The following is a 72089-nucleotide window of genomic DNA, read 5'->3' as shown; positions in this document are numbered from 1 at the left end:
AGTTTTTGGCTAAGGAATAGTGCAACCATGGACATCTTGTACATGATTTTTGGCAAACATAGGTACATTTCTTTTTGGAATATATACTAGACATGGAGTATTTCTGATTTTGGGTGTATTCAGTTGTAGATATTGCTAGCCAAATGTCTTTTCAAAATGGTTGTATTAATTAATTCTTTTGTCTTTAAAAATTTTTTTAAATGTTGATTAAATTCCCTAGGTAATCATTAAAATTCTATTTTACCTTTTGCTGCATGAAGAATTATGATGAATTTTATTACTGTGACTTTTGGATCAGGATGATGGATTGAGCACACACATTTGTTTCTCTTCCTTCAAACACCTCATAAAATGACAACAAATAGATTTTTTTGGAGAAAGGTTTAGGCCTAAAGGGATAAAGAAAATGAGAGAGGAAATAATATCAACACAACTTGGGATACTTAAGAAAGCTGAATCCTACACCAGCAGGTAGTTGAAAAGTAACCTGATTTACAGTACAGAATCCCCAAAAGCTTGAGGAATTGGCACATATAAGTACTCCTGGGAGACGGAGGCTAGTGCTAAAAAGGACAGTATTGATTTAGTCTATTTAAAAAGCAATTCGATCCCCCCCCCCCAATCCACAGATTCAGAATTATTTTCTACCCCAACCCACCTGGAGGAAGTCAGGAAAATTATCACTGGAGAGTATAAAACAGAGGGTCCCTGCCCTAGGATTTGTCGGACACAGTTGAGGGTGGGAATATGATGCTGAAAACATAGGGATTAAGCAAATTATATTCTGAATACTGACCCCCTGCCCAGGCCTCTTTTACACTCAGCTCCCAAAATGTTGATAGGAAGGCAAATATCTTCTAGATAGGAGACTGGAAGATCCTTCTCTGGGAGCTCTACTAGACCAAGAAGAAAGAAGTAATGGTACTGATATTTGGGGAGGAGGATCTCCAAGGAAATGGTCTAGCTAGATCAATAGGTACAGTGGGGCCCACAGTGGTCAAATGCAAACCATGGGCTCAGAACTTCCTATTGGCTCTTTTAGGACCCAACTGAAATATGAGTAAGCAAGCAAGGTCACCAGCTAGCTGAGATTAAGATTTCAGCATAAAACATAGAGACCAAAACAAACATACAGGAAAAAAAAACAACCTGGAAGAATAGAAGATTTTTCAGGGGAAAGACTATTCAAAAAAATCATTAATGTTCTGTGAGAGAGATAAGATGGTATTGCATTCATGAAATAATAACAGGTTGCTTTAAAATGGATAATTGGAGACACTTAGAAATTAAAAATGTGATCACAGAAATAAAAAGCTCAACATGGGCGCCTGGGTGGCTTAGTCAGTTAAGCATCTGACTCTTGATTTCAGCTCAGGTCATGATCTCAGGGTCGTGAAATCCAGTCCCAAGTTGGGCTCTGCACTGGGTGTGGAGCCTGCTTAAGGTTCTCTCTCCCTCTGCCCCCCAACCTTACCCCCCACTCACATATGTGTACATGCTCTCACTCTCTCTCTCTCTCTCAAAGACAAAACAAAACAAAACAAAACACCTCAACAGAAAAGTGGGAAGATAAAGCTGAGGAAATTTATAAGTTGAGCTAAAAGGAAAAGAGATAGAAAAGAGAAAAGAAGATACAATAAAATTAGAGTACCAGATCATGGGGTCCAATCCTTTATAAAAGGAATTCCAAAAAGAGAGAAAGAAAAGAGGGAAAATAAAAAGGAGGAATTCATTATCCAAATAGTTAAAGAAAATTTTCTAGAACTTAAGTTTAAAGTTTCCAGGTTGAAAGGATCCATAGATTGACTAGCAGGATGGATTAAAAAGAGACTCATTCTAGGGTACATTATTTTGTTAACTTCACAATACTGGGGAAATCAAGAAGTTCTACAAAGTTCCATAAATTAAAACAAAACAAGTCACATAGCAAACGTAAAAAAATCAATATGCCTATGGGTTTTTCAATAGCAACAACAGAGGCTAGAATATAATGGAACAGTACCTCCAGATTTTTGAGGAAAAATGATTCCTAACCTAGAATTCTCTACTCAGCCAAATTCATAAGCAAATGTGAGGATAGAATAAAAAAAATCAGATACTCAAGTTCTGAAAAATTTTATCTCCCATGAGCTCTTTTGCATAGATCTCCTACTGGATATGATCCATCAAAATGAAGGAGTAAGCTAAGAAAGAGAAAGACAGAAATAAGGAACAAGGGATTTAATATAAGAGAGTGGAAAGGACTCTTCAGAATGAATGAAGGGAGATCATAATAGCCAGGCATTGGGTGGTAGACAACAGCAAGGCACTAATGTCCAGAATTAAGTAAATCAGAAGGGGATTTTCTTAAGAAGATGAAATTAATAGACTGACACTGTGCTCACAATAAATTGGTGGGAGTTTCAGACAACCGGCAGAGAGCTTGGGATTGAATTGTGATAAGTAAATAGAAAAACCGAACATATGAGTAAATAAGGAAAAAAGCAGGAGTTATTAACTGTTCTCCCATCTCCTTATCAACCCCCCAACCCAAAGGGAAAAAAAACTTGTACAGGAAAGGAATCAAGTAGACTGCATGTCTCAGCTGTGAATGGCATTTACATAGTAACAATAATGTAAACAGTGAATGTTGATCTAACCAAAATTTCAATACAGCTCTATTGAATGCATGCAGGGATGGTGGTGCCTATGGGAAAAGTGTGTGTTTGTGGTGAGTGTTAAAGTGTTAAAGCCTAATCTTCCCTGGTAGAAAATCAATAGACAATTACAAAAACTGAAGAACCATGGAAATTACAATATATGCATGTTAGTATTTAGTGATAAACCAAAAGGAGCCGCTGAAGGAGAAGAAAGATGTTGCCTCTGGGAGGGCTTGCTATTTTTTAAATAAGGCCTTGTAAAATAACTACATGTCTCTTCAAACTATGCAAAAGTGTATCTCTGATAAAAATAAAAAGTTAGAATAAGTTTTATTCTGATTTTACTACTGACGGCTCTTTAACTTTCTTATGGTTTGATTTACTTATCTATAAAAATGAGAATTTTCATCCATAATTAAAATATGTCCTATATTTGCCAGTTGTTCTCTTCTTTACTCCCGGGAATCATTGTGGATCAAGGATCTTATTTGTAAGGGACCTTCCATTTCTCCTGCATATGCATGGGTTCTGGGAAAGAGTGAAAGGGACAAAAGAGAGGAAACAGGGAAAAAGGAGAACTTTCAGATGTTCCCACAATTGGATGATTTGTCTATGAATAAGGAGAATCCTTGGCCCTGGATAATTCAGAATGAACACACTTCCCCTTCACTCAGAGCTAGAGTAGCAAGTTGACTGGGTGGCTTACGCAGTGCCCAGTGTGAAGAAGCACTCTTGTAATAGAACAAGAGAACCATGGCTTGATAATTGACACAGATGTTCAGGTGTGAGTCAATGCAAATGGTCATTCTTCCTGTGAAATGAGACTGGTCCAGGTGAGGCTGGTCTTTCAAAGAAGGAAAACCCAACATGGTGCAATGTATGTTGCAGGTAAGACAGTGGGTGTAATTTTGGACATAAAGTTGCCTCTGGCTTAAGTTCCCTTGGACTTCAGTCCCACCTCTTGCTTAGAACCCCTCTACTGCTAGAGAGCAGCGCCTCTCAGACTTCAGTGAGCATCCAAAAAACCTGGAGGGCTTCTTAAAACACAAGATTTCCAAGTCCTACCTTCAGAGATTCTAATTTAGTAGGTCTAGCAGAGGGCTCAGAAGTTTCATTTTAACCAATTCCTGTGTTATGCTGCTGCTGAGTGTGTGTGAATTTTGAGAGGTTCAGAACAGCAGAAGAGTGTAATGTGAAAGAATGAGTGTGTCAGCAGCTTGTAGGGATTGTTTTTCTTTTTAAAATTAAATATATTCTGGGCACCTGGGTGGCTCAGTCAGCTAAGCGTCTGCCTTCAGCTCAGGTCATGATCCCAGGGTCCTGGGATGGAGCCCCGCATCATCGGGGTCCCTGCTCAGTGGGGAGCCTGCTTCTCTCTCCCCCACTCCCCCTACTTGTGCTCTCTCTCTCTTTCTCTCTCTGTCAAATAAATAAAACTTAAAAAAGATAAAATTAAATATATCCTATGAAAAGAAGAGTGGGTAGGATGTACCTAAACAAATCTGTATTTGCTCAATTTAAAGGATAAGGTTTTAAAAAGCCCAATGTACACACCAACCAGATCAGGACTTGGAACTTTCCAGGACATTAGAGTACTCTTGGGGTGACTCGGTAGGTTAACACTTTGTTTTTTAGTGTCTATGTTCGTGATGGAAGCCGGCTTGTAATTTTCCTCTTTAGTATTGCTTTTGTCAGTTTTTGGAATCAAGATTATGCAAAGCTCGTAAACAGAGTTGAGGAGTAATTTTTTCTTTTTTATGTACTCTGGAATAGTTTGTGTTAAATGGGATTCAATTATATTTAAAAATCAATTAAATGCATTCAATAGCCAAGTATTCTTGTACCATATGAAGGAAGAAATGTCGTAGAAGCCAACACAAGTGACTCAACTGCTAAATTCAGTGTCTTTAATGGTTATACAACTTTTAAAGTTTCCTACTTCTTGATTCAGGTTTTGTAAGTTTTTCTATTTCACCAAAGTTTTCAAATCTGTTTTTACTTTTTAAATTTCTTTTTTTTTAAAAGATTTTATTTATTTATTTGACAGAAGAGACACAGCGAGAGAGGGAACACAAGCAGGGGGAGTGGGAGAGGGAGAAGCAGGCTTCCCACTGAGCAGGGAGCCAGATGTGGGGCTCGATCCCAGGACCCTGGGATCATGACCTGAGCTGAAGGCAGACGTTTAACCTATGAGTCACCCAGGCACCCTATATATATATATATATATATATATATACTTTTAAAGATTTTATTTATTTATCTGAGAGAGAGAGAGAGAGAGAGAGAGCACGAGCAGGGGGCAGAGGGAGAAGCAGGCTTCCCGCTGAGCAGGGAGCCCTATGTGGGGCTCGATCCCAGGACCCTGGGACCATGACCCGAGACGAAGGCAGACGCTTAATGACTGAGCCACCCAGGTGCCCCTTTTTCTTTTCTTTTAAAAAAAGATTTATTTATTTGAGAGAGAGTGGGGGGGTGCAGAGGGAGAGAGAGTCTTAAACCGACTCCGCATTGAGCACAGAGCTGGACACTGAGCTCCATCTCACGACCCTGAGATCACGACCTGAGCTGAAACCAAGAGTCAATGCTTAACTCACTGTGTCACCCAGGTGCACCTTAAATTTCTTTTTTAAAAATTGAGATATAACTGACATATAGCATTGTGTAAGTTTAAGGTATATAATATGTTGATTTGATACATTTATATGTTACAATGTGATTACCACTGTAGCTTTAGCTAATATCTTTATCATGTCACATAATTATCATTTCTTTTTGGTGGTGAGACTATTTAAAATCTAGTCTTGTAGCAATTTTGAAGTGTATAATAATTGTTGGTTATGATTACTATGCTGTGAATGAAATCTCCAGAAATGGGGTGCCTGGGTGGCTTAGTCAGTTGGGTGTCTAAGTCTTAATTTCAGCTGGGGTCATGATTTTGGGCTTATGGGATTGAGGCCCTGTCGGGCTCCTTGCTTAGCGGGGAGTCTGCTTCCCTCTTTCCCTCTCCCTCTGCCCCTCCCCCTGCTCATGCTCTCTCTCTCTCAAATAGATAAATAAATCTTAAAAAAAAAATTCTCCAGAAATTATTCAGTTTCTAGTGGTGAGTTTTTACCCTTTAATAACACTACTACCCCCTCCGGCGCCTCCCCCGCCCCGCCCCGCCCCGCCCTGGTAACTACCATTCTACTCTCTGTTTCTATGCTTTCTGCCTTTTAGATTCCACCTATAAATGCTATCATGCAGTATTTCCTTCTTTCCCTGTCTGGTTTATTTCACCAGACATAATGCCATCAAATTCCATTCATGTTGTTGCAAATGGTAGGATTTCTTTCTTTTTTTTTTATGGCTGAATAATATTCATCTGTGTGTGTGTGTGTGTGTGTGTGTGTGTGTGTATCTTACAATTTCTTTATCCATTCATCCATTGACAGACACTTAGATTGTTTCCACATCTTGGCTGTTGTGAATAATGCTGCAATAAACATGGGAGTGCTGAAATCTCTTTGATATCCTGTTTTCATTTCCTTTGGATAAATACCCAGAGGCAGGATTGCTGGATCATATGGTAGTTGTATTTTTATTTTTTTGAGGAACTACCATGCTGTTTTCCACAGGGGCTGTTTCAATTTACATTCCTACCAACAGCGCATGAGGGTTCCCTTTTCTCTACACCCTCGTCAACACTTGTTATTTCTTATCTTCTCGCTGACAGACGTTCTAACCGGTTGTTGGAGGAGGTCAGGGGGAGGACATGACCTCTGGTTGACCATCGGGCTGGACTGGGGCGGTTGAAGGCTCCTCACCCCTCCCCTTCTCTTGGAATGTATGTTCTGTCCTCTGTTCCTACAGCCAGACCTGTTTTCAAGGATGCAGCCTTGGGAGAGCAATGTGTTGCTGAGACCATCTGCTTCGTGTTAGTGACTAAACCCAGTTAAGGTCTCTAGGTAAACTTTTAAGATTCTGGCGGGCAGGTGCAGAGATCTATTTGTCTTGTGGCCGCTGGAGACAAGGCTCTAAGTAAATTCCCTTGCTTATCCAACCCGCCACCTGTCAATCCACAGTGGCCTTCTTCTTTCTTGGGCCTCCCCTTGCCTTCTCTGTGTAGGGGCCAGTTTCTGCACATCCTTGCCAACACTTGTGATTGCTTGTCTTTTTGATAATAACAGGTGTGATGTGATGTGATATCTCATTATATTTTGATGTGCATTTCCCTGATGATGAGTGATGTTGAGCACCTTTTCATGTACCATTTGGATGTCTTCTTTGGAAAATGTCTGCTCAGTTCTTCTGACAGTTTCCTTTTTAAAATTTCTGGTATTATTTATGCTTTTATTTTCTTAAACCATCTTACTGGAGTTTGGTAAATTGTATTAGTTTTTAATTCAACAATTTTTGGCTTTATTGTCTATTATCTATCAATTAACCTGTCAATTTATTTTTATTATTTACTTTTTTTCTAAGTATGTGTTTTGGCTTAATTAACATGCCCCCCTTTTTTTTAGCTTTTGAGGGTTGATGCTTAACACTTTAATTTCTGGGCTTTCTTCTTTTCTAATATAGGTTTTTAGGAGTACCAATTTCCCTCCAATTTCTGCTGTAGCTAATTTACCCAATTTTGTTTGTGGTACTCTTACTGTTATTCAGTTCTATATTTTTTCTATTTTTCCACTTAATTTCTTTGACCCATGAGCTACTTAGTTTATTGATTTGCAAACATGTGGGATTTTCTAGTTATCTTTCTGTTAGTGGTGTCAAGTTTAACAACATTGTGGTGTGGTAAGAGACTATGCTTTGAATGAAAACAATATTTTGGTATTTTTTGAAACTTGCTTTAAGGATGAAGGTGGTGTGCTTGAAAATTGTGCTTCAGAAGAAAGTAAATTCTGCAGTTGGGAGTGAATTGTTCTCTCTCTCTCTCTCTGTATATATATGTATGTGTATATATACATACATATATAAATATATATTACCTTTTAAAAATATATATTTATCTTAAATCTTAATTATGCTTGTTAGTTATATGTAATTAAATATCTTCTATGTTTTTACTGATTTTTTTGTATTGTTGGTCTATCAAATACAGAGAGATTTGTTAAATGATCCCTATATGATATTGCATTTATCTATTTCTCCTGCTAGTTTTTGCTTTAAATATTTTGAAGTGTCAAATGTTGTATAAAAATTTAAAATTATTCCTTTCATATGAAGTGTACCTTTTGTTATGAAGGGACACCTTCACTTAAAAGATTTTATTTATTTTTCATTTTAGAGAGAGAGAGAGAGTGAGTGTGCAAGTGGGGGGAGGGGCAGAGGGGGAGGGAGAGAATGTGCAGCCGACTCCATGCTGAGTGCAGAGCCAGATTTGGGGCTTGATCCCTCAACTGTGAGATCATGAACTGAGCCAAAACCAAGAGTCAGATGCTTAACTGACTGAGCCACTCAGGGGTCCCTGAAATGGTTTTTAATGCTAGTAAACCTTTATACCATGGAATTTATTTCATTTGCTATTAATATATTTATGTAATTATATAATTAGTGGTGAGGTTTGGCTGATCCATGCCTGGCCGTGTACAATGCTCATCTCCTTCTCCCTTCTCTGTTGCTCCTCATTCCCTGCCAGAAGTACCATTGAACAGTTGGAAGATGGTTTTGAGGACTGATGGTAGCAGGAAATCCCTGACTCTTTCTACCCACGACATACCCAGAAGAATCAGAATATGTCTACAGGGCAGGGGTAAAATTGCCCCTATGCAGTTATATAGTGATGACTGTTCGGCTATGGGAATGCACTGATTCTTTATTTCTGTGCTGATGTTTAAGGACTGGCATGGAAGGAATCACGGTAGCTCCATGGTTTTGAGAATGAGGTGATCTGCAGTCACATCTGAAGCACCATTAGTCAAAGGGACCATATGCCCTTAGGGAGGTCTTGAAGAATAGACATTAAGAAGCCATGTTCCAAGTAAAAAATTACATGGAAAATAGATCTTGGGGATTCCTAAATGTGCTCCACTGAGATTATTCTTGTAAGGACTGTCCTCTCATTTTACCTCCCAGGTACCTCATGAAGTACTTCCCTGTTCCCCACTTCCTTCTGTGCTCTTTTTTTTTTAAAGTTTTTTTTTATTTATTTATTGAGAGCGAGGATGGTAGAGAGAGAGCATGAGAGGGAAGAAGGTCAGAGGGAGAAGCAGACTCCTCGCTGAGCGGGGAGCCCGATGCAGGACTCGATCCCGGGACTCCAGGATCATGACCTGAGCCGAAGGCAGTCGCTTAACCGACTGAGCCACCCAGGTGCCCCCTTCTGTGCTCTTAAATAACGCACATCCACACTGCTGTTGGTGGTGGCATCTTATGTAAAAGGTAACTGGGACAGTTTAACAACATGGCTGCAATTTTGGGGTACTCCTCCCGTCAGGAGGTGAGGTCTAGGTCTCCTTCACCTTCATGTGGGTGGGTCTGTGACTGCTTTGACCAAGAGAGCACATTGGAAGTGTTGCCAGGTGACTTCTGAGGCTGGGTCACAAAGGCCACTGGAATGTTCCTTGTTCACTGGAATGATTGTCCTTTGAGCCCTGCGCTATATCACGTAGAAATTCTAGTTACTCCAAGACTGCCAAGCTAGGGAGGCCACTTGTAGGAGCTGGGGTTGCCAGCCCCAGCTGTTTGCCTTCACCCAACCCAGGCCAAATACCCGACATGTGATTAAAGAAGCCATACTGACAGTGCATTCTCTTGTCTCTGCTATTTCAACCGTACCTTCTGAGCCATCTCCTAGCCTTGGAGTCATCATAGCTGAGGGTCCAGACAACCCTGAGCAGAGATAAGTCATCTCTATTTTCTGTTAAAATTCTTGACCGCCAGAATGGAGGAACGTCATAGCATGTTTGTGTTTTTATGCCACTCACTGTATTTCAGGGTTGTTGGCAATGCCGACAGATGGCTGAAACAGTAGTTTCTACACACAGGGACAGTTGAGAGCTCACTTTCCCCAGTCTATCACCATTTCTCTCTTTATTCACAGGACTTATCTGCAAAGGTCCAGAAATCAGGATTATTTGGTTGGATATGGAAATGTGTACACAGTAACCAGTGCTTTTACTTTGACTTGAGCTTGGCTCAGGGCCTTTGTAAACTAGCTGCCAGCTGAGCAGGATCAATCATTTTAAAGCATGAAATGTGTCTAAGCTATTCACTTGGAAGATGATTGCTCCTCATCCATCACAACTAGATTTCCTCTTTGTGTGGCTAAATGTATCAGCTGATAATCTGGGGAAACTTGGTGTCTTTAGCTTAATCCTGCCCTATTCATTTACTTCTGAAAAGTAAACAAAATAGCACTCTCCAGGCTTCTTCCCCTTGACACGGACTATTTGTTTGAAAATGTGTCTTTGAGGCGGTCTGCATTTTCTTTTGAGGAGGTCCTAGGAGAAAGGCAACCGTAAAGGCAACCATATCAGACTTGCCAGGTTTCAGATTGTGCCAAAACTTTAGCCTTTTCTTTCTCCACTGAAGTACTGGAAAGCATTGTAGTACTTTATTGAGGGTAATGAATGGTATCTATTTAGTCAGAACTTTAGCACTTCTATTTTATCCTCATTGCTTTATAAAACAGGACGTTATTTGTCATACCTTTTCTGGATGTGTTTCCTCTTCTTTATTTCCATAACACCCAGGTGCTCAAATCCTTGACTAAACTTACTGGCCATATTTATTCTACTTATTTATTTTTTTAGTTTTTAAAATTGTTTTTTAATAAAAGGCAAAAGATTTATTTGATCTGGAGAGAACCCAGAGTATTATTCTCTTTTATAGGCAAATAAAGCAGAGTACTCTGGTGTCACTCTCTAAACTTGGATCACTTACAGAGTTCTGAAGTAGTGTAAACATCCATAGGGAAAGTTCTAGAGAAAATTAACCAAGAATTGGTAAGGAAAGGACCTTGACAGTAAAATGGCTGACAGCATCCAGGTGATTCTATCTCTGATGTGTCTCTTGGGTTTCCTGTAGCTTCACCACTTTCTTAGACCATTATAGAGGTGGCTACTGCCTTTTGCACACAGACTTGGCTCCCTACCAGCTCCTTTCCATGTGGGAGTCACAAAGGCTATGTCTTCTTTGTGTCTCCGTTGCCTAGCACAGCGTCTGGTGCATAGTTGGTGTACAAATATATAATGAGAATACGAAGGGAAGGTTTTCTTTCCTATGAATGGTAAAAACATTCAGATCTAAAAAAATTAGAGAGATTACTTGCAATTTTTCTGAAGACCTTTCAAACTCAAGAAGGTGGATTTTCAAAGGTAATTTTTTTCTCCAGGTATTTGAGAACTAGTGCATACATATTCAGTGCTTCAGAGGTAAATTTACTGTCCATATTAAATACATATTACTTTATAGAGACATTTATTTTTTTTCAAGAAACTAACATTGAATTTTAGATTTCAAGCTATGGTTTTTTTTTTTTTTTAAATAAAACTGCATGCAAATGGAAGTGAGGAAGTGGAATTCTATGTATTAGTAAAAGAGCAATATTCAGTGAATCCAAGTGTCTTCCAGAGCCCTGAAGGAAACTATGCACCAGGGATCCTTACTGTCAGGGCCAGGATCAAAACAGATTTCATGGTAGGGAGTCTGACCTAGACAGGGTGAGGGAAGGATTGCATGAAAATGGCATAGTTTGGTAAGAAAACACTTAACTGGAAATATCTTTTCAATTGTTCTCTGACAGAAACATCATATACAGATCTTTCTGGACTTAGATGGGGTTATAGTCTGTTAAACCCATAGTAAGTTGAAGATATTGTAAGTCAAAAATGCATTTAATACCCCTAACCTATTGAACATCATGGTTTAGCCTAGTCTACCTCAATATGCTTACTGCATATTGCTGGCCCAAAGAAAGGATCCACAATCACAATTCAGAGTGCAGTTTCCACTGAATGCATGTTGCTCTCGTACCATTGTGAAGTTGAAAAATTTTAAGTTGAACCATCTTAAGTCAGGAATCATCTGTATTGGAAAACACTGATTTGAGACAATAAGCAGTGATAAGAGGTTGGAAGAGCCTCCTCTGTCTCCTGTCCTTCACCCTCCATGTGCATCAGCCCCCACTATTCTCCACAAAATAGCTGGAGAAAGCCTTCTAAAAACAACTCAGATCATATGACCTCTCCACTCAAGATGATCCATGGCGCAGAGCTTTGCATAACTTCCATGAAAAAAAGCTAAAAGTCCTTCTGGATTCTGGCCAACTTACAAACTCATCTCTATCCACTCTTTCCCATGAGCTTTCAGCTTTATTCATACTGGAAATTTCCTTGTTGTTTCTGGAAAATTCCAATCCCATGCTCTTTTCAAGGCCTTTACACTTGTTTCCTCTATCTTCAACACTGTTCTCCTACATATCCATGGCTTGTCTCCTTCCTTACTTAGGTCTTTGCTTGAATATAATTTTAAAAAAGATTTTGTATTTATTTATTTGAGAGAGAGAGAGAGTGCCTGAGAGAGCATGAGCTGGGGGAGAGGCTGATGGAGAGGAAGAGGCAGACTTCCCGCGGAGCAGGGAGCCCAACATGGGGCTTGATCCCAGGACCCCGGGATCATGACCTGAGCTGAAGGCGGAGGCTTAATGGACTGAGCCACCCAGGCGCCCCTTGAATATTATTTTTTCAGAGGCCATGCGTGACTGTCCTATCCCCGTTTTCTAGCATTCACCCCTGCTTGACAGTCTGCTCGGGGAATATCTATTTACTGTCTACCATACTGGAAAATGATTTTCTTGACACCAGAGATTTTGCCCGTTGTGAACACTGATGGATTCCCAGTGCCTGGAACGGCGTCTGGTATATATTCGGTATATAAGAAATATTTTGTGAGATGGATGAATCAATGGATGAACCAATGAGAGCAATACAAAATAATAGTTATCGTCAAAGAAAGCCAGGTAAATGGGTTTATAAATGTTTCTTGAGAATATATCCTCAGTACAGATTTTCATGATATGAGCAATTGATTTATCCAAATTGAACTTTGCAGAAATTAGAAGAGGAAAGGAAAGAATGGGGAGCAGGGACAGTACAGAGGTGGGGAGACAGAAACTGGGGTAAAGGTTGGGATGAACAGTAGTGTGGTTATTTGTCCACTCTACTGAGACAGAAGATGCAATCAAGCCTGAGATAGTCAATGTCTTTGGGGGAAATCCTAGGAAAGATTGTATGACTAATTTTAAGGGTTTCACTGAACAACAATAAAGATGTGAAGTAGATTTTCAAGGGACTTGGTAAGTGGGTAGTGGAGGATTTATTGACATGCTCAAGGTAGGAATTGAAAATTAATAAAAAGTCCTAGAGAAACAGATGAGAACTGATAAGATCACAAGAAAACACTGAACTCCATGGGGCATTTCAGGAATTTTCAGAGGTAATTTGAATTACATGAGATTTTCACTTTGTGGGCTGACTCACCTAATCCTGGAATAAGATGTGGCTCCATTATAAAGAAAGAAGAAAAGACTAGGATTTGATCTGCCTGTACACTAACATTGGTAGTGTTGATAGAGGAAGATGTGTCACAATGGAAGTGGTTCTGTGTCTCACCCTTCTTTCTGGCTGATAAGTATTTAGGAAGGACCTTGATTTTGACCAAAACCAAGTCACTAGGAGTTGTGAAATCCAAGCACCTCTTTCTAGCTTATTGTCACCTCTCCATTAGATGGAATAAAGAGGTTGGATGTTGGCTATCAATTTTTTTTCTTGTCATATAGCTGGTAACTCATTAGGATTTTCCAGTGAGAATTACATGAATGAACTTCTTGTTTTCATGCATGTCAGGCAATGGGAAACCATCATGTGACCTGCAGCCTTGAGGTTGCCCTCTGAGACGGTTTTAATGTTTCTTACTCACTTGTCTATGCATTCTTCACATAACCTTAGCATGGCAGGCCTGAAGCGGGAATGCCTGTGCACAACTGTGAGGTAGTGACTGTGGGGTGAAGAGAAAGAGTACGGAGGTTGAGATGACACAAGATCACACAAGATTTGGTGTACTCTGGGATATACAAGAACACTTTGGAAATTAACCGAAAGTTAAGGTAAAAGTAATTTTTTTTTTTTTTGCATTACTGAGATATACTTTTAGTATCCATTTCCTTTTGTGTTATATGGATTTGTTTTGGTGTGTAAGACTAAGAACAATGAAATCTAATAGACTTACTTGGGTAGTCGAGTCATACCGACCTGGGTTTTAACCTTGAGAAATCACTGAGTTTTTTTTTTTTTTTTTTTAAGAGGAAGGCAGGAAATAGACAAATAGCTGTGACATCACTCACGGTGTAGGAAGCTACTGCATTAAGGGCACCCTCATGAATCTCGAAATGTGTTCTTGACCTGGGTCTACTCTTCACTGTAAGATTTCTTAGCTCTGTTTTTTTTTTTTTGCTTTGCATTTAATAACTTTCCAAAGCCAAAAGATACATCTTTATGTTGACTTACAAAAATTCTGTAGGGCTCACAATAAAGTAAAAAATAATAATACAGGTTTAGATTGTGAGGATAGCCACTGTGGAAAAATTGTGATCAAATCTCTAGTTTCCTCCATTATCTAGGTCAGTAAGGAGAATAGTTTCCCCACTTTGTTTCCTCTTTGTTCCAAACTCAGTTTTTAGAGATGTGGAGAGTTGTAGGTTTTAACATGAAGATTAGCTATTTCGACAATCATCATCTAAATTAAAATGGGTGATACAAAAGTTCAGTTCAAGAAATACACAATGCAGCTTAATGATTGAAGACTCAGTCTTGAAACCACTGGGATTGAAATTTCATGGCCTCTGTGGATGATTCACTGCTTCGCTGTGTCATGAGTTTCATTTTGAAATGAAATACACTGTGTGGTTTCATTTGAGAGCTTCGTGTTGATGCAAAAAGGAAATGAGCCCATATTGGGAAGTTAGGTTGAAATGCATGTAATTAATGATGAAAAAAGTGTCAAGCTGTTGTCTGGCAATTCTTCCCACCTTGTTCTGGCATTACCAGGTTGTTCTATAATCATCTCTCTGTCCCTCCAACTTGTCTGCGAACTCATAAAGGGCAGGGACTGGGTCAAGCAAATAGAAGGTGCTCAATGAACAATTAAACATTAGCTCTATGGGAGTGAAATCCTTAGCTCAAGTCTTACTGCGTGATTGCCGATGAAAAGACTCTATTCATCTTCAGTGCATTTATACACTGGACTTAAGCACAGTCTTGTTTATAGAAGCTATTCTACAGTATTATTTTCACAGTAGTATTCACATTCCCAAACTTGGATATTCTCTTGAAACCAGTGGGGGGAGGAGGGGTGGTGAGTGTAGGAAGGGTAGTGGAAACAAAGCAGAATGAAAAACGGAGTAGGATTAATTATTTTATTTTTTTAGTTGAAGGAAGATTAATTATTTTAAAGTTAATTTTGATTTATTTCAATTTACTTCCATATTTTTGGAAGATGTATGATATTTCAGACTGTACTAGACTTGGTGTCTGATTTCAAGGAATATATATTTATTCTTATGATGAGGAGGGAAGATAAAGGTGAGTTCTTAGTAACAAAGAAATTAGCGAGGAAGAAAACACCATATGTAACAAAATATGCAACTGAATTGTGAGGTGGTACAATTTAGTTTTTAGATGCATAAGCTTTTAAGTCAGTCCAGGACTGAGACTCTGAGACTTGACTTAATCCTCAATTACTTATGTTCAAAATGGGAATGATATTAATAATACACTATAAGGTTATTATGAGGATTAAATAGCATTCATATACATTGTGCACCCAACACTGAGTTCCAGACCAATACATGATTAGATGTGAGAATGGAAAGGGCTAGCTAAATAGCTCTAGTAACTGAGTTCATTTTAAAGTTTCTGTTGGGAATCCATGTAAAATATAACATTTTCCTGAGGATTGACAGTTGTTACTTATAGACCAATCAAAATCACCATATAATTGATAGTCATTGAAAATGAACAAACTAGAGTCAGAACTTCCTTTTGAAAACTTTACTCAAGTAAATCTCTTGAACCTTGCCCTTAAAAGAACACAGATCAGAGTACAGAGAGTTGCTTCATTTCTGACAACCAAAAAGACTGTCTTCGTTTTCCAAATTATAACCACACAGTCCAAGAGGAGATATATATACGTTTTAGAGAATAAGTTTTGGATTCTGGAAAAAATGGAATAAATGCTATAGAGAGTACCTGAAGAAATTATTGAAACTTGGAAACTTTTCAAAACTGAATTTCCATTTTCTGACCTACATGAACATTTCCCTTTCTTTTAGAATATGAACTCCAAACCTTTTGTGGAGAGCCTCTTTTTCTCTGCCTTGTTGAGCCATTTGCCTTAGGTTTATTGAGTTCTGTGTAAATTCTCTGAGTATCTCCTGAAGGGTAACTCTGGTCTCTTTTTCTGCCTCCTAAGAAGGTAGCTTGTTCTTTTTCTTGCCAAGAACACTGTTCTAGATTCTGTTACTGCTCAGGTCCTCTTGATTTTGCTCCGTTCTTTAGGTCCTATCTTTCTCCCATCTTTAATCTTTCCTCCTCTGCCCACAAATATGGTCAGGGCCCTTTCTATCCTGAAATAACCCTCCTCTGACCCTGCTACTCGAGCAGGCTAGTATTTAGCTCCCGTTATCACCAAACTTCTCAGAGTACAAATTCTGCTTTCACTTCTTGCTCATGCATTCATTTCTTAACGCCTCGTACTATGGTTCCACTTCTACCTTCCACCCCTCTATGAAACTACCTTCTGGAGGTCACCAGGTAATTTATGGAAATTTCACTTCTTGGAACTTTCTCCTGGGGAACCTCCTTTATACCACAGTCTGCTGGTTCTTTCATCTTTCTGAGAACTTCTTTTCTACTTTCTTCACTAGTTGCTCCCCTTCTTCTGCTCCATAAAGATATTCTTTTATCCATATTCTTTGCCTTAGGCAACTAGCTCCTCATCCACTCACACTGTTTTGACATGAATTTCCTCAATCTCTTTGCCTTTCATTTTAAAATCTCCTTCCTGATGATTCCCAAGCTTAGCAATTTCCAACTGTTGCTAGGATTTTCTTACTTAATCAGCCAGAATTTCAAACTCAGCAGATTTAAAACTAGGCTCATTAACTTACACTTAACAAAACTCCAAGCTCTCTGTCTTTATTTTGTTTTTATTAATGACAACACTACTAATGAGTCATCCTTCAAAACTCACAAGAAAATTGTGTTCTTCCTTCTCATGTTCCATGTCTAATAAATTAGATTCTATATACTTTCTATTTTGGAGTCAGATAAATCTGGGTTCAGATCATGGTTTTGCTACTTACAACCCTTTTGGCCTTGAGAAAATTACTTAAATTCATGGAGTTTTGGCATCCTTATTTATAAAATGGGAAGAATAACATCCCCTTACATGGCCAATTGAGAGGACTGGATAAAAGTTGCACATTTTATACTTATTCCTCAATAAATAGTAATCCTATTCTTTTCCCTGATCCTGGTTATATCTGTCATATCCACTTTTATTTTTCTTAAAGTCAACTAATACTTATCAAGGTACTTCACGTAGTTCCTGACATGTAGGTGTTATTCACATGTTTTTTTCTCCTTCCTTCCTTTTGTTACATTGCCTCCTCAGTTCAGAGTGCATTGCTTCTTCTTTTTTTTTTTAATTAACATATAATGTATTATTTGTTTCAGGGGTACAGGTCTGTGATTTATCAGTCTTACACAATTCACAGTGCTCCCCATAGCACATACCCTCCCCGATGTCTATCACCCAGCCACCCCATCCCTCCCACCCTCCTCCACTCTAGCAACCCTCAGTTTGTTTCCTGAGATTTAGAGTCTCTTATGGTTTGTCTCCCTCTCTGGTTTCACCTTGTTTCATTTTCCCCTCCCTTCCCTTATGATCCTCTGTCTTGAGACGTGCATTGCTTCTTGTCTGGACAATTGATGTGGCTCCTACATGGCCCTGGCTCCTGTCCTGGACATTGGGATTTACCCTGGACGCTGCTGGCTGATTCGCCTTCCTGAGGCATGCTTTGGGTAGGCCACTTCCCTACTCAGAAATCTTCACTGCTTCATTATTTCCCAGAAAATGAAGTAACAAAACCTAGAGTTCAAGTTATCTTCAGAGACGTATGTGTCATGATTTTCCTACACATGGCGTCTGTTTTGGCCAAGTGGTACCATTCTTTCTTTTGACACGTCCTGATTTTTCTTGCCTTTCCTCCTGGGTCTGGAAAGATATTTAAACAGTCTCCATCTGCCAAATCCTTTTCTAACATGACGCATGAGACTAGAGCTTTTGAGACTGTGTCTAATTAATATATCTATTTTTTTGAATTAGCTAGTCTAGTAGACCCTCAATCTTTTTTGGATTAATTAAAATAATAAAACTTTGACATACTGATCCATTCGTGAAAGTGAATGTCTTATGGACAACAGAACCACTGTTTATGAGAGAAGAAAGATTGAAGAGGAATAAGAAGAAGAAGAAAAAAAGAAAAGGAGTTCATTTAGGGAATGAGGTAATTATTTTTTGGTTGGGTCAGAAAAGTAGGGAACGCAGAGAAGTATGAATCCCAAGAAGAGGAGCAATAACTGGGATTATATGGAGAGCGTGAGGGGGCTTTGAAAGCAGTCTCTGTCCTAATTTCATTGTAATTCTTGGCATAGAATAATGATTAACATTCCAAGACAGAAGATATGGTGGCAAACTGCCCCGTATTTGAAAACAGAGGAAACGCCCTGGAAAGAATGAGATATGTGGTAAAGAGAGGAAGTGACAATGTACTGGAAAGGCTAGCTGTAAGTCATCACAGGGGCGCCCCGAATCCTGGCATGTGTCAGGCAGTCTGATGCGATCCTGATATCACTCCTGTCACTGGGTAAAGTCACTTGTCACTTTGACCCAAGCAGAGATAAAGCAGTCTAAGCACATGGAAGGGTCTAAGTGCCAAGTACATAATGGTGCTCAATAAAAGCCTATTACTGATGAGCTGTGGTTTGTGACAGAACTCCTCTAGGGCGAGATCCAAGAGTACGTAAGGTAAGCACCTCAAAAAATGCCTAGGTGTGCCAGATCGCTCAGTAACATTAGGACAAATAGGCTTGCCTTGGCTAAGATATAAGATGCGTATCTTATACTTCCAGAGGTTTGTTTCATAACTCTGAATCATAAGTGAGGACTTGACGCATTCCAAGAAGATCTTTAAGCAGGCAAATTAAGTATGATTTTTAAAAAGTTCTTTGAGGGGCGCCTGGGTGGCTCAGCCGATGAGGCCACCAACTCTTGGTTTCAGCTCAGGTCACGATCCCAGGGTCGGGAGATTGAGCCGTGGGTCAGGCTCTGTGCTCCGCTTGGAGTCCGCTTGTCCTTCCACCTCTGCTCCTCTCCCCCCTAAAATAAAGAAATAAAAGTCTTCGGAAAAAAATTAAAAAGTTCTTTGAGATGAAAAGTAGCAGTTTATCCCTGACCAGGCCTTTCTTCTAGTTCAGACAGCTTACATCTATGTGGTTGAAAAGTTCCATTTCATCATGAATTTGTTGAAAAAAGAATACTTAAAACATATTCTAAGGCACGACATGGAATGTTAATTGTCCCATTGAAAACATTTGGAAAATCAGAAGAAATCTTTGAGGAAGTGTGCTTTTGGAGAATTTTGCAGAAATTGCTTGGGCTTTCAGGGTTTGTGAGGGCTGAGGCCGTGACCGTCACCCCCTCCTATAGATTTGTGTGTCTTAGATTTGGACACATGTCAGTAACTCAGGAGAAATTTGTTTACCCATCATTTACCATCAAACATACCATCATAAACATAGCAAGCAAAGACCAAGGAAATGGCCAAATTATTAATACTGATGCTTTAATTCAAATGATTAACGTCATTCTCCCAAATGGTTGTTTATGCCTTTAGAGCCATACAGAGATGAATTATTTGACATGCTTTTCCCTTGCTTTCCTGTTTCACTCTTATCCACCAGTATATAGGCTTCACCCTCTGAGGGGGTTCTAAAATTGCCTTTGAGAAAAACTTGAAACAACTTCAATTTAGCTCTTTTGGCTGTGCTTTTCAATGAATTCTGGTACTCTTCCTTAAAATTTGCATGATTGATTTTTAAATAATTCTGTTAGCATCCTGGTCTCAGACAATTATTATTCTGTGATTTCTTGAGCAAAGGTCACAAAACTTTACTAAATCTCCAAAACACTAAGGAAAATACTTTAAGTTGGCATGTGAGAACAGACAATGATTGCTCTCTGTTGATTTACTGCTCATTTGACAGGATATTGCAATCGTGTTTTCTACTATCAGCTTCATGTAGAAAAACTTAGGAACCACTCCATAACGGTCACATCTGTGGACAATTTCAGGTTTTTCTGTATTTCCCTCATTATCATCTGTATTTTCACTGGTTTCAAATTTACTCATCAAACTTCCTGTTTTTAACCACTGATCCATGCTCCCAGTTGAAAATACAACTTGAAACTATTCACTTGAGAAAGTTAAATGTAGTTTAACTTTGCAACACAAAAAAACCCCCCCCTCAGAATTTGGGGTTATTTTGTGTTATGGGAGAATTCACTGTGTTTAGAGAAAGAACTAAACATAGATATGTATTTGTAAAAGATATTTTAATCTCATAATTGCAGTGGGTAATTTACTGATTTATGGGAATTGTGTGTGTGTATACAAAAGTTAGAAAAACCCCACCGATTCTTAATGGGACAGACTCATTTAAAAAATGCACCTATTGTAAAGACTATGGACTTGCCTAGAGATCATGTAACTTGATAGACTACTATTGTTCTTCCCACCAGGTAGTGACACTACCTTAAGCCATTCTCATCTTAGATATGTTTTCAGCTTTCCGTACTGTAGGAGTCATGTTTGTACTACATGATGTTGGCCACTTTGATTGGAGAAGAGGTGGTAACTAGACCAGCTGAGACCAATCAAATACTCTTTTCTATAATTAGGGAATCGGGACTGAAACTTTCTGGTTTATTCTGGTTCCATTTTGTTGTAGTCAGAATGCTATGAGTGCCCCAATCTCCCTTTAGGTGGGTGTAAACTAAACTTCATCTACTTTGGAAAAGAAGTACTGGCCAATAATACACATTAATACCCCCTGAGATATGGAGAATGATCTCTTCCTTTGAAAAATGAACATAGGCCACTATGTATTTTCATGTTCTTGTATTTACTTTTTATACTTTTCCAACTTTTCTTTTCAGGCTTTTAGCTGTCACTTCTTCTTGCAAATTTGGTGCCCTTATGAGATGATAATAATCATGATTCTACCCAGTTCCACGCCTTCTGGGTCCATACTTTCTGTACCGGCCCTTCTGAACTTTTTAATTGAAGGTGTAGCACAAAGATCATTGAGAACATACTGATTTCCCAACATGTCTTGTCAGAGATGTAAACTTTTTTCCTTTAGTTCAGTTGTGATAATTTTGGAATCTTCTAAAAGGAACTTTGGCAAAAATTAAGGGAGGGGTATGGTGGGAGTGGAGGGGTGGGATGGTGAAAGAGCATAGAAATCAATGAATCAATGAATTCACATGGTACAGTGTTCTAATCTGTCTCTTATATCCCGCCAAAATCCACTGTGTCTAGGACAGCTTTGGAGCAGGTAGTCCCTGGTTCCTGGACTCGTATTAAAGCAGTCTGTATTGTGTATTTATATGTATGAGTGCAAAATTAAAAAAGAAGACACTAAAAGCACAAGCTACAGAAGAAAGAAGTTAAATGGGAGATGATGGACTCTGAAAAACAAACTGAGGGTTCTAGAGGGGAGGGGGGTAGGGGGATGGGTTAGCCTGGTGATGGGTATTGAGGAGGGCACGTTCTGCATGGAGCACTGGGTGTTATGAACAAACAATGAATCATGGAACACTGCACCAAAAACTAATGATGTAATATATGGTGATTAACATAACAATAAAAAAATTAAAAAAAAAGAAAAAAAATGGGACTTCATCAAAATTAAAAACTCTTGTGCTTCAAATGACGCTATCAAGAAAATAAAAAGATAGCCAATGGAATGTGAGAACATATATGAAAGAGATACAAGTGTATGAAAAGAAGCTCAATATCATTAGTCATTAGGGACATGCAAATCAAACCCACAATGGGATACCACTTCTTATCCACTAAGATGGCTAAAATAGAAATAAAAAGGGGTGCCTGGGTGGCTCAGTTGGTTAAGCGACTGCCTTCGGCTCAGGTCATGATCCTGGAGTCCCGGGATTGAGTCCCGCATCGGGCTCCCTGCTCAGTGGGGAGTCTGCTTCTCCCTCTGACCCTCCCCCCTCTCATGTGCTCTCTCTCTCTCTCTCTCTCATTCTTGCTCTCTCAAATAAATAAATAAATAAAATCTTAAAAAAAAAAGAACCCCAGACAATAACAAGTATGTGTGCACATGTGCATATGTGTGTGTGTGCATGTATGTTTGTATTTTTTGCTGGACTGTTTCTCCTACTCTGTGTAAACTGGGGCACATGGAACATGAGTTATATTTGGTTTTGCTGTCATAACACTTTATAGTTTACTATGACCTTAACCATGAATAATCATCTACCTCATTTGAGACTTTCAACTATATAAGGTTGGCAGAATAGTTCATTATTTTCCCTTTCTTAAAGATGAACTTCAGGCTCAGAGATGTGAAGGGATTTTCCCAAGTTATCCCATAAATGGTTAAACTAGGATTTGAATTCAGATTCTCTTTATAAGATGCTCCTTCTCAAAGAATACAGCCTTACATTTCATTGCAATGTCTGGATCACTTTGAAATAGTGCACTCATCAGATGTGAGGGTATCTGGCTGTAACGTTTGTCACCCTATCAATTGTCAGGTTGATCTGGCTGCCTATTTCTTTCTCACTGCTCTATGTGTGTCTCTCCTGAAGCTGTGCACTTGGTTGAAGAGGACAACCTTCCCTGACAGAGGAGGACCATTCTTCAGTGAAGGGTGTACCAGTAATTGTGCTTCCCTACTAGAACGTCCAAACAAGCTCTCAAGGACCATTTATAGGAGAACATAGGGTAGTCAAGCCTCCAAGACTCCAGACACGTCCAAATGAGGTATTGCATATGACAGTCTTTCTTTCCTTAAAAAAAAAATAGTGCATTCATCTATATTACTCCATTTTTTAAAAAGATTTTATTTATTTATTTGAGAGGGAGAGAGGGAGCATGAGTGCGGGGAGAGGCAGAGGGAGATGCAGGCTCCCCACTGATCAGGGACCCCCAACGCCGGCCTTGATCCCAGGACCCTGGATCATGACCTGAGCTGAGATGCTTAGCCAACTGAGCCACCCAGGCACCCCTACATTACTTCATTTTAAACTTTATAACCACCCAATGAAGTGAGTAGGCCAGGTAATATATAAATAAGTTATATTTGCAGTTGAAGAACATGATACTCAGGATGATCAGAAGTTTTATTTCAAGCCCTGCTCTTCACTTTAGACAAATTATTCAACTTCTCTAAGTTTTGTTAGAGGTCAATTGAAGGCTATATTAGATGATCTCAGAGGTCCCTTCTAAGCCTACTGTTCTAGGATTCTATCTTTAGTATGTTTCCATTAGCAGTATATGTGCTTTGAGGTGCATTTCCAGTCATGGTGAATGAGTTTTTGTTGAATGATCTGCACTTGCTTACTGAGTTGTTAACCCTAATACAGATTCTTGAAAAGACTGGTCAAGGTCAGGGAGCAAGCTTCAGCTTGGAACAGTGCCTACATAGCTGAACAATGTGGGGGTTAAATTTATTTATTTCATTGACTTGGGCTTTAAACTATTAAACTATTCACAGACTCCCTAGAATGTAATAATTTCATCTAATTGGAGAACAAAATCCTAACACATTACAGTTAGCCTTTTATGATAAGTACTTTGTCTAGCATTTTTTTAATAAAGAGTTTCTGCTATACCAACTCTTTGCAACCTGGCTGTGGAAGAAATACCCTTAATTTCAACCTCAGCAGAAAGAGAGCATCAGAAGAGATTCTTCTCTTATTCCCCATTTGATGTCTGCACTAGATATCATTTGTTTTCTTTCTAAAAAAAAGATATTGGGTTTTAAAGGATATGTTAAAAAATACTTCTTATACTTTCACATTTTCTTGTTTTTAAAATGTTTTTATTTATTTATTCATGAGAGTCAGAGAGAGAGAGAGAGAGAGAGAGAGAGAGAGAGGCAGAGGGAGAAGCAGGCTTCCCGCGGAGCAGGAAGCCCAACGCGGGACTCGATCCCAGGACCCTGGGATCACGACCTGAGCCGAAGGCAGACACTTGACCATCTGAGCCACCCAGGTGTCCCTATTTCCACATTTTCTGGGCACCTGAAAATGAAGTTAGTGAGCTAGATATTTTCAAAATGCTTCAAGCTCAAGAATTCTGTGACTTTTCCCTCATTGATAATGTAAAGGTAAATTTCACCTCTTTCCAGGATATTGGTTTAGGAGACTTGGTGGGTGTAAATGTTACCTAAGAGTTTTTAAGTTATCTGCATAATCTTTGATAACCATCAATTAGGTTTCAGATTTTGTCAATATTTCCTTTACAACCCAAGAGCCAGTGATTTTATGGAGCAGTTGCAGCACTTAAAAAATATCACCATCTCTTTGCCTTTTTTTTCTCTCTTCTGTTGAAACAGGCTATAAATATATTGGCATTGCTTCTCATCATTGACCTTGTGGGAAATTATCATCCTTCCATTTTCCCAAGAATTGAAAACATATTTCCCTGAAAGAAGAGGGCTAAAATAAGTGGGCTGAATTAAGCACAGAAAGTCAAAATGTATGGGAATATCTTCAACTTCAGGACAGCTTATTTTTAGCCATTTTCCTTTTGCTCTCTTTATAAAGGCCACCAAGATTCAAGAATGGTGGTTCTCTCACCAAGTGATAGTTCAGAGATAAAGCCCATCCGGAGAGAGGAGTATGAAGTTTCTTTGAAAAGTATGAAGAACTAGTCAAATGTATCATACTAAACTTCCAACCCAGTCTTGTGGAGCCAGGAAACTAACTTTAATTTCTATAGAGGCACTTCCTACAGAGGCTGTTTCTGAGATGGGTTTGCAGATCAGCTGCGCTTAATTCAATAAGAGAGTTAATGCCTATTTCAACAAAGCATATTATGAAGTATTTATTCCAATGAGACCTCATCTATTTTATTTCATGAAATGTATACATGTCTTTTTCCTGATCATAAGAAACAAAATTTAAAAACCCATAATAAAAAGTAAAGTTAGGAGCACCTGGGTGGCTCAATCGGTTAAGCATCTGCCTTCGGCTCAGGTCATGATCCCAGGGTCCTGGCATCGAGTCCCGCATCGGGCTCCTTGCTCAGCGGGGAGTGTGCTTCTTCCCCTCCCACCACCTCTCCCCCCTACTCATGCTCCTTCTTGCTCTCTATCTCAAATAAATAAATAAAATCTTTTGAAAAAAAGAAAAGCAGTAAAGTTAAATATATGAAGTAGTACAGAGTTTTTCAAAAATCTTTTAGAGGCACTGCAAGCTAAAAAGTTTGAAACCACGATGCAGGAATATGCTGTGCTAGGACAATTGAGGTTGACCATTGTTTCACAATATCATCGGGCTTCGGAGGATTTTATAACCCAAGTTTTCAAAAGATAATTTTCTCAGCTCTGTTCCACAGAACATATTTCACTGAAGGTTCAATATAGTTCTTCAAATTTGTAATATCTTCAAATATACTATTTGGTATTTACTGATTATATGGATGTATGAATTTATGAAACATTATGCTAAGCACTTTCCACATATAATCCTATGTAATAATACCATGATCTCCCTCCCGTCTTCGTTGAGATATAATTGGCAAAAATTGTGTATGTTTAGGTTGTACAACCTATTTTGAGATATATATATATATATATATATACACACACACACATTGTGAAATGATTGCCAGTCAAGCCAATGAACATATCCATCATTTCATGTAGTTACCATTTCCTTCCTTCTTTTTTTTCAGGATTTTATTTTTAAGTATATACAGCCAACTGGGGCTCGAACTCACAACCCCAAGATCAAGAGTTGCATGCTCCTCTGACTAAGCCAGCCAGGTGCCCCCTACCTTCCTTCCTTTCTTGTGGTGAGAATACTTAACATCTACCCTCTTAGCAAATTTCAAGTATACAATACAGTATTATTAACTATATTGACATTGCTGTATGTTAGATCTTCAGAACTTGTTCATCTTGTGTAACTGAAATGTACCCTTGGACCAACATCTTCCCATTTCCCCCTCCCCTGAGCCCCCGGAAGCCACCACTATACTCAACATTTTAACAAATGTGACTATTATTCTATATTGTGACTATATTCTACATATATGTGAGATCATGAAGTATTTGTCTTTCTGTGTCTGGCTTATTTCACTTAATATAATGTCTTTCGGGCTCATCTATGTTGTCATAAATGTCAGGATTTCCTTCTTTTTCATGGCTGAACAAATATTCCATCATATACACACACACACACCACTTTTGCTTTTCTATTTATCTATCAGTGGACATTTATGTTGTTTCTATATCTTAGCTATTGTGAATAATGCTGCAATGGACATGCGAGAATAGATATCTCTGAGATTACTGATTTCCTTTCCGTTGGATGTGTATACCCAGAAGTGGGATTGTTGGATCATGAGGCAGTTGTTTTTAATTTTTTGAGGAACATCCTCAAATTTCATAATGTATTTCATCATGTATTTCATAATGGCTATGCCAATTTACATTTCATAATGTAAATTCATAATGGCCATGCCAATTTACATTTTCACCAAAGTGTACAACATTTCCCTTTTCTCCACATCCTCACCAACATTTGTTATCTCCTGTCTGTTTGATAACAGCCATTCTAGCAGGAGTGAAAATCTTTACCTATTTTCATCTTAAGTAAATAAAAACATTATAGTTTTGATTTGCATTTCCTTGATGATTAGTGATATTGAGAAGTTTTTCATATACCTCTGGGCCATTTGTATGTCTTCTTTTGAGAGTCTATTAAGGTCCTTTGTCAATTTTTAAATCTTTTTTTTTCTATTGAGGTATAGGAATAAAAATTTGTAAATATTTTGTAAATATTTGTAAATATTTTCTCCCATTCCATAGATTGCTTTTCATTTTATTCATGGGTTCCTTTGCTGTGCAGAAGCTTTTCAGTTTGATACAGTCCCACATATCTTTTGCTTTTGTTGCCTGTGCTTTTTGTGTCGTATCTAAAATATCATTGCTTAGAACAATGTCAAGAAGGCTTTTCCTTATATTTTCTTTTAATAGTTTTAAAATTCCAGGTCTTATGCTTAAGTCAAATAAGACATTTAAGTTGATTTTTGTAGATGGAGTGAGATGAGTCCACTTTTTTTTTCTTCTGTGTATGGATATTTAGTTTTCCCAACATGGTTTACCAAAGAGACTATTCTTCCCCCACTGTGTACTCTTGACACCTTTGTCGAAGATCTGGTGGCCATAGATAAGTGGATTTATTTCTGGGCTTTCTGTTCTATTCCATTGGTGTATATATCTGTTTTTATGTCAGTATCATACTATTTTGGTTTCTGTGGTTTTGTAATATATTTGGAAATCAGAAAGGGTGATGCTTTGAGCTTGTTCTTGCTCAAGATGGCTTTGACTATTCAGGGTCTTTTGTAGTTCCACACAAATTTTAGATTGTTTTTCTACTTCTATAAAGAATGTCATTGATATTTTGATGGGAATTGCTTTGAATCGCAAGGGTCTCTTATGTTCCTTTTAATTTTTGAGGTATCTATTGTAGTAATGTCTTCTCTTTTATTTTCTGATTTTATTTATTTGAGTCTTCCTTTTTCAGCTTTATTGAAGTATAAGTGACAAAATTGTGAGATACTTCATGTTGATTTGATATATGTTTACACTGTGAAAGGATGCCTCCCATCTAATCACTGAACACTTGTGTTAAGAACACATGCATTTGAAGGAGCAGTCCTCTATTCTAGACTTTGTGGGCCAGCTTTGGTGGAGGAAGACCTTCCCCCATGAGTGCCATCTGGGTGGGGTGCTGTGGCTGGAGGTAAGAGGCATAGTGGTGTGGACTCTGGGCAGCTCTATTAGCTGAAGTCAGCTTCAACAAAGACTGTGGGGGTCCTTGGTGGGACAAGCTGTGTGTATCTAAGGCAGCAGTGAGGACTGCTGTGGTCCTCGGTGGCTAGAGTTCTGGGGTTCTCCTGCTCTTCTTATCCCCATAGGGGAATTTGGGGCCCTCTTGTTGCCCAAGTATGCCAGGCTGGGGGAGAGGGTGTTGTAGATAAAATGCTTTCTTTGCCTTTCTATGCAGCTGTCATCAGTTTTTGTGCTCCACTGGGTTGTTGCAACTTTCTCATTATACTCTGGGGCTCTCCCAGAGCTGTTTTTTTTTTTTTTTTTTTTTTTTTTTGTGGGTAGTCTTAAAATTGCTGTTTTGGTTGGGGGATGAGTGATAGGTCTTTCTAGCCTGACGTCTTACTGATGTCACCTTGATAGCATCATAATCTTAATGAGACTGGATTATTCCTAGTTGTACTGAGAAAAGTGAGGCCCAGAAAAGTTAATAACTTGTCCTAAGAATATACATAGCGGAAAAGCAGTATTATGAGAATTTTTTTCCCTGTTTGACTTAAGGGCTCCCATTCTTAACTACTTTTCTATAACACATCCATGATATTATTCCTGACTAGCTTCCAACTGGTAATATGTCCATTTGTATAATATTCTTCTGAATATAGGATTATTATTTTTAGTGTCTTGAGTCTGAGGCTGAGTTCTTACGGTAGGCCACTCTGACTTTTAGAATAATGGTTATTGCACTAATTTGAGCCTGTTTAAGCACATTTTGGTGTCTAATATTGGGGGAGCCCTGTTGACTTCTCATCCATCTACCCAAACTCATTTACTCATGTAAACTATTTTCTATAAGTAATAATTCTACACCAAACCTGGAGAATAGCATTTTTTCTTGACAATTTCTACTTAAGAGTGGTGATAAACTGATAAATATTACTGGATCTTTTATAATATTACATTTTCATACTACCATTAAAGGGAATTAACTGTATGCCAGGCACAGCTAGGACCTGTATTCTTAATTATAATACTCTTTCATCTCATTCCAGTATTAGCAATAATGTCATAAAGCTGAGTAGAGTATCTGTTCCTACCAGCCTCTTTTGGGAAAGCAATGGATCCAAGCAGCATTTTCCTAATTTCATTTAACTAAATCACTATGTAGGGCGATACTTGTGCTCTCATTAGATGTTTGGTAGAGGAAATGATAGAAATTATATTTTAGATACCTCATTTTCTCAATAACCTCTTAAAATAATATAAAAATATGACTTTATGACTTAGTGACTTGATATTCTTGGTTAAATAGCAGTGCCGATTAATTTGGATATATATTCACTTCATTGGCCATATATGTGGATTACTTTGTAGATTAGCTTTGCAGGGGATACTGTGGTCCACCACTTAGTTTCCCTACTTCAAGACTGAGGTGCTCATTCCTTCGGTTCTCTGAAGTATTGACTGCTTTCACCCAAGTCCCTCTCTGGAAATTGTCCTTTCCCAAGCCTATACTTTGTTTGGAAGGGGTCTGTGTCCAGTGACTAGGTGATATGCAAAATGTCCCACGTTCTCTTAACTCAATTTGGAACAACTCTGAAGGGTTATTCCGTCCCCTGAACTCCCAATGGCATTTGGTGAAACCTCTGTTTCTGTATCACAATTCAATCTCTCCTTCTGTCTCATCCTTCATTCTTTACCCCCTTGCAGATATTGTCACCTTGTTACAATTGTCACCTTGTTACAACTGTCACCAGTTACTGTCTGTAACTGGGGGGAAGAATAAATTCTGGATGTAAATCTCTGCTACAGCCTTTTCCTTAGAGAACATGACTTAACATAGCTAAGAAAGAGTTTTAATTTTAAAGTGATTTCTTCTTGTCACTCGTTCAGCATTCTGGTATATCTCCCTCCTCCTGACAGTTGTGTACTCTAGGAAATCAAGCTTTTGGATAATTAGTGTAAGTATGATACAAGCAGGAAGGCAAGTTCATGAAAAGTAAGATTTAAGAGATACTTGGATCTTGCCAGTCCTTCCTCTGCATTAGAATGGTTAGAGATCTTTCCACATAATGGTATGTGACAGGAAAATTGAAAACATTCATTTAATTAATATTTTGGTACCTACTATACATAAGGAATTGTGAAAAATTAAAAAAGAAGACATGACTTCTACCTGTCCATTTGTATAATATTCTTCTGAATATAGGATTATTATTTTTAGTGTCTTGAGTCTGAGGCTGAGTTCATACGGTAGGTAAATAGAGTAAGAAGAGGGAAACATTAGTGTTTCTAATAAAGTGCTAGGAGTTCTGATTAGGAAGGAATTAACCAGTTTTAGCTGGAGCAATCAGTGCAGATATCTGAAAAATGTGATATTCAGATGGTGTTGGGGAAGGGCTCAGTATAACAAAGACAAGACCTTAGTCAACTCAGCATTTTAAATCATTTAACTGACTTTTAAAAAGCCCCCAACTCTCTGATATTTTGTTAAATGTTGTTGGTGCAGTATGAGTCAGTTTGAGGTTAATTGATTTTGCCAATGAACAAGGGTCAGTTAACATCTATGCCCATTTTATTCCTTTTACAATCTGCAAGTTCAAGTGACCTTCTCAATAATTTAAATTTTCCAAAGATTCCAAAAGTGTTTTTACTGGTTCCTTGTAACTCTATATGGGATAAATCAGGAGAAAATTTAATCAGGACCCATGTGTGTCCACTTATGTTGATCAACACTTCTAGCCCTGGACTCTCCACTTCTTCCTGCCTTGTTGATTCTAATTGTTTTTACTCTGTTAATAAGTGGTTTTGTTTGAGTTTATTCTGGAAGCAAAAGATCTGGTGAGGGTGGAACGTGTCATGAATGCATGAAATGTCAATTGAAGTGAGAATCCAAGTAGGTGAATATAGATGCTTAACTTATATTCCTTTAAATTTGAACTTGGACTTACCATTTCAAGACAGTGATTCAGCAATCTAAGTTGGAATCAGTTCTGCATTAATGCTTATTTAGAAATGTCCCATTGCTGAACAGAGCAGGAGGATTTGACAGCAACCCATCAACCAAATAGTGATCTTTGAGATTTTTCTCCCAAGATTGTTTCTGGGCTTCTTATATATTTCCTACGGTACATCTGTATGTAAAGTACCTAATGAGCCTGACCAAACTGGTGGATTTGCCATTTATTTTGCTTTGTGGCCACGAATAGAAACCCCTGAGTCTATCGGTAGGTGCAAGTCTGTTGTGATTTGCCAGCTGAAGGAACACATTAAGAATGAACAACCAACTTACTTAATTCACATGTTATTTTAGTTCTTTCTTTTATTTCACCTAAGCTTTTATTGAGATGATAGTTTTGGAAACCATGGCAGGAATAGGGGTGGGGGTGAGGGTTGCAGAGCAGAGAGAAGAAAAACTTCTGATTGAAAATAAAGCTTCCTTTCATTGCTCAGTCCTTGGCATCATCCCATTGGCATTGGCTCCCATTCCTCGTGATTTTATTCCAGACGATAAAACCAGTCAAGCCTGCAGCGCTTTATCTCAGACATCATATCCTACTTTGACAAACATGTCAACAGATAATAGCCATGTGGCTTCTCTGTTCTTTCCTGAAGCAATATCTCTTTATTTTTGGAGCTTGGAAATTAAAAAGAACCATTCCAATGAATTAAGGCATTTAAATTGCATGTTTTAAAAGCTTTTATTTTGTTCTACTTGGCAGTGAGAATGTTCTAAGAATTTCTGGACAATGAATTCCATGGAAAATCTTTTAGACTTCAAACTTACTTGAAGTTTCTGTTAAAAGAGTTTACACCAAATACTTACATTTTATAACAAAATAGATCCAACCATCAAAGGCAAAACTGTGGAGCATTGTTTGTGTTTAAAAGATTCAGTCCCCTCTAGTAACAAGCTTTCTGGAAGGAAATATTTCTGAAATGTTTTTAAATGTCTGGGGCTATTTTTTTTTTAAAGAGAAAGTTGAGCATATATAATAATAGTAAAAATTAATTTTTGTTTAGCTCATATTATGTACTGGATATAGTTCCACAGGCTTTACAAGTATTAACTCATTTAATCCTCATTAAACATATTAGTTTCCTAGCTTAGGAAACTAAGGCTCAGAGAAAGTAAGACGTTGCTTGAAGACCCACAGCTAGCAGGTTGAAAAGTGGATACTTTTTTCTAGGAAGGCTGCTTCTAGAATTGTGCTACACTGCTTCTGGCAAGCTGACATTTTATAGATGATGAGATTGAGTTCCAAAGAGATGAAATTACTTGCCAAGATCATATCCTACTAATCCGTAGAGTTGGGGTTTGACCTCAAGTCCCTTGGGTCTCTTTCCAATGCTTTTATTTTTATTTTAAGCTGACACATGGTTAATACTTAAAGAAAATGGAATCATTCAGTCTTAAGAACACTGAGAAGCTTTTTTTTTTTATTATGCCAGACAAAAAGGTGAAACCTACAAAATATGGGCATTTACTTCCATATTTCCAAATATACAATCATATGTTCAGGACCAGCTTCCCCCCCCCCCCCCCCCCGGCCAAGCTTTTTGATTTGGGTCTCTTTCATGGACTGAATATTTGTCTTTCCCCACTCCCAAATTCATATGTTGAAGTCCTAAACCTCATTGTGATGGTATTTGATAGTGGGGCCTTTGGGAGATAATTAGGTTTAAAGTTTTAAAGATGGGGGCCCCTAGGATGGCATTAGTGTCTTTTAAGAAGAGGAAGAGAGACTATAAGTGTCTCTCTCTCTCTCAATCCCTCTCTCCACCATGTGAGGACACACGAAGAAAGTAGATACCTATAAATGAGGAAGGAGGCTCACACCAGAAACCGAGGCTGCTGGCACTTTAATGTTGGGCTCTCCAGCCTCTAGGACAGTGAGAAATTAGTATCTATCATTTAAGCCACCTAGTTTATGGTATTTTGTTATAGTAGCCCAAGCCAAGGCAGTCTTTGATTCATATATCTGTTTTTTTTTTTTTGAAACTAATCTCTATACCCAATGTGGGGCTCAAACTAAGGACCCCTAGATCAAGAGTTGCATGCTCTACCTACTGATCCAGCCAGGTGCCTGATCTATATATCTTTGATAAGTCTTCATTATCACCCCCTACCTCCACCATCTGCAAAGATGGCCAGGCCTAACACCTTGACTGTAAATGTGAACAATTAAATAGACTTGGGGTTCTACTGATGGGGAGCCTCCCTAACTGTTCAGCTGTCTAGTGCTAGTGGGGTGGTTCTGCATAGTCCTGAGAAGTTCACTGTTGTAGACCTATCTCATGGAACTTCAAGTTGAATCTTTTGGTTGTGGTTGACAATGGGGCTAGACTTGCACCACAGAAGTCACCTAGAGGGAAACACCCACATCTACTGAAAAACATATCATGTTGGCTTTCTGATAAATATGAAGATGATGTAATACTGACAGTAAGAGAACAAAGCAGGACATCCAGTTGGAGTCCTGATTATGAGGGTAAGTTCTTTTTGAATCTTTTGAGTCTTTAAGGATTAAGTAAATTAGGGTATATCTTGTGAGGTGGTGGATTGATGGTGGATAGGGGTGAGCAGTTAAGCAATTTTTGTAAGCAAGTAGATCTGATTTTGCAATCTGGGAGACCCTTCACTTTTCACTGAAAATATCTGTTTGTATAGTTTTGTTTCATTGATGAAAAGAAAATATTTGGGGGTGCCTGGGTGGCTCAGTCAGTTGAGTGTCTGCCTTCGGCTCAGGTCATGATCTTGAGGTCCTGGGATTGAGCCCTGCATCAAGCCCCGCATCAGGCTCCCTGCTCAGCAGGGGTCTGCTTCTCCCTCTCCCTCTGTGCTCACTCTCTCTCTCAAGTAAATAAATAAAATCTTAAAAAAAAAAGAAAATATTTGTTATGACATCCCTGTGTCCTGAAGTTTCCAGGGCACTTGCAACTAACTTCAGTTAATTTTATGCTGTTGTTAAGACTAGAGAAACTGATTTTTGGTTTAGAAAGGAAGGATTTCCAACATATCTAGATAATATTTTTACAATGTCATGCTAATTAACTGATCAATTACTTTCAAGTCAGAATATGAATTTGCAATTAAATTCTGAGTAGTTCCTTGGAATGATCTAAGTCTGTTAAGAACTCCAAACTGAATTACATTGCTGCCCTGATACCTGAAGCCTGACTCTCAATTTCTGTTTGTTATATAATTTTTTGTTGGACTAGTATTCTAACCAATACCTTTATCTTTATCTTTTATTTCTTGGGAACTTATTTTTTTTTTTCTTAGAACTTTTGGATCCTCAGCTTTGGGAGAGGCCAGATCATGTAGGATCTTGTCAAGATGTGTGGACTTTATCTGGCATAGACTGGGAAACCATTGAGAGGACAGGATCATTTTGGTTTGTTAGAAGGCTAAGTCTGACAGCATTATGGAAAAGGGACTGGAAGCAGGTGGGGCGGGGCTGATGGTTTTACTCTCTCTTTCATCCTTTCGTATTCCAACTTCAATGGGGTAAGGAGCCTTATATTGGTTATCGTAATCCCATGAAGAAATAAGGAGAAAGGGGTTTGTGAAACAGAAACACAAACCAACACCCAAACGTAAAAAGCTCCTATGAATTTCTACTGTTAAAATCTTGAGATTTCCTTTGTAATAGTTACCAAGCAGCCAGCCCCTCAAACACTAAACACGCAAGCTCACCATCATTGCCACTTCACTCTTTATTTGTAGCAGGAAGGTTTCTTTGCTTCCAGTTCTCTTGAGCAACTGGTCAGAGGCTGAGCCTGGGGATTGGGACAGGCAATATTTATTCTGAAATAGAAGCTATATATTTCTTATTTCCCTTTGGAAAATTTCAAATATATCCAACATCAGAGATAATAGTGTATGACCCCCCATTTCCATCACCCATATTCAATAATTAGGACTATTATGCCATCTTTACTTTATTACTAAACCTATCTTTTGGTGAAGAATCTTAAAGCTAATTCCAGACCTTATGTAATTTCACCCCTACATAATCCATTAGGCACCTCTTAAAAATATGAACATTTTCTTACATAACTCAATTCCATTTTCACATTTAATGATATTAACAAGAATTCTTTGGAATCATTTAATACTGTTTATATTCTGTACAATGTACCCTATTGTCTTAAAAATCTTTTTACAGTCAGATTATTGTACTAAGATCCAAATAAAATCAAAGGTATTTTATAAACATCTCATTAAATTCCAGGCATTAGGCTTTTTTTGACAACAGCCTTATCCCCACCTTTTTCAGTTTGCCTTTGAGTGTTTTCCTGTGGGCCACAATTTTGGAAGCCGTTTATATCCATGTCATTAAATTAGTTACCACATGTGGCAGGCTGAATAATGGCCTGTGATCATCAGGTCGTAATCTTTGAGACCTGTGCCTGTTACCTTCGGTGGCAAAAGATACTTTGCAGTTGTGATTAAGTTAGGGATCTCTCACTAAGGAGAGTATCCTGGATTATCGGGTGGGCACTAAATTCAATCTGAAGTGTCCCTGTGACAAGACAGAAGGTAATTTGACACAGATGAGAAGGCCAAGTGATGAAAGCAGAAGGAAACAGAATTACAGAGAGAAGATGCTACACTACTGGTGTTGAAGGTGGAGGAAGAGACTACAAGCCAAGGAATGCAGGTGTCTACCAGAAACCAGGCGAGGTAAGGGAAAGCATCCCCCTCTAGAGCCTTTAGAGGGAGCATGGCTCTACTGACACCTTGATTCTTTCCCAGAGAAATTGATTTTGGGCCTCTGGCCTCCAGAACTGTAAGAGTAAATTTGTGTTGTTTTAAGGCACCAAGTTGATAGCAATTTGTTATGGCAGCCATAGAAATCAAATACACTGTGGTTCAAAGACATTTATTAAGAAGGCATTCCGCTCTCTGTAGAAGACGAAATAACTCAGAGGCCAGAGGTACTGGTGAGGCAGTATGTACTACAGGGAAGAGTAATGACCGAGGAACTGGATTCTAGACCCCGTTCTGCCAGACTTCGGGCCAAGTCACTTGGCTCTTCTGAGATTCAATTCCTACATATATAAAAATTTAAGGCATGGGTGGGATTAATTGTACTTGAGGGAACTTTACTCTCCCTCCCCTGGTCCGTCAAATGAAATCAAGTAAGATGGACATGGCAGTAGAACGTAAGGATAGAGGAAAACCACAGGGGACATGGAATTCCTGTAACAGGCCTTGCAGCTGAAAGAGATGTGGGGAAGGTAGAGAGGGAAACACCTCAAGGTATTTAAAGTGAGCTTACTGTTTTACGTTGGTGTTTGTGCTGGCGTGGGCTGTGTTGAAGTGCTGTCGATGGGACTGCCTTGGGTTTGACTGAGAGCAGGGAACTGGCCTTTCTGCCCTTTCGTCCTTCAGTCACAGCACGTCCACAGCAGCTCGATCTCCAAATCAAATGTGGAAGGGGCTCTAAATCTGGAGACTGAAAGTAATTTCTTTGGGTGTCCTCATCTCAGAGAGGTCTCTGAATGCAGAACTTGGGGGTCTCTGGGCTTCTTATGCAATAGCTTTCTTAATAAACCTGGGAAGGGCCTCTGACTGGGAATAACAATAATACGTATTAAGTGTTTAATGGGCTCTCTGCTGGGTTAAAAGCTTTATATATAAAATCATTCAATCTTCACAGACATCTCTATGCAGTCGTTATTAGCATCTCTGTTGTGTTGGCAAAGAAACTGAGGTTTAGAGAGGATATGACTTTACCTAAAATGACACAGCTGGTAAGTGGCCAAGTCTGAAATTGGACCTAGGCCATGTGGAACCAAAGGTCATATACATGAGATGCTCTGCTCCGGTAATTCAAAATCATGTGAATGGGCATGTAAGACTAATGCAAGGCATCCAGTTGTATCTTAGACTCTGAGGCTGTTTTCTTTAAGTCATTGCATTTCCAAGTTGACTTCTTTTTTTTTTTTTTAAGATTTTATTTATTTGACAGAGAGAGAGACAGTGAGAGCAGGAACACAAACAGGGGGAGTGGGAGAGGGAGAAGTAGGTTTTCCCGCGAGCAGGGAGCCCGATGTGGGGCTTGATCCCAGGACGCTGGGATCACGACCTGAGCCAAAGGCAGATGCTTAACGACTGAGCCACCCAGGCACCCCTCCAAGTTGACTTCTTAGATTAGAGAACAGTGAGGAAACCTTTGTGCCTGGGCTTAGGAATCAGCCGTAAAAGGGGTATAACCACTTCTCACCTACCACTTGGAGTTCCTTTGTAAGGGCCTTAGAATTGAAAAAAATCTGAATTTGTACTGCACTGGTACAACGTATACTTTAGTATTTACCTAAGTACGTGATTTTTTCTCTTGGATATTGTTCTTTTTTCAGTCAGATATATGTTCTTTCAGTCCAAGAATTATTTCATTGCTTTTTTCCCCTATGGACTCCCAATTTCCTAGAGCAGTGCTGAGCATATGAAATAAGTAAATACCTTTTATATTTAAAACTTTCGATGGATCATAAAAAGAAGTTTGGAAGAAAACAAACTTACCCCTTATCTTGAACTGTAGATAATGATGCTCACCTTAATGTAGTAATTCCGAGTCAGTATATAGAAAGTGCCAAGCACAGGTGTTTTTATTGTTATTGAAATAAAGGGATTTCTTAAATAGTTTAGTGTTTCTTTTTTTTTTTTTTAAAGATTTTATTTATTTATTTGACGGAGTCAGAGACAGCGAGAGCAGGAACACAAGCAGGGGGAGTGGGAGAGGGAGAAGCAGGCTTCCCGCAGAGCGGGGAGCCTGATGCGGGGCTCAATCCCAGGACCCTGGGATCACGACCTGAGCCGAAGGCAGACGCTTAACGACTGAGCCACCCAGGCGCCCCAATAGTTTAGTGTTTCTTAAATGGAGTTTAATTTTTTTTTTTTAGAGAGAGAAAGTGCAGGAGCATGGGGGAGGGGCAGAGGTAGAGAGAGAGAGAGAATCTTAAGCAGGCTCCACACCCAGCCTGACATGGGGCTTGATCTCACCACCCTGAGATCATGACCTGAGTCGAAATCAAGAGTCAGATGCTTAAGCGACTGAACCACCGTTGCACCCCGAGTTTAGTGTTTCTTAAATGGAGTCCATGGGTGTATTCTGGCAAAATGAAATTTTATTTTAATAAAAAATTATTTTACTAATTATAAAGACTTTAGTTTCTAAAGTCAATGTTTCTGAAACTGTAATCTCTGGGCATACCTTCTGTGGTCCATGAGAATATTTTCCTTTAAGAGGGTCAGTATATTCCCTGAGGTTGAAGCTGATTTAGTTTTTACCACTGTTTCCAGGATAACTTAGCCCACACCATAACTGGTCAAGGCGGTTCTGGGCATAACACACACACACACACACACATACACCTGTACACATGCTTGTTATTCTTTTTATGAACCAATTGAGAATTAGTTGCAGACATAATGTCTCTTCACCACTAAATGCTTCAGTATTTATTTCCTAAAACAAGGACATTATCTCATATAAGCCCTGTAAAATTATTAAAATCAATGGATTTTATATATAATCATTTATATGATCATCAATACAGTATAAAAATAATATGTCTTACTCAAATTTCTCAAATTGTCTTACTAGTTAATGCCATTTACAGTAGAAGAGAAAAAATTTTATTTTCTGCTCTAGGATCCAATTCAGAATGACGTGTTGCATTTAGCCGTTAAGTTTTTTTTTTGTTTCTTTTAATCTGGAATTGCTTGTCAGTTTTCCTTTCACGGCCTTGATTTTTTTTTTTTAATTAGAAGTTATTTGTTTTGTAGAATTGGCCTCAATTAGGGTTTATTCAATTTTGTCTGTTTTATGATTCAATTCAGGTTATACGTTTTTGGTAGGAATACCACAGAAGTGTTTTTCTGTCCCTCTTACTGCATCATATCAAGAAACAGATGATATCTATTTGTCTCAGTTCTGGTGATGGTGATGTTGATCATGTAAGACTCTTTATATAATATTCTGAATATGATTCCTTTGTTGGTTATGGGTTACAAATAATATTTCTCACTCTGTGGTTTTCCTTTTCACTCTCAATATTTATCATGGAACAGAAGTTCTTGATTTCAAAGTTGTCTATTTAATTTTATTTCCTTATAATTACAGCTTTTTGTGTCTGACTTTAGGAATCTTTCCCACTTCCCAAGGTCATAAGAGATCTTCTAGGAACTTTATTTTCTTTTCACATTTAGATCTGTAATCTCCCAGGAGTTGATTTTTTTGTATGGCGTGATGTAGGGATTATGTTTAAGTTTTGCCGCATGAATATCCCCATTGTTCCATCATTATTTAAAAAGAATACCTTTCATAACTGCTCTGCAGGGCATTTTGGTCACAAATCAAGTGTTCATTAATGTCTGGATCTGCTTCTAGACTTGGTATTCTTTTTTTTTTTTTTTTTTTTTTTGTTTTTTTAAAGATTTTATTTATTTATTCATGAGAGACAGAGAGAGAGAGAGAGAGAGAGAGGCAGAGGGAGAAGCAGGCTCCCAAGGAGCAGGGAGCCTGATGCGGGACTCGATCCCAGGACCCTGGGATCATGACCTGAGCCGAAGGCAGACGCTTAACCATCTGAGCCACCCAGGCGCCCTAGACTTGGTATTCTATTCCATTGTTCCATTTGCCTATCTTTGTGTCAATATCACACTGTCTCTGCAATTACATATTCAATTCTTTTAATAATTATAGGACCATTCAGATTTTCTAGTTCATAATTTAGCAGTTTTGGCAAATGTAAGTTCCTAGGAATTTGTATATTTTGTATAAATTTAAAAATATATGAAGTAGTTTATAATATTTTCTAGTGGTATCACTGATCTGCAGTGAAGCACCCTTTTATTTTTTGCTAATTTTGATTATGTGTTCTCTCTTTCTTGAAAAGTCTTTCAAAGATTTCACAGACTTACTAATCATTTTGCAACACCAATCCTTTTAATTAAAGATGTGTTTTTTATTTTATCAATTTTTGCTCTTATCCTTATTGTTTCTATTATTATTTCCTTTCTTTTATTTTCCTTGGCTTTATTTTGCTGCTTTTTACTTTCTTGGGATGGTCATTGATTTTCACACTTTCTTTTTTTCCGATATACACTTAAAGCCATACATTTTCATTTAAGTATAGTTTTAAATCTATGTGATAAATTTTAATGTGCCATATTGTCATTATCATCAATTTCTATTATAACTTTTTTCATTGATATATATGTTGTTTAAAACTCTACTTTTAATATCCAAACATGTGGGACTTTCAGTTGTCTGTTAGGTATTAACTCTAGCTTACTAGAACTGTTGGAGAACAGTTTCTGTATAAAGTTAAATTTTGAAATGTGTTAAGCCTTACTTATTAGTCACTTTCTACAAATGTCTGTTTATACTTAAAAGGAACACTACAGCAAAAACTAATGATGCACTATATGCTGGCTAACTGAACATAAAAATAAAAAAAAAAGAATGCATTCTGAAGTTGTTTGACTTCCTCTGTGTTCATTAAATTCTTTGTATTGTTTAACAGATCTTCAATATCATTATACATATTTCTATATGTATTTTTTATCTCCCGTTAATGAGAAAGGTAGGTTAAAACCTGCCAAGATTGTGGATTTGCCTACTTTCCCTTTTAATTTTGTCAAATTTTTGCCTTAAAGTGTATTTTGATGCTATGTTATTAGTGGCATATGAATTTGTTATATTTTCTGTGAATTGAAATTTTTATCTTTATGGAGTGTTCTTCTTTGCCTCTGGTAGGGCTTTTTGCCTTAGAGTTTATTTTAACTATGTATCACATCCTGTTAATATCCTGCTTATATTTCCTTGGCTCTCATCATTTCTGTGCACACACACAGCTGTGTGATTGTTTCCTCTTACGGTCACCTATGATTCTCCACCTGAGGGCTTTCTCTGGTAAGCTTGGGGCACATGTGTAGTGACAAATGGGAACTGGAGGATAAGTCCCTCAGCTCCATCCCCTCGTGGGTAGAACAACTCTGAGGGATACTGTACGTTTCTTAGAGCTACTCAATGGGGTTGAGCCTCAGGTATCCACAGTAGTAACCTGATAATTAATGCATCCAGTATTGTTTTTTTTTTCTTCTTCTTCTTCTCCTTCCCCTCCTCCTCCTTCTTCTTTTACCATTCTTCATCCTTCCCAATTCTATTAGAGTTTCCTGGGATCACTTCCCAAATAAACCATGAGTTCTTAAATTTGTCTTAGGTCCATTTTAGAGGGAACCCAACCAAAGACAGTTTTATATACTTTAGTGTTTGCATGACATTTTTGTATTCTTTTAACTTTCAGCTTTTCTGTACCCTTTTATTTTAGGGTTGTCTCTATTAGTAGGATATAGTGTTTTTTCCCCCTTTATTATTTAGTAATGCAATCATTTTTTTAAAATTATTTTTTAAGCCTTTTTTGTTGTGAAATATAACTCAATCAGAAATATATTTAACAGAAATATAATAGTACAAAAATATGTAGCTCAGAGAATTACCACTGGGCAAACACCTGTGTAACCACTACTTCGCTCAAGGAAAATAACACTACCAGAACCTTCTCATAATCACTGTCTCTGTTCTCCCAAAGCTAGCCATTTTCCTGATTTTTACAATCATTTGTTTTTTAATTGGATTATTTAGTTCACTTCCATGTAATAGCTGGTATATTTGGGTTTAAATGTTAGTCTTGCTTACTATTTCCCCTTCTGTTTCATACTCCATTTTCTTCTTCTTTCTTCATTTTTTTTTTTTAGGTTGGTTTAGAGATTACCCTGTCCATCTTCAACTTATCACAAGTCAACTTTACTAGTTGAAGCTGTGACTCATTTTTCATAGCTGACATTCACAATGGTGTGGGTTTCATTCCTATCAGCAGCTCATATCAATTCCTTCTTATCTTTCATTACCCTTTTCTTTTTCCTTGGGCAGAGCTGACCAATGATCTTCTAGGAACTTAAAAGCGGGAGGGAGTAAGGGTGAGAATGGTGGGATTGAAGGTCAAGGGAGGTATCATCATGGAACCAAATAAACTATTTTTAGTTTTTGGGATTTTGGTGACATCACCTTCTCCTTTGCTCCAGTTATATTTCTTTTAGAATTTCTCAGCCTCTGGTTCTTTGTCATTGACCTTCCTATAAACTTCCTTCCATCTCTGTCCTTCCTCCTCTGTCTCCTACTGCGTTTTTCTCTAGCTGTTTCAGTTTACTGGGTCTCCGGTTACAAAGTGTACCACAAACCTGGCGGCTTAAAATAAATTTGTTGTCTCACAGTTCTGGAGGCTAGAAGTCTAAAATCAAGGTGTCTACAAGGCCATACTTCCTCCGAAGGCTCTAAGGAAGAATACTTCCTTGCCTCTTTCTAGTGTCTGGTGGTTGCCAGCAATCCTTGGCATTCCTTAGCTTGTAGTGTAGACCTCTCACTCCAATCTCTGCCTCTGTGTTTATATGATGCTCTTCTCTGTGTGTCTCTACGTCTTCACGTGGCATCCTACTCTCCTGTGTCTATGCTCAAATTTCCCTCTTCTTTTTTTTTTTAATTTTTTTTAGGATTTTATTTATTTATTTGACAGAGAGACACAGCGAGAGAGAGAGAGAGAGAGAGAGAGAGAGAGAGAGAGCACAAGCAGGGGGAGTGGGAGAGGGAGAAGCAGGCTTCCCGCGGAGCAGGGAGCCCGCAGGGCTCGATCCCAGGACCCTGGGACCATGACCTGAGGCGAAGGCAGACACTTAACGACTGAGCCTCCCAGGCGCCCCTCCCTCTTCTTTTAAGGACGCCAGTCATTGGTTAGGGCCCACCCTAACCCAGTATGATCTCATCTTAATTTGATTACATTGGCAAAGACCCTATTACCAAATAAGGTCACATTCTCAGGTTCCAGGGTGGACATGAGTTTTGGGGGAACACTATCCAAACCCAGTAAAAACTCACCTTATATAGCACAGTAAATGTAGCACTGGCCCAGAAATTAAGAGTCACCGATGCTCCTTCTGCCTGTGCTACCAATTTTATGAGTACAGACTTCGGAGTTCACAGACATGGATTCCAGTCTCAGCCTTGTCACTTAACCTCACTAAGCCTCAGTATCTTCCTTTATTAACTGAGAATAATTATACCATCTTTTAGGTGGGGATAAGTAAGACAGTACATCTTAAATGCTCGGCGTAATGCTTAGTTCACTGTGGGTGCTTGACCAATATTGGCTTTCTCCTCCCGGCTCCCTCTTTGTTTCTCCACAGGAAAATTAAGTGGGTTTATTTTCAGGCTCCTTTAAGCTTCAAAGTTCTGATAGCTTCTTTGAAACTATTTCTCCTGCCTTACCCATCGTTCTCATCCCTTTCCTCTTGAGCAACTTGGCCTCTTCATCCTAACATTTCTTTTTTCTCACCCATTCTCTTCCCAGTGTTTTTCTTCCTATTTTTATTCCTTGTGGCTGGGATGACATTCATCCTGTTTGCCCAGGAACATCCCAGTTTATGCCTGTTGTACCAATGTAATTATCGCCCATGCCCTCTCTTACTCTCAAAGCACCCTGGTTTGAGTGCTAAGCTATATGGTCACCCTACTTAGAGCGCTCATAGCACTTAGACCTGGCTCTGTCATTGCATGATTCACAGTGATGTTGTATTTTCATGTTTCCATGTTTGGTAGGTTTGTCTCTTTGGCAGAACTGAGGGAAGTAATTGGGACTGATTTTCTGTGTTTTCTCAACGTCTAGCACATACCTGCACAAGAGAGGGGCTCATCAATGTTTGTTGGACATGTGGATGTTCTTGAAACCTTGCTTCTTTCGATCTGTGCATAGCAGATGCTCAATATATAATCTTTATTATTTTTAAAATTTATTATGGAAAACTTACTTATTTTTTAAGTTTTTATTTTAATTCCTGTTAGTTAACGTACAATATCATATTATTTTCAGGTGTACAATATAGTGATTCACCAATATATAATCTTTAAATGGAAGCAGATTTCTGCCCTCTGTGATAGTGAGAAATGAACCCCCCCCCCAAACACGGTTCCTCTCTCTGCCTTCCTTTATTTGTGATCATTAGCTCAGAAATCTCATTTTACCTACAGATTTGTGACTCATTTCTTCCTCTTGTCTCACCCCTATCTATTTTGATTCTTTGAAAACTGGAGTTGTCCTTTTCAAGACTTAACTGTGGGTGCTGTGGTGACCTGCTTTCCATTTGCTGGGTGCTTTAAGTGAGTGTAGCTCCATGATTAAAATCTCCCCACCGCCCTGAGCTCCCGAGGCTTTCTCTGCTTTGTTGTCTGTTTCAGAAGCACTTTATCTGCCATCTTGTTTGTACCTTGGAGGCCACACCCTCTGCACATTGCTTCATCCTGTGGCTGTGTCTATACAAGTGAAATTAAGTGGCTAATCAAATCAATGATAGATTTAATCCAGCCCTCACAGTCACTTTTGCCCATTCTTCCTGTTGCTGTCAGTTCACTGCCTCAGCGCCCCACCCCATTTTTTGTTTGTGGATTGGGATCTTTTATGCCACAGGAATATTTTCCAGGTCTTGTCATTTAGTTCAAATGGTGGAAAACATTTCCCTTCTTGATGGATTATGAAATTGAATCCACTTGCATGGAGCAAATGGGTTACTCTTCCTGCTGGTGACTGAAAACCCTCACTTACTCAGCTTACACCAAACAGTTATTGAGAACGTACTACACATAAGTAATTATGTGTGCTACGCTAGTAATTATTCCCTTCAGGAGTTCTGTAGAGGTGGTGTGGTATGCTGCTCAAATTGACTTTCATGAGGACCTGCTGTGAGGAGTGGAGTTGTGCAGTCTCCAGTTGCAGCGCCCTTGGATCAGCCCCTGCCTCCATTCTGCCAAGTCTCACTCTCCCAGGCCTTCTCTCACCAGAGCCAGGCCGTTTCTGCCCAGCGCGGGACTCATCTAAGGCATTATCTTTGCTTAGGGACTTCCAGCCAGCCTGGCTTAGACTTTTTTCTGACCCTCCTATTACCCAGCACTCTTTCTTGACTCCTTTTCTTTCCCAAGGGTCAGGCCTGCATCATGGTCTGAAGACTCTCCCCACTTATGCTGGGTGCTTCTTCTTTTAATTCTTCATGGGTATTTCTCCTAAGAAAACTCCTGCATGACTAATTTTGTCTTGGCATCTGTTTCTTGGAAGAGTTGAGCTGACATAGTTCCTAGTCTAGTAGTATAGATGAAACATGTACAAATAACACAGAATACTCTTCATTCCATTCGTCTCCAACCCTAAGTGGTAGGATTAAAGAACAATAGGGACGTACAATCTTTTTAAAAATTTTAATTCCAGTGTAGTTAATGTACATTGTTCTGTTAGTTTCAGGTGTACAATGTAGTGATTTAACAATTTCTAAACAGTATTCAGTGCTCATCATGATAAGTGTACTCGTCATCCCCATCACCTATTTCCCCCATCCTCTCACCCATCTCCCCTCTGGCAACCACCATTTTGTTCTCTATAGTAGAGTCTGTTTTTTGGTTTGTCTCTTTTTCCGTTTGTTCATTTGTTTTATTTCTTAAATTCCGCATATGAGTGAAATCATGTGGTATTTGTCTTTCTCTGACTGACTTATTTTACTTAGCATAATACCCTCTAGATCCATCCACATTGTTGCAAATGGCAAGATTTCGTTCTTTTTTTATGGCTGAGTAATGTTCCATTGTATTTATAATACAATATTAGATTAAAAAAAGGATGTATATGTCCCATATTATGTCATTTCCTTGAGGGCAGAGACCATGACCAATATAATTCTTTGTTCAGTTTTCAGAACACCTGTCAAGGGTGTTAAGAAAAACACTTAGGAGGAGAAAATAGTAGTAGAAGTAGTAGTAATAATAATTTGAAGGCCTTCCTATGCCAGGCATTAGGTACTTCCTATGTATATTTTTCTCATTCTAGCAACAACCCCACAAAGAAGATAGTGTTGTTATGCTCATTTTGCCGATGAGGAAAATGAAAGCAGAGAGGTTAAATAGATTACTCAAGGTCACCCTAGATCTAGGGAGTGATTTTGCCAGGGTTTGGATTCAGAGGCCTCTGATACTCTGGATTTCCCTTTTCTCATGTTTAATCTTAGGGGAGATCTTTAAATTTAGGCCAGGTCTTAATCAACCTGGGAGGTTTGAGCAGTATCGCTTCTTAGGGATAGAGACAGGTTAGATCGGAATCCTGTCCATGGGTTGTAAGTTCTAAGCATTTTATATTGTATCTTTTAGAAATGTTGGGGAAAGAAAAGTGATGTCTTGAAGATGGGTTTCTCCTTTCTTACTAGATTCTGTGGTCCAGAGTTGCAGAGCAAGAAAGTATCAAAGAAACCAGACACAAAAGACCTCATATTAGATGATTCTATTTATATGGAGTGTCCAGACTAGGCAAATCCATAGACAGAAAATAGATTAATGGTTGCCAGGGGCTGAAGGAGGGGGTTGGAAGTAACTGCTAATGGCTGTGGGGTTTCTTTTTTGGGTGATAAAAATGTTCTGAAATTAGATAGTAGTGATAGTTGCAAACCCTTTGAATATATTAAAAACCACCGAATTGTGTATATATATTTTAAATGGGCAAATTTTTATGATATGTGAATTATATCAGTAACAATTATATGTATATGTAGCACAGAAATGCTTCCAGACTCTTCAAAAACTCAAACTATTGAGTAAGATGAAACTTCTTACATTACAAATGTTTAATGTTAAACTAAATTATGATTCATGGTTCTTATCTTGTCTTCTGAGAGGCTGAACAGATTTCTTAGTCCAAAATGTGTGCATACAGGGGCACCTGGGTGGCTCAGTCGGTTAAGGGTCTGCCTTCAGCTCAGGTCATGATCCCAGGGTCCTGGGATTGGGCCCCAAGTCTGGCTCCCTGCTCAGTGGGGAGTCTGTCTCCCTCTCCCTCTGCCCTTCCCCATCCCCCCCACCCCCTCATGCTCACACTCTCTCGTTCACTCTAAAATAAATAAATAAAATCTTTAAAAAAAGTGTTCATACAATCCACCCTTTTAGACTATTTTTTAAAAAAGATTTTATTTATTTATTTGCGAGAGAGAGAGAGAGAGCACGAGTGGCAGGGAGTGGCAGAGGGAGAGGGAGAAGCAGGCTCCCTGCGCTCGGGGCTTGATCCCAGTACCCTGGGATCATGACCTGAGCTGAAGGCAGACACTTAACCAACTGAGCTACCCAGGTGTCCCTAGACTATTCTTTTTCAATGTTTCAAAGCAATCTATTAGGATGTGGTTATCTGGCCAAATTCTCAACTCTGGACTTGGTCCTTGATCTAGTTGTCAGACTCAGATGGTACCCCAATGATTACAGCAAACAGAATGACCTAGACAAGACTCCTGTTTTCATAGGTAAAGTTTGAGCAATTTCTGTCCTCAGGTGCCTGGCAGGGACATCAATTAAGACCTTCCTGAATGTCTATTTGGAACCTAGGAGCTGTGGTTGTGCTGACTGCCAATACTACACACTCAGTTGGCTCCCGCAGGTGCGGGAACGTCCTGTTCTTGGCAAAAGGCAGAGAAGCTTTGACTCTCCCTGTAATTCCCTTGTGCCATTAGGTGTGGGGTGCCTCTGCAGGGCTGGGCTCCAGACAGTCTTTCCATCCACATTTCACCCTTTTTAAAAATTTTTTTAAATTTTTTAATTTTTTAAAGATTTTGTTTATTTATTCATGAGAGACAGAGGGAGAGAGAGAGAGAAGCAGAGGGAGAAGCAGGCTCCTAAGGAGCAGGGAGCCCAATGCGGGACTTGATCCCAGGATCCCGGGACCATGACCTGAGCCGAAGGCAGACGCCCAACCATCTGAGCCACCCAGGCACCCCACATTTCACCCTTAACTATGACAGCCAGTTGCTGTAAAATTCTGTAATGCATCGGTTTGTAGTATTTGTCTCAGATTTTTTAGCTGGAAAATGAGGTTAATGACAGTGGATCCAGATGTGCCTGTGTGGGAAGGGACTTTTAAAGCGTCTTATGAATCATTATGTCCAACAGACTTAGAGACGGGAAGTGACATAGGCAACTCATGGCAGAGTTGGGACTAAATCCAGGTCTTTAAATTCCTAGACTGGGATTCTTTCCATTTTACTTTGACCTCTCATAAGTAACTATGTGGTCAGAGAAGTAGAAACCAAAAGAAATAAAACATGTATTGATGTATGAACTCAGAACCTTCTGCTATGCTATGTTGTATATGTAGTAACTCCCCAATCTGGCCCCTATATATTTTTTTTCTAGCTTTCTCTTTTGGCTATTTTCTAGATGTTTTGGGGATAAGTTTCCAAACATTTCTGAGGTAGAACCTCATAATTCAATTCATTTTACCTCTAGTTTATCTCACAAACATTTTATGAGCATGTTCTAAGCATTGTGGTGGTATTTGGGGGGTAAATGATAAGGAAGACTAAAGCCCAACTTTGAGGTTCTTGCACTCTAGAGGAGGAAAGAAACACAAACATAAATATACACAGAATGGTTTCATAGTTGATAAACAGAAGTATATCTAAGATAATGAGCAGAGAAGACAGAGTAAGTAACTTCAGGGCATGAAGCAACAAGGCAAGGAGATGGGGGTAGGCTTTATAGAGGAGGTGGCACCTAAGTTGGGATTTGAAGAACAACAATTAGAAAAAAAAACTTACATGTTTTATTTCATGCTTCTACTTAGGTACTAATTAATAAAGTTAGCATAACAAAATTGTATTGCAAATGCTTCTGGAAGAAACAGAGACAGTACAAGTTGGAACATAGGTTTCATATGGAACAGTTCGCCAGGAATGTTTAGGACTTGGCTCAGAGACTGTTTAAGTAACATACCACTATTGAGAAGGCTAATGGCAAGCACTGCTGTCCCTGTAGCCAGAAAAAAGATGGGTATGTCTGTAAAGGTTAGTCCAAGGGCAGTAACAATATTATTAATATATATATTTTTAGCATTTATCATGTACTTCACTTTGAGTAAGTTACAAGCATCATGTTATTTAATTCTCACAATAACCATATAAAGTAGGTTCCAGTGAAGAAACAGAGGCTATATCTAAGCAGAGAGGTTAAGTAATGTCAGAGAACTAGAAAGTGTTGGGCCAGAATTTGAGCTCAGGAGTGTCTAACTCCAGGGACTGAATTCTTGATGCCTACCCTGTGTCATAGTGAGAACAGAGTTGGAATGTGAACCAGAATTCACCTAAATCCTTTAGATCTGCCCCATAGAAATGCTAGCTATGAGTATGTGCAAGGTACATGGGATTGGACTGCTCAGTGAGTTACTTGCTGATTTCTTGCAAAGTGCTTAAGATTGTGTGAAGCCCCCTTTAAGGAATGCAGAGAAATCTGAGCTTAAACCCTGGAGGATAAAAACTGGAGGATAAAAAACTGAGGTCCTGAAAAAGTAAGTGCCTTGGCCAAGGTCACAAGGCTAGAGAGTAAGACCCAAAACTTGAACGCGAGATTTTTTTTTTAAAGATTTTATTTTATTTTATTTTATTTTTTAAAGATATTTGCAAATATCTTCTTTTAAAAAAGATTTTATTTATTTATTTGACAGAGAGAGAGAGTAAGAGTAGGAACACAAGCAGGGGGAGTGGGAGAGGGAGAAGCAGGCTTCCTGCTGAGCAGGGAGCCCGATGTGGGACTTGATCCCAGGACCCTGGGATCACGACCTGAGGCGAAGGCAGACGCTTAACGACTGAGCCACCCAGGCGCCCTAAAGATTTTATTTTTAAGTAATCTCTACATCCATCAAGAGGCTCAGACCCACAACCCCGAGATCAAGAGTCACATGCTCTACAATTGAGCCAGCCAGGTGCCCCACTGAACATAGTACTTTTAACATTGGAACCAGTGCTCTTTCTTCCACAATCCTTCTAGACAGATTTTGGCATTCATACATAGAAGAGTTAGCTCCTGCAGGACTAGAACCTAAACAAACATCTTACACAACTTTTAGGGTCAAGGTTTCATTGTATGTCTTTGTGACTTGGGATATCTATTCCTAACGTCTACTGATGGTGCCAGAAAGAAGCTGTTTTGAGACTGTGAGCCAGAAGGATTTTCAAGTCCTTTCAATGTGACTTCTTACCCTCTTTTCTATTATTCTTCAACTCTGACCCATGAGCTACTTCATATTTTATTATTTTTTTTAAAAGAGAAAGATCTCCTCAGCTTACTTTTTGAATCATGCAGGTCCACATTCTTTCCATATCTGAATAACAATACACCTACAGAATGAGCTAAGCTAATTTTCATATAGGGCAGAGTTCAAACATCCATGGTTGAGAGATCTAAAATTGTGCATTATTTCCTGACATCAGTGAGAAAAATTAGTAACAGCTTTGGTCAGCCACAACAAAAATAAAAATTAAGTTGAAAGCTAGAGGAGGAAGCCAGAAAAGGAGGCTGGACTTGTATAATATTCTGGAAAGCTGGTAGATCATTTGATTGATATGTTCAGAGCTGTGAAGGTTTTGTGCCTCATTTCATGTGGTCACACAGCTGTATCTTGGGGGGTAGCTGAGACCAGCTTTATGACCAGTGATTGGAGGGGTTTCCGAAAGGGTTTCTGAAGAAAACTTTTCTTTACACTTGAAATCTTGCCATTATGGTTTCATTGTTTTGAGTCTTAGAGATTTTTCAAGAGTTGTGTCTTAAGACATAGTTAACCTTCAAAGTAGTAGCATATCATAGTCTTGCTTAAAATCTCAATGATTGGCTAATAACTCATTTACCATTTTTTTGGTTAGACTGTCAAGCAGGAATGACCTTAGGTATCACTGAGTCCCACGCTCTCACTTTATAGATGAGGGAGTTGAGATCCTCAGTGGTTAAATCATTTGCCTAAGACTAATTAGGAGAACAGGAATGAGAAATCAGAATCTCTTATGCCCATCCACTCTTCTTCTTTTTTTTTTTAATTTTTTTATTGTTATGTTAATCACCATATATTACATCATTAGTTTTTGGTGCAGTGTTCCATGATTCATTGTTTGTTCATAACACCCAGTGCTCCATGCAGAATGTGCCCTCCTCAATACCCATCACCAGGCTAACCCATCCCCCCACCCCCCTCCCCTCCAGAACCCTTAGTTTGTTTTTCAGAGTCCATCATCTCTCATGGTTCGTCTCCCCCTCTGACATACTCCCCTTTTCTTCCTCTCCTGTTATCTTCTTCTTTTTCTTTTTTCTTAAAATATGTTGCGTTATTTGTTTCAGAAGTACAGATCTGTGATTCAACAGTCTTGCACAATTCACAGCGCTCACCATAGCACATACCCTCCCCAATGTCTATCGCCCAGCCACCCCATCCCTCCCACCCCCAACCACTCCAGTAACACTCAGTTTCTTTCCTGAGATTAAGAATTCCTCATATCAGTGAGGTCATGTGATACATGTCTTTCTCTGATTGACTTATTTCACTCAGCATAACACCCTCCAGTTCCATCCACGTCGTTGCAAATGGCAAGATCTCATTCCTTTTGATGGCTGCATAATATTCCATTGTGTATATATACCACATCTTCTTTATCCATTCATCTGTCGATGGGCATCTTGGCTCTTTCCACAGTTTGGCTATGGTGGACATTGCTGCTATAAACATTGGGGTACACGTACCCCTTCGGGTCCCTACATTTGTATCTTTGTGGTAAATACCCAGTAGTGCAATTGCTGGATCGAACGGTAGCTCTAATTTCAACTGTTTGAGGAACCTCCATACTGTTTTCCAGAGTGGTTGCACCAGCTTGCATTCCCACCAACAGTGTAGGAGGGTTCCCCTTTCTCCACATCCCCGCCAACATCTGTCGTTCCCTGACTTGTTAATTTTAGCCATTCTGACGGGTGTGAGGTGGTATCTCATTGAGGTTTTGATTTGGATTTCCCTGATGCCAAGCGATGTTGAGCACTTTTTCATGTGCCTGTTGGCCATTTGCCCATCCACTCTTCTGAAAGACAATCATTTTTTACTTCTTGTACAAGAATACGTAAATATATGTGTGTGTGTGTGTGTGTGTGTATGTATACACATTTGTGTCCGTTTTCTCCATAAAAATTTGTAGAATATCAGAGCATGAAGGCTAAAAAGATTAAAGTCCTCTTTCTCCTTTTCCATTCTTCTGTGTGAATACTGTTGGACCCTTTTCTTTCTTTCTTTCTTTCTTTCTTTCTTTCTTTCTTTCTTTCTTTCTTTCTTTCTTTCTTTCTTTCTTTCTTTTCTTTCTCTCTTTCTTTCTTTTCTTTCTCTCTTTCTTTCTTTCTTTCTTTCTTTCTTTCTTTCTTCTTTCTTTCTCTCTTTCTTTCTTTCTTTCTTTCTTTCTTTCTTTCTTCTTTCTTTCTTTCTTTCTTTCTTTCTTTCTTTCTTTCTTTCTTTCTTTCTTTCTTTCTTTCTTTCTTTCTTTCTTTCTTTCTTTCTTTCTTTCTTTCTTTCTTTCTTTCTTTCTTTCTTCTTCTTTCTTTCTTTCTTTCTTTCTTTCTTTCTTTCTTTCTTTCTTTCTTTCTTTCTTTCTTTCTTTCTTTCTTTCTTTCTTTCTTTCTTTCTTTCTTTCTTTCTTTCTTTCTTTCTTTCTTTCTTTCTTTCTTTCTTTCTTTCAACAGATGGCTCCTCTCCTATGCACAGGGATACGTACATGGATATATATATATATGTGTGTGTGTGTGTATATATATATATATGGAAATAATGAAATCTGGTTTCTTAAATTTTAATAGAGCTCACACTTCATGTGTTCTGCCACTTGCTTCATTTTATTTTAGGAATTTGTATTTTTTGCCTAAGTAATATATACATATTAAAAAATTAAAAGGATTAAAAGAAAGTGAAAAGTTTCTCACCTACTCTGTGTCTCAGTCATGCAATTTTCCCTGGAGGCAACCAGTATTATGATTTCTTGTGTAGCTACCCAGAGAGATTCTGTGCTCATACAAGTCTTTGTCCCCCTTAAAAAACTCCCAAATTATAGCATATTATACATATTTATTTGCATCTTACTTTTTTAAAAACTTAGTATTTCTTGGAGATTATTCCAGATTCACAGATGAAATCTGCCTTTCTTTTAATGGTTGCAGCTGTATGGTATGTAGTCTAGTCCTATAATACTGCATTTTATGGATAGTATTGCATTATCTGACTTTCTCATAATTTATTTAACCTGTCACCTACTGATTTAGTTTGTTTTCAATATGTCCCTATTTGAAAATACATAACTTTGTATATAAAGTATTTCTCATATATAAGAACATTTATAGAATATATTCCCAGAAGTGGCATTTCTGGGTCAAAAGTGTGCATTCGTAATCTAGACAGATATTACCAAATTGCCCTGCATGGAGAATATATCAATTTACCTCCCTTTAGTAATATATGGGAGCAACTCATCTTTCCAAGACTGTGTGTAGAAAGTTGCTACATTCTTCATCATGCCTCTTCGGTCTTCCACAGAATGGCTGCCCAACATTCTTGTACCAGTTTATGAGCATCTGTGTAGGAAATTCCTAGAAGTGGAAACTCTGCTTTGAAGGATATGCACATGTTCTATTCTGACAGATAATGCCAAATTTCTCCATGAAAAGGCTAAAGCAAATCATGCCCCACCAACCTATAACAGGGTATCAGTTTCCACACATTCTCACTGAAATTCATTCAATTTTTAAGAAGATTTTACTTATTTATTTGACAGAGAGAGGGAGAGCAGAAGCAGGCGGAGCGGCAGGCAGAGGGAGAGGGAGAAGCAGACTCCCTGCTGAGCAGGGAGCCAGATATAGGGCTCAATCCCAGGACCCTGGGATCATGACCTGAACCAAAGGCAGACGTTTAACCAACTGAGCCACCCAGGTGCCCCTCATTTAATTTTTGCCATGTTGATAGCTGCAAATTAAAACAGGGATTACATTTTTGTTTCTCTGATACTGGTAATGTTGAACATATTTTCATATACTTATGGCCTGAAAAGGGTAGCCATTAAGAGTAAAGTCTGGGGGTGCCTGGGTGGCTCAGACGGTTAAGCATCTGCCTTAGGCTCAGGTCGTGATCTCGGGGTCCTGGGATCGAGTCCCACATCGGGCTCCCAGCCCAGCAGGGAGTCTGTTTCTCCCTCTCCCTCTTCCTCTGCTTCTTCCTCTCCCTCTGCTTCTCCCTCTGCCTCTCATGCTTTTCTGCTTGTGCGCTGTCTGTCTCTCTCCCTCTCAAATGAGTAAATAAAAAAATCTTAAAAAAAAAAGAGTAAAGTCTGGAGTAAGATTGTCTGGATGCAGATCCTATTGTTCTCACGCAATGTCTCTTTGTAAGTAATCAACCAAGGGCAGGTTACTTCATCATTCTGTGCCTCAGAGGGATGTTCTGAGGATTTCATGAGAAAATACCTGCAAAGTGCTTATACTAACTGCCTACTGAAGATTAGCTCTAATTATTGTTCTTAATATAATTATTTCTCTTTCCTCTTCTAGGAATTACCAATATGTATCCTTTGCCCATTTAAAGGAAATGGTTTGTCACTTGTTAATTCATATACGCTCTCTTATATTCTGGTTATTAAGCATTTTTTCTTTTGCTATCCATATTGGCAAGACTTTCTACTTTTTTTGCTGGTTGTTTTTATGATTTTTAAAAAATAGTGCAGAAGGTTTACATTTTTATATGATTGCATCATCAGTCAATCTAGTTTTCTATGGATTTTGGGTTTTGTGAAATCCTTTAGCACTCTAATATTATAACTGTATCCTTCCATAATTCCTTCTAATTTTATAAATTTCAATATAAATATTTTTTTTGAATTCCATAGTATAGCTACACCATAACTTATTTGATTTTTCCATTTCATTTAATTTCACTGGAGAAAATGTGTATCTATGTACTATGTGTCCTCCTGCCCAGGTATGTGGTGCTTCATCTCATCTTTTCAGTTTCTTTTTTAAATGTCCTTCATTTTTCTTCACTTAGGTTCACATTTCTTTAACTTTACTCCTAGACCTTTTATAGTTTTATTACTACTGTGAAGAGACTCATTCTTTGGATATTTTTCAACTTGTTATGTTTCATCTGGCAGAGATGAATGGATTTTTCTGTATTGCTAGCTTATCTGGTGATTTTTACTGAATTTTCTAAGTTCTAATTGCTTAAGTGATTCTATTGAATTTTCTAGGAGATAACATGTCATAAAGAGGTAACAGTGTTTTAGTTTCTTTTCAATCCTCTTCTTTTTTTTTTCCATTGTACTGAACATTTAGTTGAATGGTGAATAGAACTAGCGATAATAGTCATTCTTTTTGTTTTTCTTTCTTTTTGCCTCCCTCTTTTCTTCTTTCTTTCTTTTTTTCTGCCTTCCTAGGATTCTTCAGAAGTGGTGAGATATAAAGAAACTTCTTTCTTATTGCTCCTGAGAAAGTAGAAATTTTGGTGGTAGCTCAGAATTTGTGACCAAAGGCTTTTCCTCATAGCCTCTGTGCGACTCTGCCAAGTTGCCTCCTTCCTCAGAAGACTTCGGTCATCAAAACCTTATAGAAGATGCTTCCCAGGATTTATGGCAACTCCACATCATAGAACAATACAGTTGATTTGTGCCTTCAGGGCAGTGGTTCTCAAACCTGATTCATTACCAGAATCAATTGTGAAGGATTATAAAGTCAAAGACTGTCTTGACTGTACTCAGTCAGAATCTCTGAAGACGGTGCTTGGAAATTTTATAAATTGTCTCAGATAGTTACGTTTGAGAACTCTTATCTCTACTTCCAGCAGATATGCTTAACATTTAAACAAACATATTTAAACATATATTTAATCTATGTTCAATCTAGAATTCATCGGTATCTATAATCTCCTCTAGAAGAAAACATACCATCAGTTTTGCTTATCTCTTCCCCCAACACCCCACTGTGTTGTGGTTATCTAAATTCTTTCCAGTTAGATGAATGTCAGGGATTCTTTGACGGGGGTTACATTTGAGAAAACGCAAGAGATAAATCTGTTTTAAGTATTTTTCCAAACTGTGATCCCCATTATACTATTCATATGCTAAAAGGGATTAAATCTATTTTGGGGTAAACAGAGGTCAAGAAGAAAAGCATGCTTTGTTCTAAGAGATCCAAATAGCCTAAACACGTGTTCTTTTTTTTTTTTTTTAAGATTTTATTTATTTGAGAGAGTGAGAGTGAGTGAGAGAGAGAAGGAGCAGGGGGAGGGGCAGAGGCAGAGGGAGAAGCAGACTCCCCACTGAGCAGGGAGCCCAACTTGGAGCTCCATTTCTAGACTTGGGGATCATGACCTGAGCCAAAGGCAGATGCTTAACCAACTGAGCCACCCAGGCACCCCCTAAAACACATGTTCTTAATAGATTTCTTATTGCTCTGCCTCACTTCAGCTGACAAGGCGATACATTTGTGGGACTTTTGAAAACCAACTTCCCACCAGCATAACAGTAGTTTCAGAGTTAATAAAGAGCATCAATAGCATGATGAGGGCCTTGTTATCTTGTAGAAGCTGTACTGTTTCAATAAGGCAGTTTGGGGATTTCCTACATAGCACAGATTAGAATTGTAGACATTCCACCTTACCTGAAGCTGTGCCCCGGTAGCTGTATTGATCACAAGCCTTTCTTTGGATCCTAAGGACAAGTGTTTGTACTTTATTACTACCATGCCTAGAGTTCACTGGCTCATGTTGATTGTGTATTTCCTTTTGAAGTCTTTAAGAGTAAAACCTACAAAGGGTGCCTGAGACATCTGTTCTTGCAGATATTATATATTCCTATTGGCTGAAAGACCATTTTGAACCACCTATTAGTATGGTCAAATTTTATGATTAACAACATAAAATAGAGATGCTTCCTGCCTTCCTTCCAGCTTGCTCAGCTTGGGGAGCTCTTACTTGCTCCCATCTGTCCCTGTTCAAGTCTGATTCACAAGGAGTTTTTTAGTATTTGTACATTCACATCATGGTTTCAGAATGGCTGTTATAGCTCCAAACATCATCCCGGGCAGCAAGGAAAAATATGTCACCAGCAAGCTCTTTTTGAGTATGTGGCTCTTTTATCAGAAAGCAAAACCTTGTTCAAAAGCCTGAGGAAGAATTCCCCTTATATCCTATTGGCCAGAAGAGAGTCCTATGACCACTTTTGTAATGAGGGAGAGTGGGATGGTGTCTATATGGAAGGAGGAATGGGGTCACCACAACTGGTTAAGTACATTATTGCTCCAAACAAATAAGAATCAGAGTTCTACGGGAGAGAAATTAGCTTGTTAGTTTGTTGGTTTTCATTTACATAATTGTATCACTATATATACACACATAGGATACATGGCCTTGATGTACATGAGAATCAAAGCTTTCCTCTGGAAGGCACCCTCTTGTAAGCCTTCTTTGATGTGGCAAACATCATATTGTGGGAGGGAGAATTTCTTTCCTTTCCCAAACCACTCTACAAATCCCCATACGATGGAATGTTGAGCTTTATGAATGAGGGGAAGATACAGAATCTGATGGAGTTCAAGTCCCAGAAAAAAACTTGGAGGGGGCTTGAAGTAAAATGCCTCTGTGTGAGGCATTTATTGGGTCATGAAACTTTTTTATGGGGCTGGTGTGGTCCAATGGCTACAAATATTAAGCTAACCCAAACTGAAATGAATGAATGATCTCTTTTTATAAAAGTGGAACATTGAAACATCCTCATCCTACATTTATAATTTTATGTTTGACTCTGTAAATGGTTAACTGAGTAGGGGCTATAGTGGAGAGGCACATAGGAAGAGGAACTGCGTAGAGTAGTTATGGGGCAAGGATGTGATCCCAAGGTATAGCCCCTCCTTTGGAACAGAAACCTCTGGGTCTTTGGGTGGGAGTAACAAGAAGTTAGGTGCTAATGAAAGCTGGGATGTGTTTGGTTTGGTACTGTATCCTCTCTCTAGAGCAGTCTCGAACCTAGGAAGTAGAACAGGTGGTAAGGACACAGTTAGGTGTCTGAGGGACAGGGAGAATGAAGAGCAGAGGTAACAGGGCAAATAGGACGAGCAGGATGAGTCCCGGATGATAAGCCACACCTGCTGAGGTGGCAAAAGAATGAGGAAATAGAAAAACAGCACGGTGGGTGGGACCCACATATTTTTCTATCAACTAAATAAATGCTTGCCTTGGAGTGTAGGCTAGACATGATCTAGTTAGTCACCTTTTAACTTCAAGCTGGGCTTTCTCACCCTTCTTCCTCATACCTTTTCTCCTTCTTTACTTCCTAAAAACTGCACATTTATACCTCACCCGCAATGTGCCCATTACTGTTATGGTCTCTGACCTTAACAAGTTTACAATCACATAGTCAACCAACCAAATGAGATGGTTTATATACAAATCAAATACTGTGGTATCATAGGGGAGGGGATTAGTAATAATGCTTATCGTCCGGGCTATCGAGGAAGGTATGAAAAGAGAAAGTTGGAATAGCTGGCTCCTAAAATTCCTTCCATCTCTTAGCAGTCTATAATATTGTTTGTTTCTGTCTTTCCAAGCCCCATAACCTTATTTGCTTATTAAGCAGACACAAATATAGCTTGCCATGTCTCACACAACCATTTTTTCAGCATTACAGATGCCCATTCTTTTAATGTTCATAAAAACCCGTTGGGGCAGGTGCTATTATTATCTTCATTTTATCTATGAGGAAACTGGTGCAGAGAAGTTAAGTTACTCTCCCAAAGTCGTATAGCTAGTAAGTGGCAAAGCTAAGGTTTGAAACAAGAACTCTGCCTCCACAGCCCATGGTCTTAATCATTTTAGCATGTTGCATTTTTGAGTTTCAGTATTTGTTCACAAAAAGAAAAATATTTGAGTGATGAATACAAGATCTAATTTTGAGCTAATTTCCTGTTGGATGGGTAAGGAGTTCATTTTCCCTTTTTAAATTTTTAATAAGATCCAATCGACTCCAAGTAGTTTTTGAAGTGAAGCTATAGAATTTTAACCTTTCATTATGCAAGTACAGGGGGCAATGAGGAAATGATTTAGGTGTCCGTTAGGGGTTCTTCCAAACTTTGGACTTTATATCAGTGAAGCCAAAAGAAAAGAAGCTGGCTAAAGTGACCCCCAGATCTGCTGTTCTATTGGCTGTTCTGCTCTTCCCCTCATTAAACAAGTACTGATGGGATAGAATTTATACACCACACTATGGCAGTTGAGATGGGGACACATGGAAATACAGGCTTGGTATCTGCAATTAGCGAACTTAAAATTTAATCAAGGAGACTACACACACACACACACACACACACACACACACACACCAACTTTAAATAACCTTCACAACCTAACAATATGTAATCAAGCACCCAAACAAGGAATTTAAGAAGCTGAATTATCACTGGGTAGACTTAATGGAAAGGCTGGCTTGGACCAGAGGGGGAGACAGCATATTGAACTTATACACTTCTGCAAATTTTCTTGGTTTCATGTGTTCCTAAGACCTTCACTTCTTCCACCCATCTGCTTGGCTTCAGCTACTGCTGCAACACCTGACAAATTCTGTGGTCCATGAGGTTCTACCATCTGAGACTGGCCAGTTCCATGCCTGGAATCTCTGGCTACTCCCACCACTTTGAGACTTGTATGAAATATCACATCATGTTTAACATAGCCTATGTCTTCCTAGGCAGCTCCCACAGGGTCCAGAAGTGTACGAGAGTTGACTTTGGCCAAAGGGTAAACAGGAGCTGGAAAGAGTTTGGGCAGAAAAGTACTCTTTCTGTTTCTGTCTTTAAGACTTATCCGAAACAGCTTCTCTGACCAGCTTGTCTGGAGACATCCTGGGTAGCTGAGCAGGTGACCTGCCAAGCGACTGACTGAGATTCTTCAAGCTTATTGTGAGGTAGAGGCCATTGTTATGCTCACATTGCTTGTCACTTTTCCTGCCTCACTTCACTTTTCCTCTTACTCTTACCCTGGGATTGCACCTCCTTAAATAATCATTGCTTCAGTTTCTGTTTTCTAGAAGCCTTGGAGTAAGACAGAAGAGAAGAAAATCTTTGTATAGAATATGCAAAGGAATGATCCAGGTTGAGAACATTTATGTTGGAAATAGCCAAATATTAGATATTACTAATATTAATATTAAATATTAGGTCAGGGGCACCTGGGTGGCTCCGTCGTTAAGCGTCTGCCTTCGGCTCGGGTCATGGTCCCAGGGTCCTGGGTTCGAGCCCCACATCGGGCTCCCTGCTCGGCGGGAAGCCTGCTTCTCCCTCTCCCACTCCCCCTGCTTGTGTTCCCTCTCTTGCTGTGTCTCTCTCTGTCAAATAAATAAATAAAATCTTTAAAAAAACATAAATATTAGGTCAAATATTAGAGGTCTATGCCGAGAGACATGTGGATTCTTTGAAGGCTTTTGAGCAGAGGAGTGCCATGATGGAAACTGGGATTTAGGAAAGTGGATCAGGGGGCGCCTGGGTGGCTCAGTCGTTAAGCGTCTGCCTTCGGCTTAGGTCATGATCTCAGGGCCCTGGGATCGAGCCCCACATCGGGCTCTCCGCTCAGCGGGGAGCCTGCTTCTCCCTCTCCCACTCCCCCTGCTTGTGTTCCCTCTCTCGCTGTGTCTCTCTCTGTCAAAAAATAAATAAAATGTTTAAAAAAAAAAAAAAAAGGAAAGTGGATCAGGTTGAAATAGAAAATTGGAGTAGTGGAGATGGAGAGAGCTAGAGGCAGGAAGACTATGATTTAAACATGAGGATGAATGTAGGACCAAACTGTAGAAATTAAATGGTAGACAAGAAATCTTAGGATGGCTTTAGTCATTTTGATATAATAGGAGTCAAGGTCATTCACTAAAAGTAAGTAAAGGAAGGTACAATTGGAGGGTCAAGGGGAGGAGAATGTGTGTGTTACCCTCCTGAGCATCCATGGTTCAGAATGGGTCACATTGCTTTTTGCTGGGCCTGGCTGTGTGGCTCTTGGTCTTTCTGCTCTCTATTAATAAGCTTCTAGGACACACATAAAATTTCTCATTTCATGATTTGTTTGTGTACTATAAACAGGTTGTCAAAAGACTGATCAGATATTTACATGGTCTATTTAATTTGGATTTTGTTAATTCAGCTTTGTTAATTTTATAAATTAACAAATTAAAATTAGTTAAATATTGTTAACTAAACTACTATAGAAACTTTTATTTACAGCACATTTTACTGAACAAACAGATGCATCCTGTGATTGTATAGCCATTGGCTTTTCTTGAAACCACAGAACACTAATGCAGTCATGATTTTTGTCTAGATTTTGCTGTTCATGAGAAGGCAGAAGTGGGCTGAGCAAGCCACGCTTTCATTCTGGATCTGAAATAGAAAAATGTGTGCTCAGTGAGTTTTATTTATTTTTTTAAATCCTCAGCTGCATTTAAAAATATTTTTGAGTGCTTTTTTTTTTTTTTTTTAAGTAGGCTCCATGCCCAGTGTGGAGCCCAACATGTGGCTTAAACTCACGACCCTGAGATCAAGACTTGAGCTGAGGCCAGGAGTCTGAAGCTTTACTGACTGAGCCACCCACACACCCCTTGAATACTTTTTGAGTTCTGTATACATTGGCCAGTTATTGAACACTTGGGTCTGTGCTGAAGTTCCCTGTGTTCAAGATTGTATACTTGCCTAAAGGAGGGAATAATGTTCCAGAACATTACTTCAGTATAGTTCATATGCTGAGACAGGCAGATGTAAATTATAAACCAGATGAGATAATATAATGTATCTACACAGGCTCCGAGTTGAGAAAATTCAAAGATTTCTTAAGTTAACAAACAAACCCACCAACTAACCAACCAACCATAAACATGAAATGGGCCCCCTAAAGAAAAAAATGATTTATCGTGCATGATGTTGTGGTTTCCAGGGACTCAGACTGTCATCTGGCTAGTGACTTAGGTTGGAGTCTGCTTTTTGACCGAAATAGTTAGTCTTGCTCTGGTGGCACAGGTACTAATGCAGGTCCTTTTTCAAGGGGTGGTATTCTAATAGAGGTACCCCATTTGTCTGTAGTGTTGAAGTGGTGATCCTGATGTTTATGACAGGATATCATTTCCTCGCAACTGCTCTTGCAAAAATCATGCCTGACCTAGAGATGAGTGTCTCAGCTGCTTTTTGGTCGTATTTATTGATAGTCAGCTGCTTGTCATTGGTAACTACCCGGTTTCAGTTTCATCACAGGAAGATATGAGCCAAGAACAGCATTTAGAAATCAACCCAAGACTTGTGGGAGTCTGACCACTGTCATAAGTGGAAGGCTGAACTGTGCGTGGGGGGTTTCAAAAATGGGGGAAACTTCAAAAGTATGGGAGAGCATCACAATTTGAAGTGATGGAGGATGGGCGAAAAAAAAAAGTCAGTAAGGAAAGTACAAGGAGCATGTGGAGGAAGACTGAATAAGACAGACTTTTTTTTTTTTTTTTTTTAACTTCTGCACACAGGAGAAAGTATATGCTAGGAGTTGGCCCTTTAACCATACGAAGATGCCTATGCCAGATGCTTTGAGCACTGCTTAAAAAATCACCACGAGGTCTTTCTTCAGATCACTTCTAATCTTTCCATACATCAATTTACTTCGGTCCCTGGACCTGCTGGGCTGTCTCACCTTGCCTAGACCTACTGGGATTAAGCTTTGGTCTATTTATCATGGTTCTTACCTGGCAACCTCATATGAGGCTGCCTGTGAAAGCTGTCTCCTGGCATCATGAATCTCATTCACAGGTTAGAAGTTTCCTGTACCTGAGCCACCCATGTCCCAGGACACAGGTGTCTCCTATTTATTTATTGCTCCACTTGGCCTGTTGAGAAAGCTTTCTATGAAAAAAACATACAATCAAAACAAAAGAAAACTCACCTAATCAACCAGTCCACCCACTCAAATCCCCAAAGATCTACGAGTGTGGTGACTGCAGGGACCTTAAGGCAGGTCACCTGGATTCCTGAGGCAAACGCCCACTGGGGCAGTTTCCCGGCTGTGGCCACGAATCTCCCTCCCTTCAGCTCCCTTCAGCTCAGAACAAGCGCAGGTGAGCCAGCAAGCTGCTTCACAAATGCTCAGCTGGCCTCTGAGCCTTGCTAGGGCCAGCTATTTAAGTAACCCGATGATGCCTCTAAATTAATAAGGCATTTGGGAGGTGTCTGAGGGTTGCCTTACAAAGTACTGGTACTTGCTTCGGGCTGAAGGATTTGCTACTGTGTCTATTTTTAATATAGGAGAATGAAGAGAAATGGGGCTTCTACCTCTTTATAGATAATCAGTAGCCTTTTTGCCAAATCCAGTGGTGGGTGTTTAATTCTCCTCTAAGCTCCTCTGTGGGAATCTGTGCCCCATACATCATTTTTTGTCTTTTACCTAGTAGTGTTTCCTAAAACCCAGCCCTAGATACTCTTTTATTATCCTTCCATACTCTCTTTCTTTCCTGAAGAATAGGTTGGTTTGTTTGTTTATTGAAAACAGGAATCCATAAATTTATTTATTTATTTTTAAGTTTTTATTTTAATTCCAGTTAGTTAACATATAGTGTTATATTAGCTTCAGGTGTACAATATAGTCTTCCTTTTTAAGTTTTTTAAAAGATTTATTTATTTGAGAGACGTGGGGGGCAGAGGGGGAGAGAGAATCCAGAAGCAGATTCCCCACTGAGCATGGGGCTGGCATGGGGCTTGATCCCAGGACCCTGAGATCATGCCCTGAGCCAAAACCAAGAGTCCATTGCTTAGTCCACTGAGCCACCCAGGGGCCCCTACAGTATAGTCTTTCAACAATTCCATTTGTCACCCAGTGCTCATCAGGACACGTGCACTCCTTAGTCCCCATCACCTATTTAAAACCCAGCCCCCTCTGGTAACTATCGAGAACAGGTCTATTTTGATTCCAACTTTCTGTAGATAACACGTGCCTCCATTTGTCCAGCCCCAGATTTTCACCTGAGCTCTGAGACTCATTTATAACTGCCTACTTAGATGTCTTCTTCATTATGAAATCATTCAGAAATCATCACATCAAAGGCCAAACTTATCTTCCTTTAAAACTTTCCCAATTTACTCCTACTTTTATATTTCTAATCCCGGAATAATTTCTTATCTTTCAGTAATACACATTCACTACCTTATCCTATTTAATTTTCTTTTAAATAATTCTTCACTTTGTTTTCTTTTCCTTTCATTTTCACTGCTGTTCTCCAAACCTCCTGTTCTTACATAATAGCCTCTTAACTTCTCTTCCTACTGCTAGGTGTATCCCCTCCAATCATCATTTCAAGTACAAAAACTTTTGTTGTTCACCATAGCTTACAAGACAAAGCCAAGCCTCCTAGCCCAGTCTGCTCTAGTATAACCTACAAACTCGACCTTGTCTTTCATAGGAGGCTGGGGAGAACCTGGATCCTTGGTGGCCCGTAAAAAGGCAGGCTTGATAAGGAGGAGATGGAGCATATTATAAAGATAGCTATTACCTCACCAATGTCAGTTTCTCAAATTTCATATTGATATAGGTCACTGTTCCACCAAAGCTGGGTCTAAAATTTGAACTAGAGACCTCAGTTAAGTAGCTTGGTGCAAATTTCAGATAAATAAATACTTAGTCTCTGTTGAGTTGATGCCAAATAAAATGGGAGAGGGGAAGACAGAAATGGGGTTATGCTAGAGCCAGCTGGATTTGAGTTAGACAAAGGAGAGAAGTTTGAGGAGATGCAGGGCCATGGGACCAAGAAGAGGTTAATTCCTATTTCTTAAATCAACATTGAGGTCTTTCCTGGCAGATTATCCATCTTCCTTTCCTGATGTGTTTACCCCATAGCTGTTATTCCTGTCTGACACATTTTATATTTTATTTGATCATTATATGTCTCCACAACAAGAATGTAAGCTCCATGAAGGCAGGGAATTTTGCTTGTTTTGTTTACTGCTGTCTCCCCACTTCTTAGAACCGTAACTGGCACAAGGTATGTGATCAATATTTATATATTTATTTGTATATATTTATAAATATTTGTTGAATAAAATAAATTTCACAATGAAGAATAAATATTTGTTGGATAGACTTTCTTGTATAAAACCTTATTTATTTATTGGTCAGTCTGAACATTTCTACCCTTAAACATGTTAAGTTTATTTCTCTTCAAAATAATCTTTATGCTATTCACCTGCTTAGAACTTTCTACCTTCTCTTCAACTATTCAAATTCCACCCCCATTTTGGCTTCTGGTCAATTGCATCACGGTAGGGAAACTTTCTCTAGCATCCCAGGCTACGTAATTACCTGTCTTTTTGTTTTCCAGAAGCTCTTACTGTTTGTACCACTCATCTTTGGAATTCTCACAAACTCAGATGCTGGTGTACCTTGCTGTTCAGTGCCTCCCTTGGATTCTGGTTTCTGTCTTCCTGAACTTCATCTTCTCTTACTATCCATGTTATGCTCCTTAGACCTTAGCAGGTGTCGGCTTCGTGTGTGCATTTTGCTCATTCATGTGTTATTGATTCATTCAACACATACTTGTCTAACACTTGTTGGGTGTTACACAATGGGGCATAGAGATGAACTCGGCCCAGTCCAAGCCTTTAAGGAAATAATAGTCTAGTAGAGTGTAAACTAGTTAGATTTTACACTTCTTGAAGATAAGACATTGAAATTTTTTTTTGTATGTGTCCCCATCACACTTCAAATAACGTTAGAGACACCATGAGCTCAATCAATAAGCCAAATTATGAAAGTATAACTTTAGCACTGACAGGAATTTAGACTATTCTAATCCAATCACCTCATTTTATGGGTAAAGATACAAAAAAGAATGGTTCAATAACTTGCCTGTCATATAGTTAACTAGAGGCAGATCTGGGCTGAGAGAAACTGGGGTCCTTGACTCTCAGGTCAAATTGTATCACTGTGTCATTGTCAGGAAGATGGTAGAGAAAACAAGATTTATTTACATAAAATAATTGTTTTAAAAAGTATTGATTAAAATTCTGGAGGGCTGATATCAATAAAATGAAATATCCAATATGAAAGTATTTATTATTTGGTTAGAACATATAAAGGATTCTCTGGGAATAAATACATCACACTAAATGGAAAATTCTTTATGATCACCAGTGTGTGACACTGCAGCCTCTTGTAATAACCCAGCAATTAGTGCCAGGACCATTATTTGAGGTATCTAGAAACTTTCTGGCAACCCTACCTTGACTATTCCTGGCTGTTCCTCATGCCCATCTCCTGCCTTATCCTCTTTGATCCTATTTAGTTAGTAGCTATTTTAGGAAGCGAGAAATTGGAGCCTCAGGGACCCAGCTCTCTGCCCCGTTTTGGGCCACCATGAGATCACCACAGTAGGACCCACAAGAATCTTGGTAATTTTGATTTGCATTCTCAGTCTCCCTTCTGGATGTGGGAACTTCATTCTCAGAGGGTGAGCTCTCACTCCATATATCTCTTAAGTCCAGGTGGTGTGCCAGTAGGTACATGAAAGGGGGAAAGATATGGTGACAGGGTTTCCTCCAAAGTAGAATTTAAAAAAAGGGTTTGGAAGTAAATATCCCCATTGTAAACACTAATTTGAGTGCTGGGTGAGTTATGGTATATCTCTGAATGCATTTAATTCTAGTAGAACTTCTCTGATGGGGTCTTGTGTGGAGAAAACCACTGGAGGACTACATATATTTGCAAATATAAATTTATATATAAAGTATTGCTGGGAGCTGAATGTCCTTACATTAAAGAGTGGGATTAAAAAGTTAGCTGACCACAGAGACCTGGGAGTAGTGTATGAAAGAGAATTCTGGGGAGCCACTTGCAAACTAGAGGAATGTGGCATATTTTTACTTCTTTCCCATTGCCATTACATAATGTGCGACAAGTAAAGATTGACTTCTACACAGAGATGGAACATTTCCCAAAACCACTTGGATTAATCTCATGTTGATCTAGGATAGGTTGATGTTCTTCCTCCCTTAATTCAGTTATTAGAAAATGGCTTATGATTTTTGTCTTTAGAGATGTATGGTTGCTTTCCACGAACAATAACACACTAGGTCAGATTTGTTCTAATGATCTGAGAGGCTCCAGTTGTAGCAGAGACGGAAAAATCTACAACCCGTGTTCACATGCGGCTGTACCAGATTTGAAGGTTAGAAGTCAGAAGACAAGGAGATCCTGGGGCAAAGTGCTGGTTTGGAAACATAATTATATGTGGGTGTTCCTAGCTTGGCATGAGTATAAGCCTCCTGGGGCGAACTCCATCCTTTTAGCTTTGAAATGTGCTGTGTGCCAGACTCTGCGGGTAGCTTCCTTTCCAGATGAAGAGAAACTAGCAGAACTTGGGCTGGTGAATTGCTCATGGCCAAAGAGGCCAATACACAATCCTGGGAACTTTAGTGATATGGTGAGTTGAGGAGGAGAAGCAGGGACTTCGTACGTTGAGAGTCTCACCTCCCAACATGGGATCAGCGGGAGTCCTTGAGCTCTGGTCTCCTTCAAAATAAATCCTGGCAATTGCACTTTGATCACAGGACCAATTACCTTTCCCTACTATAATCTTCTACCGGTGTAATCAGATTATGTGAAACTATAATTAACAATCTGTGAATTGTGTCTTTTCAGATCCAGTTGGTCTTCGCCGGTGCTCAAAGACTATAGAAGCAATCTAGTTTTTAGTTCTTGGATGAGCTAGAACTGATGGTGACTCTACAGCAAAACTGAAACAAACTGTCATTTTATGGACAATGTCTATTTATCTTTCCCACATTATTAGAGTCAGTGGTTGAATTGGGAGGCAAGAGAGTGGCTATAGCCATAACACTGCATACTTATTGGCTGAGGAAGAAGCGAGCTGGTGTCAAATTCTCCTGTCATGTTCTTATCCTTAAGGTACATGGTGAAGCATTAAATGTTGTGGGATCCATATGATAAAAACTAGTGTTCCATACCATATACCAAGTGTCTGATGTGAATCTAGGTCTAACCTGGACACAGTGTGGAGCAAAGAGGGGAGTCATCTAATGCTATATTGTCATTTACCCCCACCGTCCCTTCTTATTCTCATGAGCAGAGAGGGTTTTGAATCCAAAAGTAGGACTGACTTGTTTGAATCTGGGGTTCTGGGTCAAGCTGTCTTTGCTATATTTTCCAAAGAGCAGGTTCAAGTCCCTAGACAGCTGTGCTGAGCAGATTCCTTTGTTTTACTAGGAATGGGGATGATCCATAATTTACCAAATTCAGAACTGCCTCTCTAGATCAGGGCCAATCCCTGAGTTAAGCTACAGAATCTCAAGTCTGAATCCCAGCTTTGCTCTGCTGCTTCTCTCAGGTTGAGAGAATTTATAAAGTTGAAAAACAGACTGTGTTACCCCAGAATAAATGAAGTTGTACTTATATTACTCCTTGGCATGCCATTCATCATAGGGTTATCTTTTTCCCTAAGGCGGGAAAAGTTTTCTGAAGGCATCCTGGAGAGAGATGCTACTTGGTAAAGAGTTCTCAGAGGTGAAAGAAGGACTGGCTGTGAGCTGTCTTCTAGAGGAATGGCTACACTGTGTTATCTTCCCCTGCTGCTTGTTTGTCCTTACAGATATCTTGACTATGAACAATAGTTTCAATAAGGAAGACAGAATGAGTTCTGACAGGAAGGTTGGGAGCTGTGACGGGCAGGAGAGGAATGAAGCCAAACAGCATGGAGATGTGTCATCACCACTGGGTTTTACCTTGCTTTACATTCAGTTACTTGTTTTTCTTTCAAAGTGCTCGGCACTTATTCAAGAAACAGCATATACGTTCTGACTTTGAAGTAAAAGATGAACTTTCTGCTGCAAAGTGTGGAAATAAGTCTCATTATTCTCTTCCCACACGAGTTCATTAATACATCCATCCATTCAAGAGTCATTTACTGAGAGCTCACTACGTGCAGTATAGTACTGCTGGTTACCAACCACTTATTTCCTATAAATTTTGTAGTAGGGAATGATTTGCCTTTATTTATTTATTTATTTATTTATTTATTTATTTATTTATTTATTTATTTATTTATTTAATTGACAGAGAGAGAGAGAGAGAGAGAGAGAGACGGCGTGAGAGGGAACACAAGCAGGGGGAGTGGGAGAGGGAGAAACGGCTTCCCGCGGAGCAGGGAGCCCGATGTAGGGCTCGATCCCAGGACCCTGGGATCATGACCTGAGCCAAAGGCAGACGCTTAACGACTGAGCCACCCAGGCGCCCCTGCCTTTTTTTTTTTTTTTAACAACTTGCTTTTACTTTAAAATTTGTTTTCGTTTTATGACTCATGCTGAAGGCTTCAAGACAGGAATCCCTGAATGAATAAAAAAGGTGGTGATATTTATAAGTTTTACAACTTTTTAGATCTGTATTTCAGTAGACTTACAAAGGCATTGCCTTATCCACCCTTTGCGATATTTTGTTATTGCACACCAATGACATATAAGATGATACTGATTGGCTCTAGAGATGCCCTACTTGTTGCACAGAGGTAAAGGTACTAGCCTTCTGTGTGCTTATCTTTGTATATAACTAGCAGCACTTACAGCAATTGAACCCTTATATTTCTTTGCATGGATTTTGTGCCTATTATTATTTACTGTGTAGTGCTACCTTAACACTCGCATAAACTCACAGGCACAAATACAGGAAATGTGATAGAAAAAGGAGACTGTGGATCAAAGATGCAGGCTTGAGATAGGATGGAAACTCACTGACAAAAACATAGGAGAAGGACACATTATTGGGTGAGATGTTGGAGGAGGAGAAACAAACTGTGACCTTCAGTGAAAGGGATCATGTTACCTCTCTGATGGTTACAATGAAATGAATGTAGGTAATGAGGGCCTCCAGCGGAGAGGAAGAATGGCAAACAAAGTTGACCCGTGCCCTTCCAGTTCCTGGGGACGGAGAACATAAAAACCTGAACAACCAAAGCTACGTAACAATCAAAGCTAAGTCAGTATTAGTAGAAAGGAAAGCTGTTGGTGTGGCTGTGGGGCTTGGAGAGGGTTTTCCTGGCCACCTTCAAGGCTTAGTGGAAAGAGTGTGTCAGCTACCTGGTAAAGATGTGGCTAACTGCAGATGTGGGAGGGGATTGCAAATATAATTTGCAATGATGCCCCAGGAAAGCTGGGAGGTTGAACACAGGATTACCCGGGTCTTGTGTGTCTACTGGGGGGAAGGAAGAGTGAATCTCTGGTTGTAGGTAAGGAGAGTAGGCTTATGCACTAAGGTGAGCTAGGAAGTTTTAGCATCTATGTGCAGACATCACTTACTGTCTGATTTCTGTGATAATTTGGAATTCTAATTAAACGACTTAATAAAACTTCCCTACCAAAACTTCCTGGTAAGAGGATTTATATCCTATTTCACATGTTTCCCAAGTGCTGAGAAATGGAAATTTCCAACCGGCAGCATTTCATAATTCTGATTACCTGGGGGAATTAGTACAACCATTACAGTGATTTAGCCTATTCTCAAATCACAAATCTCCCTTGCCCGTGGACACGTCAGTGTACTTGCTTATGGCTACGGAAGGATCGTTTTCACAGAAGGTTGAGCCACAGCACAGTCTGGAGATGAACAATCTAATGTGAGTTATCTCAGTCTTCCTACATTCAACTCCTTAGAGGGTCAGAAAAACAACCTCTTAGTTTGTAAGAAACAATGAAATCTCAAGTGAAGCCTGTAGCGATTTGAAAAGCACTCTGCTAGCCTTTCTTCAGGGGTTCATGCTAATAAATGTCTTGGGCCCTCTCTTTGCTGGTGTCATGGCGTTGGAATGGTGATAATAACTGAGCCAATTAGTGCTTGTCTGAACACAATGTAATGAGAGCAGGTGCTGTGAAATTCAGAAGCCACAGTAAGACACAGGAAGACCAGTTTGTGAGGGAAGATGAATTCACCCTCAGGAATGTTTGCACTGGGAGAAATACTACGCAGTAACTATGGAAGACAGAAAAGACAGGCCATGAGCCCATTCTGAATGGCAGGAGAAGAGAAAAGCAAAGTGGGAAAGTGAGAAAAAGAACCAGCACCAAAAACCTTCATATAACAAAAACTAGATGCTGAATGACTTTTAGCGTGGAAAGATACCATTCCGATGAAACATGAACTGAAAGGATTTCTTCTGAGGGCTAATTTACATTTTTTTTCTTTTTCAGCCTTTCACGTAGTTCAGTAGATGCATGGTTCTGCATGGTTAGCATCTTTGCTTCCCTGAAAAATAAAAATGGGTCAGCCTGACACACCTGGATGAAAGCAGACAGTCATTTGACCTTTGTGAGAGCCATGACCAAAGCCAGGTCAAGCCTTATTAGGACAGGGGGCATTTGGGGGCTTGCCCTGAGTTGGTGTTTTATGATTTAGTTAATGGAGGGATTTCCCTCCCAGGCTGAGCATGGCTGACACTGAATTTGCTGCAGGGTAGCAGGACCGTCTAAGAGGTGATAAGGACATTTGTCTGATCTAGCCTAATGGTACTTGACTGGAGGACATTTGTGGTGGGCAAAATAATAGCTTCTCAAAGATGTCCGTCTCCTAATCTGGGAACTGTGAATTACATTAGTTTATATATGAAAAAGGGCTTTGCAGATGTAAGGTAAGAATCTTGACATGAGGAGGTTATTCTGGATTATCCAGGTGGGTCCAATCTAATCACATGGTTTTAAAGCTGAGAAACTGTCCTAGCTGGGTCAGAGAGATGCGATAGACCAAGGGTCAGAGAGAGGTACTGTGAGAAGGACTCATCCCACGGTGCTGGCTTTGAAGATAGAGGAAAGAGGTTATTTGTCAGAAAATGTGGGTAGACTCTAGAAGCTGGAAAAGGCGAGGAAACGAATTCTCTCTTAGAGCCTCCAGAAAGGAAGAGAGTCTTATTGACAACTTGATTTTTTCTTTTTTCTTTAAAAAAATTTTGTTATTGAAGTGTAGTTAACATACCACGTCATATTAGTTTCAGGGATACAACATGGTGATTCAACAATTCTCTGCATTACTCAATTTTAAATCAGTGTGATGCAGTTTGAACTTCTGACCTCCAGAACTATAAGATAATGCGTTTGTTTTGTTTTAAGCCACTAAGTTTTTGATAATTTATTTTAGCAGCAAAAGAAAACTACTACAATATTGCACTATGCCAACACTAGCTCTTTGTTGTCTATTGCTCATTTTATGAATTCTGTCTAAATAATAAATAATAAAGCTGTAATGTTAGGCTAGCTCCCCAAGGAAAATCTTGAACATAGAACATGATTTTAAACACTGAATTAAGTAAATAGGTTTATCAGTAGATACACATTACTGAGTATATACT

General features: G+C 39.0%; 1 long non-coding RNA gene across 1 annotated transcript; it reads left to right on the top strand.

Annotated features, from left to right (window-relative positions):
• The first annotated feature begins 13566 nt into the window (after positions 1 to 13566).
• On the top strand, positions 13567 to 68580 carry LOC113918421. The gene is made up of 4 exons (XR_003518555.1): positions 13567 to 13728; positions 22581 to 22755; positions 67385 to 67651; positions 68352 to 68580. It is a non-coding gene; the product is annotated as an uncharacterized LOC113918421 (long non-coding RNA).
• The last annotated feature ends 3509 nt before the right edge of the window (positions 68581 to 72089 follow it).

This window comes from Zalophus californianus, chromosome 1 (assembly GCF_009762305.2).
Source record: "Zalophus californianus isolate mZalCal1 chromosome 1, mZalCal1.pri.v2, whole genome shotgun sequence".
Classification (NCBI taxonomy): domain Eukaryota; kingdom Metazoa; phylum Chordata; class Mammalia; order Carnivora; family Otariidae; genus Zalophus; species Zalophus californianus.
The sequence above is the reverse complement of the archived record's forward strand: the minus strand, read 5'-3'. Positions and strand labels throughout refer to the sequence as shown.